We start from the raw sequence: 68,368 nt of genomic DNA on the forward strand, positions 1-68,368 counted from the left end.
CTATAGACATGTAAAAGACTAGTTGTCTGTGATATAAAAAACAAAAAAAAAATGGAGTCACCTCAGTTCGATGTCTATTTAAAAGTGTTGATATCCAATGCAATGCTTCAATCCTAGTAGCCTCATGTTCGCTAGATAGTTGTCTGATCAATCAACAGAAGCAACAATCATGAAAACGTCCTCATCAGTCATCACAGCAAAAACTTAAATCAAATAAAAATCAACATAACTACTTCACAAGACTCCAACGACATGGAGCCACTGCAAAATAATTTTTTAATAAAAAAATCAACTTTCTTGAAATACAAATTAAAGAATGTTGGGGCCAGCAAAGATGGGTGGTGAACAGAGGGGCAGGAAGTGGGAGGGTTGGGGTTATACCTCCTAGCGATAGAAAGGATAGCACCAACATCAAATCCTTCGGATGGAAATGCCTTGATATTACGAAGCTCTTCATTAGTTTCCCGAGCAACCTTCAAACATCATGTAAACAAATCAGTTGCAACATTAAACAATTAAAGTCCCCTTAACGTGAGGCATAAAAAGGGGAAAAGCTATACCGAACCATACAATATCTAAAGAGAGAAACTTTTGATTCCCTTGAGGCTCTCTCTAATCATATTAAGTCAAAAAAAACTAACCTCTTAACAATTAAATATGTGGCTAAAACTAGCCAGACACTAAAAGTTATAGCTATTTTAATTCATTCACGGAGAATTTATAATTGAAAAATCTACTTTTTGATGTGCAAGTTAATAATCATTTCAGGTAACAAAGGATATTATTGTGCTGTTTTCTATTAATAAAAAAGAAGAAAGGGAAATCAGAGACCATAGCTTTCAAGAGACTTTTACTAGACCAATTGGCACCATTGCCTACCAACCATTCAAAAGGGTGCAGGCCATACCTACTCACAAAAACTTTATGCCACAAAAACCTGGCTCCATGAAAAAATGCCAAAGCCATTTAGCCAACAAAGCTTCGTTACATAATCTTAAGTTTCCCAATCCCTAGACAGCCCAACTCAAACAGCTTAACCACCACTTCCCATCATAACCATATGGGACCCTCCCCCCTCTCATCAACCTCGGGCCCATCCATCACAAATTCTTCATCACTTTCACATTAGTCTTACTAACAAAAACTAGAACTTTAAATATAGAAAAATAATTGAGAATCTCACACAACCAATTGGATAAGGGCAATCCTTCCTCATTTAGATAAGAAAGTCATTCTCTAAGAAAACAATCGTTTTGGAACCTTATCCAACACCTGATTGAATTTTATTATATGAAGATGAAATCAACTGCTGCTATGTTTTTTCATACATTACTACTTCTACGTACATATTGATTTTCTTCTCATTTAAGCACAATTTTGTACACCATATGAGTTTTAATATTATACTCACCTTATTATCCCATTTAAGATTAACCAACCAACCATGTTTGCGCAAGAAAAAATTTATACAAATTCATATTTAATGTTGGTGTGTCCTATATAAGATATCTCTCATATTTCTCAACTACATTCCTATAAAAAAAATATTAATGAAAAACGATCAAAAAACATAATTGATGGTTGAAAAAGGCATAAAAGCTTGAAGTATAGGATCAAATTACGTGCATGGTATGTGTTCATGGCACAAGTAATAAAAGAAAGGGAGAAGATAAATCCTACCACTCGAATCTTCTCTTCTTTATCAGCTATGGAAGGTAGAATTGCTCCTAGAATATCAGCATAATAAGGTACTAATTGATCTCCACCAAGTTTTACAAACTCATTAATCTGCAAATACAAATACAAATACAAAAAAAAAAAAAAAAAAAAAAAAAAAAAAAAAAAAAAACTATAAATTTATAAATTTATAAAGATAATGCACAGTAGTAAAACATATCTATCGGTTCTCGATAGATAGGAAGGACCTCATAAAAAAGTGAAACAGAGTCAAAAGTTGTTTTGAATCTAAGACAAGTTATAATAACAAATGATGGATGCTCAAGTCCAAAGTACCCATGTAATAGCCGTTAAGCGAGTAAACTCGTCTGGGGAAGAAGCCCTCTGGACCAGAATCTCAGCCATTCTGCCATAATCTACAGACTTCAAGAGTAGCACTGCTCGAGTCAGAAAATTATTAAATGAACAAATAAATTTTGGACATGCAAGGAAAAGAAAAATAGATGGCAATTATTAAATCTATTTTTGCATTTGCATACTTGTATGTAATTCCTCGTGTTATTTTTCTGACTTTGTATGTTGACCAAAAAAGTTGTCATAATCAATAGTAGAAATGGGAAATTAATTTGTTTTCATCTAAGAAACCAAAACTGTACATTCAAGATCAGAAAAATACAAAAGAGGAGACGCAATACCTAGAGCCAAAGAGCTTACAAAAAGAACTCCAATTAGCTTTAATAATAAAAATTGGTTTGGTTGCAAATTAGTTATAAAAATAAATAAATAAAGTGCAAAGACTTGAGGCGATAAATCTAGTTAAGGTACTCAATGTTAGCTAAGCAATCTTACTGGAGAATTCTTGATCTCATGGAGAAACTCCGAAAGCGCAGAATCAGCTTGTTGCCGGATTTCATGACTTGAATCACTTAACATATTGAACAAACCTAAGAGTTGTAGCGGATTTGTAAGTATCATAAACCTTTATCAGAAAAATTTTATAGAAATATTGCTCCACACCATTGACACCACATTCAATAAACGAAGAGAAAAAATTATGTATTAAAAGAAACATCAGTAACATAAAGATTCACCATCAAGAAAATCAGGAAGAAAGCCCAGCATATCAATATCTGGCACACTATCAAGTACAGTGATCCATCCAACCAAAAACTGACGAACATAGGGATTTAGAACATTCATACGCTCCCTCAGCAATGGAATAAACTCTTCGATGCTGAAGAAAGAAGATAGCCAAAAGAAATATAAACAAATACATATTGCAATACAACTTCAAAACAATGCTTCTTAAATGTAACATTCGATAAAATAGTCAAACCAAGTAGCTTGAGAAATGATGGAATACCTGAACTGATCACTTTCAGTAACAATATCCTGTTCCATTTAATTCATAAAATTAGTTTTAAATAAGAGAAATTTTTCATTAAAACAAAGAGGAGTTCGTTAATATTATGGAAAATAAAGGAAGGAGGAGTTCAGAACGGAGATTAAGGGAACAAGACATCACCGCCAATTTCTAACTTTTAAGACAATGCAGCAATTTACACCAATAAGGTAGATAGACCAAATATAATAGATTAAATCTTTAAATGTAAAGCATTAAAATAAGACGCCATATGTTATCCAAAGATATACTCATCTGCTTGTATTTTTCAAACATTCTGGTGTTCCTCTCAATCCATGGTGAACGAGAGAATGTTTGAAACATGGAATTCTTGTTTCCTTTTTTCTATTTAAACTTGTCATGGAGAGAACGGGTGCGTAAGGGAGTACCTTCACAAGTCGATCCAAGAGATGAGCAGCACTTTGTACACTGGCATCTGAATCAGCTGAAAGCTTACATAAAGCATCAAATATCTGGTTAAAGAAAACTATAAAATCGCCTCTGACAACCTGCAGCAATAGAAGTACGTATTCAGCTTAGCCCCAAAAATATGCTAACAGCTCTGACAATTCTACTCACCTTTGCAATGTTGTATAGAGCTTCACATGCATAATAACGTACTCTGCTATCTTGATCAGAAAAAGAATTGAGTACAGGCGGTACAATTTGCTGGAAAGTTCATTATTAATGTTAGAAGAAAAAACTATTAACATAATAACATCACTAAAATGAAAGAAAGCAGAACAACTATAATCACAGAAAATGGCAACTTATTTCTGATTTATATAGCAACGAAACAATTTAAACATCAATAGCAAGAAAAGCCCCTAAGTTACACCATTGAAGAGAGAAGAATGTATCAAGCTTGATATACCCTTCTCCCAAAATGTTATTTGGTGCAGCCAGAACCTACAGTTCAACAGTTTTAAGCTACAAGCTGCAGAGTTAGGATAACATATCCATCTTCTAACCAGTAAACTCTTCCAGTACATTTTAAGTAGACTATGTACTTAGATTTAGGATGTATCGGCAATAGTCCATTGAAATCAGTGAAGAACTAAACTATAAAATTTAATAGGAAACTGCCTAAGAATATACTAACCTCAAGATGTTGAGACGCATCAGAAGTCAAGCCAACAGTTGCAGCAGCAAGTCCTATCAATCCTCCCTAAAAATGAAACTGATAGTTTAAAATCAAGCAAATTCCAAACATAAAAAATAATAATAATAATAATAAGAAACAGAAAATAAACAGAGAAGATTTCACCCAAAACCCAAACTCTAAAAGAGAAACCTGAACTATCTTAAGCATTCATTTTCGCATCCATCTCATACCTTTCTATGATTCGCTTGAGGCGACATAGTGAAATCGTTCGTGAGCAGATTTATAACCGCCGTAATCTTCTCATGATCTCCAGCCGAAGCAAGTTGCTTCACAATTCCCTCAACCTAAAGCGCAATGCAGCCCTTTGAGGATTACAAATAATCCAAACCCTAGAAATGAAAAATTATGAAATGGGTAGGGAAGTAGACCTCAAGAGCAGCGTTCTTCCGTTTCTCATAAAGCTTATCAGACAGGTTTCGGAGCACAAATGCAGGAATAACAGAGAGAGCATCAGCCATATTCGACCCTAAGAGCACTGAAACGAATTCAACTGATCAAATAGACTAATTGGGAAACATCAATTTCGTTTTCGGATCTTCTCCTGCTCAAATCGGAACATCGCTGCGTGGCAGCTTTCCCAGTAATGAAATCGAGAAATGAAAAAAAAAAAAAAACAACCGTTGAAACACAACCCCAACAACAATGGAAGGGGACAATCGGGATTAGAACAGTGGAGAAATTCCAACGAAATAACTGAATAAATCAGTGACCCAAATCTAGTCCAATCCGATTAAGAATCAAATTGAAAAGAGAAGAAAAAGATTATAAAAATCGATTCGTCGAGAGGAGTTTTCTTCACTTTTTGCCCCCTTTATTTCTGGGTTCAAGGGGACTGACTTAATTTATGCGCAGACTTCTTTTCTTTTCGTTTCGTTTCATTTCATTTCTTTTCCCTTTCTCTCTCCTCTTTATCTGTCTTCGCTTCTGTTTGTGGAACACTACGGCGTGTTAGTGTAAGGAGAAACCGCGCCACTGCAGCGACAGCAAGTTAGGGCACCACCGCCACTCACCCCGCACCAAACGGACTCAATCACCTCCACGCCTAATTTGATTGATTCAACTATGCATAGGAACGTTAGACCGATCAAATGTCAAATTCACACCCTCTAAATTTTAATCCAAAGTTTGGGTATGGATCATTGCAAATAGTATCAAAAGGACCTTTTCTGATTGATATGATTTGGGGATGAACCAATATGAAAGTTGATGAGCATGTAACACTTAAGTAAAGAAGAGGTACATGAATGAATTTAGAATGACTCTAAGGAATGATAGTTAATAAATGTTCAAAAGAATTGAAAGTTACTATTTATAACTATAAGGTGCATTTTACTTTTGAGTGGTTCAATCATAGAACTCTAACATTAAGCATGCTTAACTCAAAACAATTTTACATTGAGTGACCTCTTAGGAAATATGTGCCTACGGACAAACACGTGTTTCAACTTATGACTCAAAACCTAAATACTATTCAGTGTCGTGGAATAGTTTTATAGATTGATTGAATATAAAAAGATAAACAATCGTCACACGATGATACATAATTAAATTTTTTTTTTTTTTTGTGTAATAATTTTATTAAAGCCAACTGTATTTCTTATTTTTATTGCCATATTTTAAATTTTAAATTCTCTTTTTAATATTATTATGATAAATATGAATCGAAGTGGTATTGTCCGTACTAGTGTCCGTACTAGGAAATGTGCATTTAGACATGTCACGTGTCACCGTTTGACTTCTGCCTGGTTGCAACGTTGGCTAGCTTCGTTCCACACGTGCCACCAATTTTTATATATATTTAATTCATATTTTCTTTTTTAGAAAATCATTTTGGATGGTATTTGTAATTAATTAAAATTATAAATCACTAGATTTTTTTAAAAATTTATTTAAAAAACTATATTATGTATTTTTAATCCATTAAAAATTTAAACTATTAATTTCATCAACTCGAATACCCTAAATTTGTTGAGGTAACTCAATTTATATTATCAATTAAATTTTATGAAAAAATGTTATTTAAATAAAATTACGTAATTTTATATTTAAAAGAAAATAATAAAAAAAAAAACAATAGTCCGATAATATTCTAATAAAATGTAATAAAGGATATAAATTAGATCATAAATTATTAACTTTTGGGTGTTACTCAATTCAATTTGGAAATTTAATCGTTTGTAATTAGTAAAATTTTTGAGATTTTAACTATTACAGACAGCTAATGTTCAAAAGTATAAAATAATTTTTTTTCTCTTGATGGAGATTGATGGAGATGAAATCATGAAACTAGTTATTGTTCGTACAATGAGTTCGAACGAACGAGGTAGAAGAAGTCCAACCAGGAACGAAAGTAGTCATTAAATGAATTCGATTCTATTAAATATTTTTAGATTCACTAAATAAATGAATTCTGAAAATACTTGTTTGGCACGTTTGTTTTCAATATTGTGATCGAGAGAGATCTAAATGTCTAATAGCGACAAAAGGAAAATATAAGGAAAATATAATATTAAAGTTGAATGATAGAGACCAAAGAAAGCATTTTCTGTTAAAAATGTCAACTTTAACAACAAAAAAGAAAGAAATCAGAACACATAATGATCGTAGACACTCAATAATTCATTCTAAAAGGATAAGAATCGAAGGAAGTCGATGAAAGGATAATGCCCCTCCGTACGACCAGCTTCACAAAAGGATAAGAGTCTTTTAAATGTGGCAATCCCATCCTTGCCTCTTTGGATTGGATTATCCATTTTCATTTTTAGCCAACATTTCAATTTCCCTTAGACTGTTCGAAAAAAATATTACCCAAATCCAATTAATGAACGAGTTACAGAACAAAAATTCAGTACAAAATTCACGGGCTACTCTTGTTGTTTTGCTGGATACCAACCTAACTTCAGTTGAATGCATTCAATACGCATATGCCCGTATGCGTACTTGAAGGGATCAGATTAGATCCACCACTGAATCTGAATCAACATGAACATAGTACATCAATCAAATTAAACTACTAAATGTACTTAAAAAAAGCCTAAATTACTGGAAAACAAATGGTAATTCCAACTAATAGTCTTGATTATATGAAGATCATTAGAATGGGTATTCAGAAAATTTGGAAGTAGCCATGCTCTTGACGCGAATGATACATGTTTGATACTCTCCTCTGTTCGTAACTCAGTCAAAGGAAGAAAAATGTTAACTAGTCCTTATTTTCTATCAAGAGGGGCTGGCAGTCGAAATCGTTGAACTAAAAAACATACGAGATAGGCTATTACAAAATGAAGCCATATAATCCATTAATCTTGTTTGAGAGGATCAGTTCAGTTCCACCTCCAAATCCAAACTATTCTTCCATTAACTGGATGACAAGACAATTTCAAGTATAATCAAGAAAACATATCACAAGCTCTTTAAAAATCACTAGTAATGGAATAACCGTACATGGAAATTTACCATCAACCAATCAAAAGTAAAAAAAAATTACATCTCCTAAAGTTCTCAAGGGTGATCATTACAGCTACTATACTAAAATGCATGACCTTACCAGGCATTTAGAATGGTGCAAACTTGCAGACACAAATATGATAAATAGGAATGATAACAACTATGGATGTAGCACATATTTACCCCCTTACAAAGACATTACGAAGGCTATCACTTTCCAGCAGGATGTGCAGCAACCGTGACACCATCAACGGTCATAATTGACTTTCATCGTTGATGTCCGGGCCAGTTACCTGTGTACTAAAGTAACACCAGATATACCTCAAGTAAAGAAAGTGATGAGGTCTATAATTAGGAAAGAAATATAAGATATAGTGTTATCCTCCGTTTATTATATGTGACGAAGCCATTTACCTGTAAATACATTAGTGCATCTAATTATACCATGAGCAGTGAACCAAAGCGACAGTTATGATAGCTTTACATGCATCAACACGCCAACACAAGTAAGAAGTTTCTATTATTCAACATTACACTGCATCATTAACTACCTTTTGATAATATTACATTGCAGAATCAAGTATAGGGTTACAGAAGCTACTTCAGCCATGAAAAATCTACCCTTGCAACTTTAAAAAATCAATTGAAGCCTCAAACATTTGGTACAACAACAGAGATTATATAAATCAAAATTGACTAAAAGAAAAGGAACTAACTAGCGACTCTTCAAGCTCCTTAAAGCCTCGATAGACAGCCTCAGTTTGGTTTTGTGGAAGGGCTAACCTACGAACCTCAGTCATATATCTGTTGCAAAAGTTCAAGAGGTAAGGCTAACACACTCATAACCTGAATATGTTCTTTATGCTAAGACATCAATTAGATCAGTTAAAAGTCTACTAGTAAATCCTTGTAGCTACCCTAAGAGTTAGCAGGATGGGTCACCCACGTAACGGGCCCACACCCCATTATGAAAATAATAATAATTTTTTTTAAGTAATTTAAATATTCAAAGTAAACAAATTACTTGTAATTTGTCATAGTATGTATGACCACATCTTAAAGTGGAGTATTGCAAAGTAAAACTCAAATCAGAAATTTGACAATTAAGATTCAATTTCCAAGGAAACTTTCATAAAACAAAGTGAGTATCAACAAGCGAGGGAAAAACATGAAACTGACCTGTTCGCAGCACTGGCTATCTTGTCCCGAACCCCTTGGTTGGCAATAGCTATTTGATCCAAAGAGTAATTTCCAACAAGAACCAGAGATGCTGCAGTTGCACTTCTACCCGTAGTCTGTGAAGATATGGACATAGCCCACTCATGGAGTACCAATAACACAGATTGGAGGAGGCGTAACCTGAGTTTGGGTGAGGGCAGCATTGCACCATTCAACAGCAATTGATCATAAGCATTCAATACTGGCTCAGTTGCACCCTTGCAAACAGCAATGAGGGCTCTTGCAACATCATCGTTCCCAACAGATTCAACACCTGAATCTAATCTCTCCTGTATAAAGACAAATATTATAAGTACTGTGGCAATAACAATAACATCGTGAATAGAAAAAATTAACGAAAATTTTATGCAATTATTTATAATCAATCATCACAAAATATCATAAAAAAATGTCTTTACTTGAATGCACACAACCATACCAATGCAGCCTTCTCAAGGTGAAGACAAAGAGACTCCAAAGGTATTCCAGCTCCATCGCCGGGGTAAATGTGGAAGCCAACCCTTTTAAGTACTGAACAAGCTTCAGCGATGCCACCAGTAGAAAGAGCTTGGTCAATTAATCGAGCCCAAGTTTCTCTGACAATACTAGTATTGTCATCAGAAGAATAGTTTGCGAAGTACAACATTTCCAAACATATCTGAAATCCGCAAGCAGAAAAATCCATCATCAAACAGAATAAAGAACAACAATTGAACATAGGAATCCATAAAGCGAACTTGATTTTGGATCAATTAAAGAGTTTTACACAGAGAGAAACAGAAAATCAAATCCTATAATTCAATGAAGTAAGAAAGACGAAATAGTCACCTCCCATAGCTCAAATGGAACGGCATATTCATTATAAAGCTGAGTTATAGTCTTTAACTCTAATGAGAGCTCTTTGGCCTTTTGCCGAGCTGTATCTGCAATACTGGAATTAGCAACCAAATCATTTTCTGGGATCATTTCATTTTGGACTGAATCAGATGTACTTGGCACGGCTTCTATTCTTGAAGCTAAAGCCTCCAGTTCCTCCTTAATTTTCATCTGGAAACGAAGAACAGCAAGTTTCCCTTCAAGCTGTTCAAGCAATCCATTGTCTAAGGTATCAGGGGTAGAAGTTGCCAACCCCTTGCTACTGTTTGCATTCTTTGCTTGTAAAACTGCATTGCTCAAGTATTGGCACCTGAAGACAACAAGTCCCTTAAAAAAAGGTACATAACCGAGATTTCTCCAAGAAAAACTCATTCATGCCAAAACAATAGTTTCAAGGAATCTCAAAATTGGACAAGATCAAAAATCAAAGGTTAACTTGGAATTGTAGCAGTCTAACAAAACATGTAGATCTCGAAATGACACAAACCAACCACAACCAACAACATTTTTTACACGATATGCACTACTACAAAATAATATGCTCTCTAATTACTCATCTTTCTCGAGAAGGAAAATCTATCTTTCATTTATATCGTTAATAACTACAAACTGAGTATAAGTAATCGGAAAAAAAAAAAAAAAAGTACAGCAGCCATCCATTTCTCAACACTTCCATAACCTTTTCTTCTTCCAAAAAAATTAAAATTAAAATTCATTATTTGTTGTTGAAATGAAATAAATTCAGTCAACTTATTTCTTTTAGATTAACATGTGGATATGATAATCAAAAACTCCGACCTTCTGGTCGTACAATAATGTCTTCATCAATTGAGCAATGCCCAAATTGAAATTTTTCATCAAAATTCTCACATCATAGCCTTCATTGAATTGGTCCACAGAACTTTTGGTCTTCATTTAAAACCTTTGACAACATCATATTTTTGCCAAACCGTAAACAAACCCCGACATTCATAATTGTTTCAGCAATTCTATCACTATATCAATGAAAATACTCTGTATTTCTAGACCATATTTATTGTCAATGCAACATGTTTACATGGAACTATGCTCTTATCGAGAATCTAAATAGATTTATATAGTTAACAATGGTAGTTCAAAAGAAGAAGTAAACATTAGGAATTTATACCTCTCCTCCAAAGTAGGAACATCCCCAGGATCAGAAGAGCGTCTACCAGCTAATCTTAGCAGCACATGAGCAGCAAGCAAATGTTGCCGCTTCATAACATAGTATCGAGCTAAGAGATCAAAAAATTTGGCTTCATTTGATGCGCCAACTGCTCCAGACTGACCAATTGGAGAAGCCCCAGCTGTTAAAGCTGAGACAGCTCGAACCTAAACCATGTAATAGAAATGTGAAAACTATGTCAAACCAATGAATATCTAGAACAGAGAATTGCAAAATTGAGTGTTCAACTCTGCAAAATTTCATAGTCAAGAAACTGGTGTGGAATAGTCAGTTCTAAGTGGATAATTTTAAGCAATTTTGAACTTGTAACTTTTTCCCTGGTTATTAAATGTATATGTCCACTTCTACCATATCATGGATAATAATGAAAATTTCAGCATCTTGATTGGACAGTTTATTTGATGTCCATTATATAATCTCAACCATCAATAGCACGCATACAAATGAAAGCTAAATAACATGAGAATAAAAATTAAACCTCTTGTATAGGATGCCGTCCAGCATTTTGAAGAAACGGTACCAAATCTGGTCCCCCATATTCTAACAATTCATTGTCAAGCCCCAAATCAATCATAGACCGATACAAGTAACCATGGAAAATTTTGTCCGGGGATTGAACTCCAAGCTGAACAATCTGGCATATATATTTACTACGTGATGCCATATCAGGAATGGACCTTGAAGCAGCAGGCTTCATAGGAGACCCAAATTCCTTCAGTGAGACATCACCTTTTAGTGAACGTAGAGCACTTATAATAATCTCATAGCACTGCTCACGCTCAGAAAGTGCGCGTTCTCGAGCAGCCAAATCAATTTGATCATTGAAAGCATTGCCTGAAGGGTCAAGAGCCTGGGCCTTCTGCAGAGGCAAACGAACTACAGCTTCATAGAATCTGGAATGGCCACTCATGTTAAGTCTCGCATCAAATTAATAAAATGCCACCCAACACACTTGTATCAGCAATAGCAATAAGTCTGAAAATAAACTGACCTTAAATCCTCAAAGCATTTGCATACAGTTCGTAAATCCGCAGACTCTGGAATTTTACTCAGACAATTAAAGGCTTCCCTAGCAAGATTCTCTTTCTCCATTGGGTCAAGAGTTACAGCAGCTCTCTCCAGACACTCCACGGCTAGGAAAAATTTATAGTCAGACTCTTTAAAGTAGCTTGGACAGCCTTCCCTTAATCTCCCACTAATGTCATCTACAGTTCCCCTGCCATCAGGACCAGTATAGTACTGGCAAAGATAAACACGTCAATTCAAGGAATCTGGTCTGAAGTGAGATATAAAATATGCATTTCTATTTCTATCTTAAAATAAGGCCTACATTAATAGGAATGCTTATGTGGAGGCATTCAAAAAACAAAAGCCAGCACAAAACAAAGAAGCCTCAAAGGATAATCACAGTGAAATAATAACAAATATTAAAGGAGGAAATTCACAACACCAAAATAATAATAAATTAAAAAATGGAAGCAAAAGCCCAGAAGAGGAAATAATGAGCAGGAAAATGATATATATGTCATGTTTATTCTACAGCCTGTCAGCTTCTTGTACTCCTAATAGAAGATTCAAAGGAAGAAGCCTCCAGAGTTCTTGTTTCTTTATTAAAAAACATTAATAAACAAGAGGAACATGAAATTTATGCTGGCAACTTATGTGTGCTAAATTAATAGTTACTTCCATTTTGAACTAGAAACAAAGCCATTCACCTGCATTAGAGAAGATATAAGTCTTGTCGTAAGATTATCACCCTCTGCTGAACAAACAAGCTGATTAAAAGTCAATTGAGCTATTGCCTGCCTAAAACTATCATCTAAGCCCTGAACCAAGCGTGTTAAGTGATGTTGAGAAAGAAGCTGAAGCAAAAATAAAGCTTCAGCAGATCTCAGCAGCAGCTGCCTGATACATTCCATTGCCCTAACCTGCAGTACAACAAACATAAAATCATGAAAAAAGAACAAAGTGAATGCATATCCTAGGAAGAAAAGGCATCAATATTCGTTCCTGCAAATTTAAACTACCTCCATGGCTGCCAACTCAGCAGGGCTGTAAGGTAATCTCTGCCTTTTATTAGAAGCTCCAGTCCCAGCAGATTCCATGTTTCTTGAGTATGTACCAAAAATGCTTTTCACCATATTCCGATCACTAGAAACAAGATCTGAACCAGTACCATAAAGAATTGAACCTGTAACATCTCCCAAGCCAGCTACACAACCGTAAAGACCTCTTCGCTGGTTCCTTCTCGACCTTAGGAACTTCTCAAGAGCGCGGAGCTTGTTCTCAAGGATTTGCATGGCTCCAGCAGAAAGTCTACATGCAACTAGTCCATTGTGTGAAGTATTTGCGGAATCTGAGATACCTTTAACAGCCACAACAGGAAGTTCCCAGAGTGGAAAAAGCAATCTTGATGAGCATAAGCAAAGTCCTTCATGTGCACCTGAAAAAACTGGCACAGCCTCCTGAGCAACCTGACCCATGCTAAACCCACCAGCAGCAGTTCTTGAGTCTGACAAGGCAGTACTGCCTCCAAGTTGAGGCATTCCAACTATTCTCGGATCCTCGAAAGCTTCACCTGCCTTGTCTGCAATGACATTGGTTATGAGACTTTCACAATGGACAATTCTTGAAGCCAACATTAAACACATGGCAGCTGCTTCACCAGCTCCGAACCTTTTGAAGAAGTCTTCTAAAATTGATCTTGGCGAATTAGACTCAAACAACCTTCTCAAAATATCTACAGGCCTGTTGAAAGCTATCTCCATCATTCCCATGGTACTGAATACAACAAGTCTCCTCCTAGGTAATATGTGTTGGGTAGATAGATCTCCTCTTGCCCACAGTTTTCCAACTGCTTTTTCACTATGCTCATCTGGGAAATCCGACACCCCAAATTCAATCTGTGAATATAAAGACTGCATAGTGGCTGCAGCATCTGGTAAGGGTAAAACATCTGCTACAAAAAGCATTCGACCTTCAACAGGAAGAGAAGAAACAGTTTCCCTTAAAGCAAAAGAAGTCCTTGCATTTAAGGACGAAGTACCAGACATGGAGGATTGTGCTGCCGGATCCTTGCTAACAAGGAGAAGGGAAGATACAGTTGGTGGTGATGAATCAGAGAGGACAAGATTTCCAGCAGAGTAAAATGCTGTCTCGACCTTTGACAACAGCTCTTCATTTTGAGGTCTACCAGAAACAGAGTTGGCACCAAATGTAAGTCCCCCACCAACACCTAGAGGAGGAGAAGGCCTTGTAGCCACGACTTTTAAACAACTTGGTGTCTGATGGCTGGAATTATATGCACCCAAGTTTCCGTTTGATGGTGAAGTAGTCAAATACATTCTTCTACCATCTGATAGAACTGCTAGAAGGTGCAATGACTTCGATTCAACTGTAGATAAGAGTGACATGCAGACAATAGATGGCATTACTGACCGATTCATAGTTCTAGGTCCTTTTGACTGTCTACTTCCATACATTCCATTTCTCTGATTGATCAGATTTCTTTCTTCTGCTACTTTCTTAAGCGGTCCATCACCATTGGGTCCCAACACAAATACTTGAACTTTCATTTCCTCAGTTCTTGCATATAAAATGCATCTTTCATTATCATAGATCATTTCAACAATGGGATCAACAGCTCCAAACTTGAATACATTTGGCACAACCCATCTGAAAGTTACCAGGTGCATATAGGTTAGTGTAGAAACCTAGAAAATTCAGGTACCACAAAAGAAGTAAAATGCTGCGAGCATTTTCATTACACAGTAAACTCATTCAGATAAACGCGGCACTTATTGACCGCTGTAGTAATTTGATGTGTAAAAAAATCCTTTTCCGAACAAGAATGCAAAAGAAAGAGAGACCGAGTGTCCAGCTATACAAATTTATTAATAAAAGAAATTTAAAAATTAAAATCATTACTTGAAATCACAAACAAGCAAACATACACAAATGTAAAACCATAAAAAAGGAGACTGCGCTTATTAAACTTTTATGAATTTAATTCCACTGGATACCTTGATATCACACTTCCCAAACCAGAAGTTAGGCAAATTTTACGACAGCGCTTTTGCCAACCAGAACCAGAAGTGTAATGAAGTTCATAAATGTTGGCATCACGGCCAGCCAAAAAAATTCGTCCTTTGTCAGTACAAGTGATGCAGGTCATAGTGACTCCATCGGATGTTATAGTATACTCTGGCAAAGGCTGGAGCGAAATCTCTGCATATGGATCCGTACCATCAACACCACCAGAAGAGCATACTCCTACAAGAATCAACTGGTAACAAAAAGATGCTGTGAAAAAACATAGAAACTATTGACAAAAGACAAATCTAGGGAGAAATCAAAGCCGTTAAGGAAACTTTGGGACTTCAGCAGTAAACAGAATTGTATTTACCTTAAGCTCAGTGAAAGATACCATTAGATGATGAGCATTTTCTATGCATCTCAACAATATCTATCTACCAATAAAGTTCACAAAACAAGCTTGAAAATACAACCAAACAAGTGAAATACCTCATTTCGTTATGTGTTTTTATATATTTAGTTAATGGTTTTTTTAAGTTGGCTTTTTATTGCCTTCATTTATCAGTGGGAGTGGGTTTTCTAAGCCAACAAAGGGTGATCAGAAGCTTTCTTTCATGTGTCATATGCCATGTTGGAAAGACACGCTGCAAAAAGTAGAATGCATGTACTTCCTAATGCATGTGTATACCCAATAGGTCAATATTTTCTTTTACTTTCTGAAGCTCCACAAAATAACGCATCAATAAATGAGAAGAAAACAGGTGGATTCGATACATTGAAGGTCCTCAATTTAGCGGCAGCAGTACTACTAATTTCATGTGATTTAGTCATGTGAGACGTTGGGAAAATGAGTGAGCTTGAAAAACAAATACAGCATATATGCCCGTAGTAGCCATTTGGACCCCACTGTAAAATATGATATAGAAAAAGAAACTTTACAATGTGGACAAACCTAAACTACGCTAAAAGTTTCAACCCATGGAAAATAATTTTGAAAAAGATGCACCATATTTCTCAATACACCAAACTGTAAATGATCTGTTTAAACTGCACGATGTTGATCTTTCCCCAGCTAATGGATGTCTTGGCGCCAATTACAAAGAGAAACATGCCCATTTTATCTAAAAAGATATGGACCTTCTCTAAGCAAGAATAGACATTGTGCCAAAAAGTTCTAGCCAATAAAAATTTTAAGAATGAGTTTTGTTAGTTTACAAAAAAATGCTGGCTCTGTGAGTGGAAAAATGTGGAGCTTCCCTTATGCAAGCCTAGTAGGGGCAGCAGCATTTAACATTTGGAAGAACCACTGGAATTTGTTAAATGAATGACCTTTCAAGTATTTGTTTCCTAAACTGTAAAATATACTGCCTTCCAAAAAAAATCTAATCAGGGCTGGGATGGTCAGGAAGAGGTTGATATGATACAGAAACCCAACCAATTCGACAGAGTAACTTTAAGGACCGAAGCTTCCAGAGTTCTGGTATTTTTTTTTTCTTGAAAATCCTGGTTCTAACCACGCACTGCCTAAAGACACCACCTTGGACAAGAACCTTACCAAAGCTATTTGAAATCAGAAAGGTCCCCGAAAAGTAAAATTCTTTGTCTTGATGGAGGCTATGGATATGTCAACGCAACAGGGAAAGTCCAAAGAAAATCCTAGGTGCTAGTTTTTGACTAATTTTGCGTTCTGCATAATCAATCAATAAGAGTCTAAAAGATAAAAGTAACAGGCAAAGGAGAGAATTGCTGTAGGGAAATTATTACCTCTGCTGGCGTAGCTAGAATTAAAAGATATTGTATTGCTTCAACAAAAACACCAGGCTTGGATTTGGTGAGGCCAACGGCACAGATGGCTTGCTCCTCCACATTAAACTCAGGACATTGACCATCCCTGACCAACATGAAGTGGTAAAGTAATAAAAAAAACACCATAAGTTGACAAGGTAGCAAAGCTTCGATGAAAAGTATTCAATAAACATCTAACAATCTACTTTCAACTTGTAAATTATATACTTCTGTTGTTTTCCAAATGAAATACACATGTCATAGTTTGCAATTGGTGGAGTGAAATCAATAAAACTCTCAACAGCATTTGTTTAACATGTGAACAGCTTCAGATAGGCTTTTTTATAGGACTGCTACTACTGTGTTAGAGAAATTAACAGTAGAAGTACATGAAGCTTCCAATTCGTGTTATTTGGTCAAACTATGACCGACCTAATAGAGTATTCACAGGGAAGATTTTGGACTTCTTAATATCCATGAGCATTTAGACCAGTTTGTGTGCATCTTGACTATTCTCACAAAACAACCATATAATCTACTATATTTGGTTGTCAAGGAAACTCTTAGGACATTATTTTTCTCAGATAAGATTTTTTTTTTTGTATTGACGTACGAATTTACAAAAGAAGACCATATGCCCAAACCAAATGATGTCAAATCCTATGTAAGCGACTATCATAACTTGAACTCTTTCTCCCCAAGTCCTATACTAAGAAATATCAGGAATGCTTATTAAGGTATTAATAAAGGGTTTTTAATAAGAAAATAAAAATAGTAGCATGGTTGTAATTGTGATATTTCAAGGCAAAAACACAATTGTATAGCGTTCCTTGAGGACTTTCACTCTCACACACGTGACTAATTCACAATGCTTACCCATTAATGTGCCAACACAAACCTTAGGTTGCTAGGTGACTATCGGGTTCATAGGTTGGCTTGGATTGGATTGAAAAATACTTCAAATTGGTTGCTCTGGTTCCAATTTTCATTTTATCCAAGAAAAATAACTTTATCACAATTTTTCCACTCTAATATGGAGAAGAATATCAATTTTCCTACCTCAAAACACATAGCTCTTTAAAATATTTAAGTAACAAGGTTTCAACACTTCAAAATAATTGATTCTTTGGATATGAAAAGTCAATTGATGAAACATTAACTCCAAAATCATCACAGTTGCAAATGCATTAATGTTAACAATGACAAGAAGACATCCAAGTGCAACAAACGATATCATGGATCATAATTAGATATAAAATATACATTAATGATGGAATTATATTATCTAACACCGCTCAGTTATACTCACCACTTGTCAAATCGCCAAAGAAATAAAGAATTATCAACAGATGCCCAAGCTCTTCGTATTTCCGGAAATATTCCACATAAGGCAGTTCCTTCCCCGCCGGCGGCATTATATCTTTCTATAAGCACTTGAGGCAACTCCCAAGTATCTACCACTTCCACCAGAGGGGGCCACTATAAAAGAAGTAATGAACATGATGCCATGTTTAATACAATTTCTCAACTCAACCAAGTAAAAAACCCGACAAGGCTACTAATAGAATACGCAATGTTAACATTTCTTGGAAATATCAAAACTTCAACAATAATAATAAAATTTGGTGATTTTAAGACCAAACAAATGTTTTAAGAAATCACTACAATATTAAACATACACTAACTTTTAAAAGAATTTTTAGTCAACATCTAGTCAAATTCATGCAGAACTTGCTAGGGACTTCCAATGGGAAAAATATCAACTTTTAAAACTTGTTTTGACGTAGAACAAAAGAAGCCCACAAATATCACGTGCCGAAAAGAGAACAAACTACCAATTGAAAAAACAGTGTATTATCAAAACCATAAACCACCATTCGTTAATGCATTTATCCATAAAAAAAATAAATTAAAAAAATAATAATAAAAATCTCGAGCATCAACAGTTACCTCTCTAGGGTGGGTTGTATACGGATCGCTAGCGTATCTGGAAGCTTCCAGCGCTTCCTCCAGATCAAGTTGAGTGGCAACTTCTCTAGAAATGCGGTCGCTGATGACAACGCCAGCATTGGTGACGTCGCGCAGCACGACGTCCTCCTCCATTGTCATCTTGTGTGGAACCCTAAAACAAAATTTGGGGAGCGGAATTGGGTGTAGAAACGCTCTGGGATTCGAGGTAAAAGGAGTACAAAATTTGAATCAGTGTAGCATAGTAGTATATCCCTTGGTTTCTGTACAACTCAAACGTTCGGAAATCAAAATACAGGAGAGCTAGAGAGTTTTTGAGCACCTGAGGTAGGGTTTTTGAGCGGGTTGGAAGTGGCGGGGAAATAAGGGTAATTTAATTCGGAGCCTTGTGAACCCGGTTTATCCCATCGGTCCAACCAGGGTCATGATACAATACAATTATACGACGCACTTCTTTGTAACCCGGTTCCTAATCATTTTATTGGTGAGTGGGCGGTTTTTTTTTTTTTTTTTTTTTTTTTTTTTTTGTTATAGTTTTAAAAGTTCTTAATCCTTTTTTGTCTGCTCGGTCAATTCAGCTCTCTTGCTCGGTCACAAGAACCCACCGTCTATTGAAATCGAACCGTGTTTCGTTTTTTACATTTGATTCAAATTCGCTAATTCATAATTTAATTTTGTTAAAGCAAGGTAAATATTTTTAAACTTTTATGTACAAATATGCCCATTTGTACACATATTTTATAACTCATCTAACAAATTAGAAAAGATAATCGACGACATTTAGAGCAATAACTTGTTAAGAGTTAAAATTACAACATTTATCTAACTTTGAAGTACAATTTGATAAAATTAAAAGTTTAAACCGAGCGCTTGGCGAAAGAATAGTGTGGCAACAAAACGGGTTTACAGGCCGATAACCCGACCAGCTAAAAGCAACTCTAAGTTCGAGTCGAAATATTGGAGATTCTACTGTGAGGTAGATATATGAATGGGTGGAGCCAAATGAAAAATCACCCAGCTGATGGAAGTTGATGGATGGTGAACGATGGTCCAGGACTCAAAGGGAGAAGGCTCCAAAAGCACCCCTCACTGTCAACACAACAGCTATACCATTTGATTCTATAGCTACCCACAGGAAAACGAGACACATCAAGCAAGCAATTTGAGAATCCTTGCCCTTTCTCATTGGGTTCAAACTTCACAAATGCTTGAACTACCCTCTCAGTTCTGCAAAAACTCGATGTTTTCCCCTTGCTGATACACGCCTCGTTTTTGCTCGACTCGGTCACGTAATGCAACAGTTTGTTTTGCATTTCTACAATGTCGTCGTCTTCCCAAGCTTCATAGGCCTGCTGTTTTTGCTCGTTGTGCTTCCGTTCCTGGAAGGACAAACCACAATACAAAATGCAGTACATCCTGGTGATTCGAACCAACATATTCGGCGGAATGTTTTTCAGTTGAAGACAAAGGTTTAACGATAGGAGGAAGCCGAACGGGATGGATATTCCATCCAGTTTACGAGCATCGGTCATGGCGTAGAGTTCAGAGCCAATGCAAGGCCTGAAATTTGAAGTCAATTACTGAATAACTAACCTACGAGGTAAAAGAAAATGGCAGCATAGAAAGCTACTGGGTATACCTTACACAAAAGAAGCACTTGGGCACTCGGAATGGAATGCTTATCCACTGCATAAAAATGTTTGATAAAAACTGCATGCCATCCTCCATAACCTGAGGCACTGTCCCCTCATCCATTCCATTTGATTTGCTTTGCGAACGGATGACCTCAGAAACAGCATATCGACACAGAGTCGAGATACCTCTTACTTCGTACCCCACGTCTAATATTTTGTTTCTCGAAAGCAAATGCGAACAGTTATTTGGTCCTCCAGTGGCGTCGAAAAGCTCTGTAAGCTGTTTACTCGTTTCATGATCTACCGACCACAGCCTGCCAATCAGATTTCGAACAAGTACAGAACGTAATGTTCTGAAGTCGTCCACATTTTCAGTTAAAAGAGACGTAGCCAAATTCGGAACACGAAAGGCAAAACCAGTACAGAAGGCCAACAGAGAGCAATTCAGTGCAAGGGCTGAAATAACCTTCAAATTCTCGGTGTCCATTCCAATAAAAGTTGTACCGATGAGGTCGAATTCATGGGACAACCTCTCGAACGTTAATGATAATTTACGAAATTCTTCCACAGTTTCATGTATAGCAGCAGTATCATTTGTCGCAAGCTTGCCGTAGTCGATACTTTTACTATATGGAACGTTTAGCAACAGCTTCACTATGCTCCCTACAGTTCCTAACATCTTAGCTCTTAACGACAAAAACCATCTCTGGAAACAAAATGCTTGAACGGGTGTGTCGACCGAAGATTTTAAGGCCTCACCTGACGAGCAAAGACACTGGTAGGCTTCCAAAAGCTTGTCATAGTAAATGCCCACAGAGATACTCCCAGCATGATGATGTTTTATCTGTTCTTCAGTGGAGAACAAGTTCAGAATTGTTTCCTGCTCTAACCAGTTTATCAAGCCAGAACCATACTGTGGTAACAATAGTAACTGGATTTTTCTTTCCGCAACAGCAAACTGAAACAATGATTTCAACCAGTGTTTGAAGAAATCGGAGCGAACCTTTGAAGATAAATGGCCAAAAATCAAGGTAGCAGCAAACCAGGATCCATGACATGCTGCGTGTCTCCCTGCCTTGTAAGCGGGCCATTCATCCCCATTTTTTAGCAACTTCTTTGCACACTGAAGAGTAAAAATCTCGTTTTCGGTCAATTTTTCACAAAAAGTGAAACGTGGGAACCCGTCGTTATTGAAGATCCTAAAATCCTCAGTTATCCTACAACTCAAAATGAATTTACAGTTCAATAGCAAGGAATGGCTACTAAACAAAACGCCTTCGCAAACGCTCTTGACCAATAGTTTCACCTTGTCAAATATTTCAGAGGTGATACCGACAACTTGACCCAGATGACCGACGCAGATTGCCATAAATCCATATAGAATGAATGCAAATCTCAAGCTAATATCATTTTTCTTGTCGCCTTCAACGTCCACATCTATTTGCTGCCTATCAAAGACACCTTCATGCATATTCATAATTAATTCAACAGTAAAACAAATTTTCTCGAAAAGAAAAGTCCACAGATCTGAATGTTCTCTAACAATGAGCAGGAGAAGGTTTCGAAGCCCTTTAATTTCTTGAAACACTTCAGAATTTAACTGAGAAAGATCTACTAACAATGATGTAATTTGATCCATGATTAGTGAAATAACCTGTTCTGGCAACAAAGAGAATGAACTAACTCCTGATTCAACTTCCATTTTTCCAGAAAGCTGTAATGATAAATCGACCAATAAACGGACAGCAAGGAGGCTCGTTAACATCACTTGAGATTGGGCTGCACTCTCCACAGCTTTTACCAGTTTAGGGTATTCATTTGCATCCAAAAAAGACGGGTTTGGCCGCATGTAGAAAATAATCTGCAACTTATCCATTGTGATTCAACATATTTCAAGATCAAAACTTAAACATGAGTTCATCCATTTAAGCTCAGGAATGACCTTTCGCAACAGCCGTAGAACGTCACAATGTGATGTCGTTGTTAGCATGGGTTCATCCAGTGCATCAACTAAAATTCTGACCACAGATTCCATATTAGTAAACAGGCATTCTCCTTTCATGAAAATAAAACGCAAACATCTTAAAGATGTTTCTTGCACACGTACAGACTTTTTGTCGCTAAGAAACGAGCAAAGCAATTTCACCTGCGTCGGGACATCATAAACAAGTAATAATATTCTATTAAGATAATCAAAATCCTACAATGAGTCGAAAAGCAACCACCATCTAAGAAGAATAGTTACCTGTTCAGAACTAATAAATACCGACTTTGAAGCCAGTTTGGATAGAGAAAATAACATTGCAACCAAAAAATCCTCTTCACTAGAGTCTGAGGCGAGCTCAAGTCCAGCCTACAATAATTAGATAGTTAAAACCATGTCAAGTCAAAATCAGCACAGTAATATTTTTTTATGCATGCAGATTCTTGAAAAAATTGGTCGCTTCATGCATATTCCGACATTTCTTCATCAATTCCTCTCACCCCCTATCACAACAAGGCTGAGCTAACCCAACATTCTACTGCTCTCTAAAAGGCCAGCCCATTCGACGAAGCAATCTTGGACCCTCGAGAGAGGTACATAATAGTAAAACAAACCAACAAGACAAGAATGGACTCATAAGATGGGCGGTCAGGGAAGCGATTTGAAATTATCTGGCTGATGAAGTTCAAAGATAAACGAGCATCAACAATAGAAAAGTAACTCTGAAATTCAATAACAATACAGCATACTGTTCCAGTCCATGTAATATCGGATTTATCATTAATACTTTCTCCATCGCTGAAGTGGACATACAATCCGAAGTACGTTTCAGTGTCAAAGTTAGTATCCATATGTTTTAATACAAGAAGGCTGTAGAACGGGATGTCCCACTTTGGTTCTTCATATTAACTATTAAGGAGAAGTGGAGCAATTTGCTGAGCTTACATCATTGACCAAAGCCAACTTTACGCTCCCTCGACTTCAATATGACATAGTATTACAAAACAATAAGACATGCCACCTTTTTCAAGGCCAAGTTAAGACTTAATGATCAATATTATCATCTCATAGACTTTTCACTCTATTTGAATTCAAAATAAATCAAAAGATGAGCATAACCTTGTAAGCCGTTTTGGCCATTGAATGTGAGCATCCCAATTTTGCGAACACTCGAGCTCCAGCCATTTTGAGGGCCAAGGATGTAGTAGAAGTCATTATATTAACCAAAATCGCTAAGAAGACTTCCGCAAAGTCATCTGCTAACTGACTAATGCATGCTGCAGCAAATATAGATGCTTTTACCTGTAAAAGAGGATATCCTTAGTTTAAAATATGTTCAATTATAGTGTATAGGATGGAGAAGGAATCTCCTCTTAAACAGGAATGTCCAGAATACATAAAATTGGGTTTGGCTTTACATACACTTCGTTAAATTTCCTAATAATCCACTAATAAAACACAAAACACAATAAATCAATGCTAAACATTAAACGAAATTGTTAGCGACGGTACAAGATTTGGTAGGTTATGGTAACTGATTTTTCCTTGAGAGCATCCACAACAATTTTCTAAATACTATAATTAAAATTATTTTGGCCTCTATGAACTACATTTTAGCTTACTGCTAGTTTTGTCGAGGAATGAGTCCACTGAACAAACAATCCAGTCTCTACCCCAAAACCCTTCTTTAAATTCTTTATGAAACTTACTCTCAATCAAGAAGATGAATTTGCTTCCAAGTCCAGGGCATACGTGTTATAGTTGAGAAAAAAAATATTTGGTCGGCTTTCTTGTTTCGGTTGGCTAGTTTGAATCGTTTTGGATCATTCCGGGAGTGCTTTTGACCAAATTAAGCCCAAAAAATGTCCGTGCGACTACTGTTTTGGACCACTAATAATACTTAGCACTGATTTAAGGATAGTTAAAGGATTTGGCTCCACAAATAGGCTCAAAACTCAATTTTCTGAGTGGAAGGAATATTGTAGGTAAAATTGGATTACGTGAAGCTAAACCTAAGAATATTCGGCCAAGGGAAGCTTAGGAGCATCAAGTGAACCTAAAACTGTAAGTGGACTCCCTATTGGGATGCCTATGGGCTGGTTAGATGAAATTGTTGTATTATACTTGTTTATTACGTGTTATATGATAATGATATAACTATGTATGTTTTATTTGATGTACCGTACTTCCATGCATGTAAATCTTATGAACATGTGTATGATTCTCGAGGCACCATGAGTTGAAATATGTTATAAAGTATGTTAGAAATGTCATGATTATGTATGCTAGCCTCGTAGAGAATGTATATCATGATAACATGGAAGTACTGTATGCATCATCCAACGACACCATGGTTTTTATGCAGGACCTCGTGTGTGTTATAAGTACATTAAGTATGGATTACTTTTCCTCATATGGTGCATACCTATAAGAATGAAAGCTTTTCTTAAACATTCTTTCGTCATAAGGGAATTTATATACTGAACCCAGTTGGACAACATAAACTAAAATTGTCATAAAAGATTAAATTTTGAGAAGAAAATAAAATGTATACAGCACTAACCTCAGAAATATGAGAAGATAGCAAGCTACGAAGTATCATATAACGTATCTGGGCACTGCCTTCTGCAAAATGTGCCCAACATCCTAATAGAATCAAAGCTAGAGCTCTAGCCTCAGGATCCCCTCCACCAAGAACAACCTTTACTCGAGTCAGTAATTCATGATGGTTTTGCACTCTGGCCTTTGAAAGAACCCCTTGGTATTGTTGACTTTTTGTCCTGTCACGGCTATTGAGCTCGGATAAGAATACCCTAACAACAGCAACTCTAATATGTTTGTCATCAGACTTAAACGCATCAGCAAGCCGTAGGAGAATAGTGTTGGAAAATAGCCTATCCTCCCAAGTAACAAGGTCAAACATATTATATACTGCTATATTTGGCTCTGGCTCTCTACTCCATTGCTGAAGTCGAGATCCAATCTGAAGTATAGCTTCAACAGCCCGACCTGAATAAACCACAAATTACAAGTATTATATTTCATTAAGACAGTGCCATTGCTGTGCTACAATCCCAAACTAGGCACCAATGTTGTTTTTAGTTCAATGGAGATGCTCAGCCGATGAGGGATCAATTGACAAGTAGCTTTTCTTTTGTACTATTGAGGATGGTTGGGAGGGAGTCCCACGTTGGCTAATTTAGGGAATGATCATGGGTTTGGGTTTATAAGTAAGAAATACATCTTCATTGGTATGAGACCTTTTGGGAAGCCCAAAGCAAAGCCATGAGAGCTTATGCTCAAAGTAGACAATATCATACCATTGTGGAGAGTCGTGATTCCTGACATGGTATCAGAGTCATGCCCTTAACTTAGCCATGTCAATAGAATTCTCAAATGTCGAACAAAGAAGTTGTGAGCCTCGAACGTGTAGTCAAAAGCGACTCAAGTGTCGAACAAAGAGTGTGCTTTGTTCGAGGGCTCCATAGGCCTCAAGGGAGGCTCTATAGTGTACTTTGTTTGAGGGGAGGATTGTTGAAGATTGTTGGGGGAGTCCAACATCGGCTAATTTAGGAAATTATAATGGGTTTATAAGTAAGGAATACATAACTATTGGTACGAGGTCTTTTGGGAAGCTCAAAGTAAAGTCACGAGAGCTCATGCTCAAAGTGGACTATATCATACCACTGTGGAGTGGAGAGTTGTGATTCGTTTCTTTTCTCTCTCCCTTTTTTAGAAGCTAGCCTAGTAATTTTAGTTTGAAATTAAAGAACATAGATCAGTCAAACGATTGACGAACCTGGTTTCTTTGAACGAAGAGCCTTCTCCAGCTCAATACTCCATTCCATAGCAGAAGCTGCAGCATTTCTCTCCATGTGATGTAATTACTCAAACCAATAGCAGTCACACATGCACTCGGACGCCCCAGACTCCCTTTACGAAAGCATCACCAAATAGTCCCAGCGAATAAAAAAAACACGCCAAATTCGGTACCCAAATCTTCAAACTTCGAGCCTTACCAAACAATGATTGTTGAACTACAATGATAAGGCAGAAAATCACGAAGGTTAAGTAAGCTCTCAATGAGCCAATCAACCACCAAGTCCGACCAAAATTTGCATCGGCGAAAAGCAAAGAGGCGAAAAGAGATAGAAAGTAGCGACCTTGTTGTAACGCAGAGGCACTCCCGGCCGGCGGCGACACCACGGAGCTGTTGCTCGGTTTTGAAGCATGATAAAAATTAATTAACAATTTCATCCACCATCGAAATTTTTTATTTATATTTAGTCGTAAAAAAATTTAAATATTTTTATGAAATTTTAATTTTTAAAAATTCAACAAATTGTTAATTAAATTGGTTAAAAACTTATTAAATGCAAATTTTAAAGTTTAAATCTTTACTAAATACTTCACTTTAATAAATATTTTTTTCATGGACCGATATAAACATTTAAATAAAATAATTATTTCTAATTATAATAATACAGTTAAAATAAAAAATAAAATCAACCTTACTGACTCAATCAATTTTCACATTAATATATTATATTTAATAAATCATAACTTTAGATTGGTTCTAAAAATAAAATTATTTTGATTACCAAAAATATGTGTAGAAATTTAATTATTATGATTTAATTTTTCAATTTCTTAGAACACGAAAATATGAAGATCGATACATATCTCGGATTTAAATTAATTTCAGTTTTTTAAATATGTTGGTTAATTTTTATATGCCTATTAAGTAGATTACTAAAGATATATTTATTCTTATACTAGATATTTATACATTTATAATATCTATATTTATAGCATGTCGTACTCTATGGTTGCTACTCATAATCGTTCATTGGTCTAGTTTATACATATTATAAAAACGTTTAAATAATAATTTGAACGTCACAAACTTGTTGAAACGAGTATTAAACATCAAATAAATATGATCATCAAAATTTTGAGGTTAAACAGATACAATCATAGAGGGAAACATTCTGATACAAGCTCGTGTCACGTCCATTAAATTAACCAACGACTTACTTTATAGATCGAATATGTGTGCTTTTTGTTTAGAACATGTATTTTATCCATCAAAACACGTTCGAATTGACACTCACGATTTTGTCGAGTCAAACAATAGATACATCATCCTTAACTTTCAATTTTTATATATTAAGATTTATTTACCTTGTTTTAAGTTTGAAAAATGTAAAAGAAATTAAAATAATAATAATAAATAAATTTGACGAGTAATTTTTTTTTAAGCGGTAAATTGTATATATACATATATGGGTGGTGGTAATTAAGAAATGCACTCCGACGACAACGCCTTTCTCAGCCGTTCTTCCTATTTCGCTTCCCTGTGTGGCCGTTACCGTCGCCACCGGCCAATGCTCACTCCTACTGCCCTCAACGCCCTCAAATCCTCAAGGTCAATATCTTGGTCGCCGGTACTTTATCTCTCCCTCTCTCTGTCGATCGCCATAGAAATAGTGCTTTTCCGAGAACAAAAAAACTGCTGAAAACAATTGAATGGAAGGTGGTTTATATGTAGTTTTCGTACTTACTTGTTCGATCTTTCTTGGTCTTTTTTGTTGCGAAGACGGGTAAGTTCCAGCAAACCTTGGCGGGATGTCTGGAGCTGAGTGGGATATCTCTGCATTCAGGGAAGGTTTCGAAAGTGAAGTTATGTCCGGAATTTGCAGGCAGAGGGAGGTATTTTGATTTCAAGTCCAAATTCATTCCTGCCTCGATCGATTATGCGGAAGAGTCGTCTCTTTGTACGACGCTCTCTAAGGATGGGTTTAAAATTCGAACTGTTGAGCATTTGCTTTCTGCCCTGGAGGCCATGGGGGTTGACAATTGTAGGATTGAGATTGCGAATGAAGACGCTAAAGACAGTGAAGTCGAGGTACTTGTGACCGTCATTGTGAATTCATTTTTTCATTATTCGCGAAAATCTAGTTTGTGTTATATCAACTTCTCCGGATGAATGGAACCGTGATAATTTGTCAGCCTACTGTCATTTGGTTATATACACACACACACACACACGTACGTTATAAACGTTGAAAGAATGCAGCATTCACCAAGAAAAGTGAATATTAAAGAAGGGGCGAGCAAACCTTTTTTTAGGACGTCTCAGCATCATTGAAAATTCTCCTGTTTCTCTCTAGTTAAAACCCTGTAAGGTGGCCAATAATGTAAAAGTCAAAATGGAGGGTGGAAAAGCACCTCCTCCATTGCAAAGCAACATCTTTGGTTTTGAGGCAAGTGAACGCCAAAAGTAAAAAAAAAGAAAAAAAAAAAAAAAAGGACACAAGAGGTCCCAAATTACAGTAGCAAACTGTCAACTACGAAGTATGTGCTCTAGGTACTCTGACGCACCATTGGTTTTGGTTCTTTCTTGTTCATTCCCGTTTTCATTGATAGTTTAATACTCGGTCTCTTATCCAAAAGTTGCCACAAATATTTAAATATCAAATTTGTAATTTCTATGTGAAAAGTTAGTCTCTATGTGTAATAAATTTGAGTGATTATGATTTTTTTAGCTTTAGTATCAATATTGTGTCGTACCCTTAGCTGAAGAATGTTTCTGATAATATATATTCAGGTTCCAATTTTTGATGGATCTGCGTGTAAATGGGTGGATGCAATAGAGGAGGTTGGTCTTAAGTTGGCTATAGACCAGCGTGGCAACTGCTGTGAAAAAATGGCACCATATGTAAATCAACCTGTCTATGCGTGGAGGAATGACTGTTATCTTGTTGCTTTTCCAGCCTCAAAAGTTCGTATTACTTATGGAATTGACTTTCCTCAGGTACAAATATCTTTTTATAAATGGTTATTTACTGCATGCTGTGTGAATTGAAAATGTTGCGCCTCTTTATTTATTTATTTGTGGATTTCTGTGTTAGCTTCATATTACAAGAGTAGTTCTCTGAAAAACTTCTTTCTGTAATATGTTTGATTCTTTGACATTGCCACCAAGAGCCTAATTGATATTAAGAAAGATCCTTTAAAAATGATAAAATTTAGAAATTAGTACTATTTTGACATGGAAGTTGTACTGCCAATTTTTGAAATAGCCTTTGCCTGTCTTCATCTAAACTCCTCTTAATTAGTCCATATTCTTATATTACTTAGAATTGGAAATATGTTAAAGTAAGTCAAAGATTGGGCTTGTTATTAATTCTTTTTGCAAAATGTTATCGAATGGATGAAAGTTTACTGTTGATATATTAAAATAATAGGTGGAACTAGGCTATGGCAATTGATTTAATACTATCGGTTGAATCTTACTGTCAAGTGGTATTGAATGATCTGTGAACCTTTCTTACGTGCAAGGTGCCTAGCATTGGCTGCCAATGGTTTTCTACTGCTCCTTTGGACAATACATTCTATGCCGAGCAAATAGCTCCATCAAGAACCTTTTGCATTTACGAGGAGGTTTGTTTAAGTTTGCTAGCTAATACTTTTGTTTTGTGAATCTGTTGATATTTCATCATAAAAGAAGTGGTTCTTACCGAAATGATTGTTGGGTTCTGTAACAGACATGTTGACCCATCTACTTAAGTTATATATATTTTTCATTGGGGGGGGGGGGGGGGGGGGGGGGGGGGGGGGGGGGGGGGGGGGGGGGGGGGGGGGGGGGGGGGGGGGGGGGGGGGGGGGGGGGGGGGGGGGGGGGGGGGCAGGGTATCAGAATTTATGCATGTTTAATGAAGAAGAAGAATGTGAGCAAAAGAGAAGAGGAGGTCTGTAATCTTAATGGTGGAGAAAGCCCACATTTCCACCATCATTACCTCCATTGTCAATAGTTCTCAATCCATTTGAATTATGATCAGCCGACGTATCATCCAGTTTGAGTCTATGGGGATCTACAATCTCTTCCATTTATATATTCTTGCATTTTGAATCGCTATTAAATATTGAAACAATATTTACAACTTTTTGAGATGCACTGGAGAAAGCTACATAGCCTTGAAGACTTTCTGGGTCTTATTCAGTATTTCTCAACAATACATATTACATACTTACTGCATATAACATTTGCATAAATAACAGTGTAATTGACTTCCTTACAGGTAGAGCAAATGCGTAATATGGGGCTCATAAGAGGAGGCTCAATAGAAAATGCTTTAGTGTGCAGGTTTGTTGCTTTATTCATAAATCTTCGATCTTCAAGTTCCTGGTTGATTTTAGTGGCTTCTTTCTGATATGATATGTACAGTACAAAATATATTTTAGTCAACCTGGTTCCCCTTTTCCTATCTACTCCAGTGTCAGTAAAGGTTGGATCAATCCCCCATTGCGTTTCCATGATGAACCTTGTCGCCACAAGGTTTTAGATTTCATTGGTGATATCTCACTTTTTGCACGGTTAGGCAGTCAAGGGCTTCCGGTGGCACACATGGTGGTTTACAAGGTAAGTTCTTTGTGATTTACCTCTCTAGTATGTGGTTATTACATATAGGATTACACTACCAATCAGATGATAAGAATTCTTAGGAGCACAATCTGAACTTGCTTTGTCTTTTTATTACGTGGATACCTTTTATTTATTCCTCAAGCATGTTGTTTCCTGCATTATAAGAGCCAGGTATCTTTTGATGATTATTAACAGTTGAAAGACTCTTCTTGATTAGCTCTTCTGGAGGGGGTAATCTCAACCCTCCCTTGTCGTCAGATTCTTTTTGGTTTCTCTTGATCCATACACATCTCTGTTTCTTACAAATATGTGTGTGTTTGTATAAGGGAAAGGTATATTATCAGTCTCCTTGCTCTATTATGTCTTTCTTTGTCCCTTGCCCTTTTTGTATATATTTGTATATATTGATGACGAACCCTGGTATTTAGTTTCTCTTGGTGCATCACATGATAGGAATTTATGAATTTGGCGATCAAATATATTCTATTGTTTCTTTATTTCTCTAATAAGTTCTTGCCTTGTTGTGATATGTTAATGTCATGCCCTCAATTAACATACTTCCATTTTGCTACTATGCCATTTCACTTTGTTTCCAGAAGCTGCATCAAATCTAAAAAGTGCTTTATTTGAGGGTGTGCCATGACTTTCTCATTTGAACCTTTAGTTCCCATAGCAAATCCTTGTCTTAGTTATTTGAATGTTGTTTTTGTGACTGGTGGACATATAGACGGAGGTTATGTAAATGTGAGCATTGCTTTTTTTGAACTACTTGAATTTTTCTGCTGAAAGTTTGAGAGGGATTTGGTGGTGTTCTTTGTTAGGGAGAACTGTTAAAACGATTGTATTTGAGCAGATTGTATAGAGGGTTGAGAGTTTTAATTGATGTGTCATTTGGGGAAATATTATGGACACTATAAAAGGTTGGATCAAATCGGAAATATCAGTTCAAGAAAATGTGTCCAAATTTCTGACGTAATCGACTAGGGGGGGGCAAATTGGTCGGCTGACATTGTTTTGGGCTCAAACCAATGCTCATCCCTGACGTGTCAATTTTGGTCAATTGGAGTCCTGAAACTTTCTAACCTTTGTACAAATTGACCATTCTCGGTCAGTTGGTTTTGATCGGATTTTGGTGGATGCTAGAGAAAGAGTAGATTATCATAGTTGTGTGGCTAAAAATGTCGAGATGCAGCTATAGGAGAGAGTATAAACCAAAGAACATATTATTTTGTCTTCTTTCTTGTCATTAGGAAGTTTTTAATCTTCATTTTGCTCAAGAAGAAAGAGCAGTGGAGCATAGTGTTAATTCTAAAGGTTTTTTCCCTTGGTTAATCTTGCTACTCAAAGATTCATACAAAGAAAGGTAGTTATGTTAACCAATAAAGAGGGAATGAGCCTGATGAGTTGGCCAATTCCTATTTAGGTCGTCTTTTTACCAAGGTAAATCATAAATTTCTTAGTATTGGTAGTTACTAGTTTTGACAATTACTGTTATTTAAGTAAAAAAGGCTGGTTTGTAGCCTTTAAATAGGGTCCGTAAGTTGCAAGAATTTACTTTCAGAATAAAAATGAGACTCTCTCCAAGATTTAATTCGAGAAGATTAGTCTACACTAAAAAACAATATTTAGATACCCTGTTGTACTCTCACTCCTAACAGATTTTATGAATACTATGCTCGAAATTGAAGGAATTCTATGCAATGTTAAATGAGCCACAACTCTATTCGCAACTTGTGATTCTTTGAGGACTTCTAGGGGGAGAAAATAGGGAGCCCATGTAGTACATCTTGCTGGCTTTGGACGACTCCTCTTTTCCTTCAGTTGGAAATAAATTACTGTTATTCACATTTGTTCATGTCACTTGAATACATTTAAATTTTATCATGTTCTTTGTGTTCTTTTGGATACAATTTTTTTTAAGAAGTTATACTTGTTGGCATGTCTTGATTGGCGAGTGTATGCTTGGGAAGCTTAAAAGGAACAAGTAAATGCTTTGTTAATGAATTTTTTGAGGTCATGCGTTTTCTTTTAGTACAATAAACGTGGTGATGGAATTTTGAATCTCTGACTTTGAGGGAAGAAGTAAATGTCTTTAACAGCTGTGCATATTCTTCAAGGTCAGGGATGCAAATAAGATTGTTGAATTTTCATATCTCAATGCAGGGTGGTCATTCTATGCATGCCAATTTTGTTCGCCGCCTATTGGAAAACATTTGAGTAGACAAGTAGCTGTCTTTGCTTGCAGAAGTGTAAAAATATTCTGCAATTGAGGCAATTAAGTCTTTGAAATTTCTCCTCCGGTTGCTTGGCAGATGAAACATTCTGCTGTAATTTGGGAAAATAGTTGTGTAAAATCTATAAGAACGATCAACGGGTAGGATTCTTCACAATTGCAGTAATTTCATATACTAGATCGTATGTTGTAGGAAGTTTTTGTATTCTTTTAAGCCACAAATCCAAATGAGTGAAAATTGATTTAGGTTTTCATCTTAATATTGTTTTCTAGTAAATCCTTAACAGGATAGATGAATAACTACTTGGCTTTTATCTTCTAGTATAAAATTTGCCTAAATGGAACGAATAGATAGAAAAAATTGGATGAGATCATACGTCTGTATGGTATAAATTACTCACCCTGCTGATGGTTTAATCTGTGTACGAAGAGTTGGCTGATCCAGTGGCAGCCTATGTGGTTGACCCTACACTTAGTAATTTTTCACATTTCTTGAAACTGTTGGACATGCATTGGATTCGTAAGCTAAATACATACGCCTTGCATTAATTTGCAACATCATCCCTCTCCAACCTCATGATTTGGGAAGGATTTTCAACTCTCAGACAAGGAATGGTGCACTGGAGTTTATGAGTTGCTGTTTTATTGAAACCAGTTCTTTGCTCTTTGTTGGTCATAATAATCTAATGTGGTACTCATACAGTCATTAAGTGTAGAGGTTGCAGTATCTCAGATCTTGCTGATATGCTTGATTCAGGAACTCTCTGAAGGTGTCCACAACTTCCTTAATTTATTCTTAACTCGATTGTGTGCTCATCGAGGAGGATGATATCGCCATGTGAAGAAAGGTACACTTCAATAATTGTTTTTTTTTTTTTTTAATTTTATTTTTAATGATAATGTTATTGATGATTTATTAGACTGAGTCAATACAAATGGTCAGAAAATAACATGGTTAAATTTTTACGGCTTGGGCTCTTTTAGGTGATAGATTCTAAACTTCCCTCCAGGTTATTAGTGTAGATGCAAATTGTATCTCTGTATTGTAGGTTGTCTCTGATAAGGATTCATGGTCCTCTATATTGAATTTGAACATCCACTCTGGGAGTTTTCTTGAACTCTGTTAATCATGGCCATACGGATTAAAATCGACAAGTGATGTTAAATATTCTTCGACTTCGATCTTGTTTCTCAGCTTTTAGCTATTCTGTTTCTTGTCATTATAACTTTTGTTTCTTATTTTGGAAAAAATCAATTTAGACTCCTAAACTTGTCAAGTTGTATTAATTGTAACCTTAAACTTTTAATTTCATGAAAGTTTATCAACTTTTAAAGCAAAATTGTCTAATCTCAACAATTTTAACCCTCTAATAAGATCTTATTTTAAATATGGTTGAGAAAATTATAAAACATATGAAGAGAAAAACAAATTGGTTTCTGTTAATTCATGTGCATGACAGGAAGCTCCTAATAAAGTGTTTTTATTTATTCTTATCTTTACTTTTCATGAACTAATAATATGAATTTGAATGTGCTCCACCTGAATAAAATAATATCAGCAGTGTCATAGATAATTTAAACCAATATCAATTATCCACTCTCGTCTGCCAATCCTGCAACATTTTCTGGGAGAGCCAATCAAAATGGATGTAATATTTTAATTTTTTTTTAAATATCAAATAGAATAAAATGTTTGAAGTAGATCATAAGAACGATCCATGTGGGAGTTCTTATTTTATGGTTTTTTTAAACAGACAATCAATTGATCTGTCAGAAACTTGTTTATGGCATCGTGGTGGACACTTATTACCTTGGAAATGGTGTTCCTGTTTTCTTTTTTTTTTTTTATGACGAATCCAGAAATTGAGATTTGGATTACTTTATGAGTTTTGACTGACTTATCTTATCATCTCTCTCTCTCTTTCATGTTGCTCTTCTTTTGGGGGTAAAAAGCCTGTCTACCTCTCAAACAAAATGAAGCAAACCTTTTTTCTTCCCTTCTTTGAGCATGTAACTCTGTAAAATTTCTTGAGGAAAGACATTCTGTGAGAAGGGTTGCAAGATGGATTGGTAAAGATTAGTGTACTCTGTCTTTTTCTACAGTTTGCAATAGAATATGATTGGCCTTTGATTGAACGAGTGCAAGTATGCAAGTGACTAGGGGACTCTGTAAGATTACTTATTTTTAAAGACGAAAAGACAATTCTGTCAAAAAGTATGGAACGAGTGAAGAAAAAAGTATAAAAAGTACTGAACTCTGCAGAAGAAAAGGAGTATAAAAGAGAAGAGTTTGGTGTAATAACAAGAATATATTAACAATACCTGAATCAATAACACACTCATTGCAGATTACATCATATGTCAACTGAATATGACAATAGAAGAAACAAAAATAAAAATTCCAATCAGTAGGGAGACTACCTATACAAATCCACACAACCATTGGCTCACTCAAAAACAAACCTGACAGAAGGTGGTTAGCCAACAAGTCAACTATTCTTCCTTTTTAACTCTTTCTTTCTCCCCTTCTTTGCTGATCTCTAAACACAGGGATGACAATCCTAAGTCAGATGCATTACCAATTACCTCTCTTTGTGCAACGTGCAACGTCGTCTTTCCAAGTCTTTCCTCTTACTATATTGCCAACAATTTAACGAACACAGGGTCATCGGCATGCGGGCTACACTACTATGATCAATCATGTGGAAGAAAATTAAATATAGAGTAAAAAGGAACAAAGATCATAAACTATGTGGAAACGCTTGGTTGCACAAATGCAGGTTCAGTTTCTTGTTATTGAGTGCTACGATTCAACCCACCGCGTCCAACATTCCTGGAAAATATGAAAGATGTCAGTCAACTTTTCATGAGATGTTAATGTATTGTAAGAAAACAGTCTGAATCTAATAAGGAAGGCTTTAAGAAGTCGCAAGTGCAAATAAACATCAGGGCAGTAGGTGGGTTAACACAGATCAACAAATGATAAGAATTCTCACAAGTCTTCTAACAATTAAACTTTTGTTTCTTTCTTTTGCTCAAATAGTCATCACAGATTAAGAAGATTAAAACATCGACGTGTTCGAGGTAATCGTGTTTCGAAATGCCTTGCTCAAGTGGTGTGGTAGAGAGGAAACAGTCTACAGTCCATGATCTTGAAACTCGATAAGAGCACCATAATACATGTGTCCATATACACAACATCTTCAAGGACATAAAGGAAAAGGACATCTTAACAAAGAAACTGAACACATGGAATTTAATACAATTGCCTATTTTCTAATCAATTCAATCCAAATATCCCGTGCAGTTCCTATCAAATATTTGCTACGTATTCCCAACATTTAATCCCACTACATCCAACATATTAACTTGACACTAATTAAGTGGCAGAAATATGATGAAATTACATAAATTAGGGAGCATATCAATATAAGCTCTTTAAATCACAGAGATTGGCATCTTCTCCCGCCCCACCCCCCACCCCCCACCCCAAAATAATAAAATCATATCAGAGATATGCAATCATAATAGTCATTGCGTACACAACACTAGTTTTCTGATAATAACAGCATTGATTGATTACTAGTTTTGTACATGACAGAAATCCGAATTAATACCTTCCAGGATGCAGTTGTGCTGCACTAACGGGGCCCTTGGTGCTGCCACCAAATCGCTTTGCCTTGTTCTCCTGCACTTTCTCCACACGCATAGCTGCTACCTCCTTCTCCATGGCAGCCACTTCCCTTCTCATCTTCTTTGCCTCAACCTCCATTGCTTTTGTCAGCGTCTCTACCTTCTTTGCTAACATCTGAAAAGCATCGAGCACCAAAACCAGAAAAGAAGTTGACATCTATGAGACTCACATATACTGAAAAAGTTACATAAACGCGAACAAGCTTGTGCAGAATATCAACCTCAATGGCGTCATCCTTGTCTTTAAGGATTTGATCTTTCTCATGACCGCCTTTTCTCAAAGCTATAACCTCCTTCTGAAGTAAATCGTACAACGTACCCGGAACACTGTCTTCACTCTCAATTGTGGGAGACTCGTTTCCCTTTTCATCAGGATTACTTTTCCAATCATTATTTACTTCACTGTCCTTGCTTGCATCACAGGACTGATTGAATGAATAACTGGGTAGAAGTCTATTTAAAGACACCTTTCCTCGGTCCAATGACCTCGTGCCTCCATCAAATGATTTCGACGTGCCTTTAGCATGTTTCAACACTGTGCTACTGCTTGAGGACAAAGGTCTATACTGAGAACCTGGTGTCTTTTTTGATAAAAATCCATTGGAAGTTAATTTCGAAATGTTGTCAACTCCACCCAGAGATTGCCGACGAGAGGGGCCATTGCTTATACTTCTCCCTTCAGGAGTACTCCGATTGTTACTGCCAGAAGACCCTCTCAAGCTCTCTTCAAGCACTCTAAGTCGCAGCTGATACTTCTCCTGGAAAACAGTAGCAGAGAGGTCTTTAGTTTCTAGCAACTGCTAACCATGTACACAATGACAGCGAGAAAAGAATAGATTACTTTCAATAGAGCTTCAGACTTAGCAGTTCGTTCCATTATAGCAAGTTTATCACGAAGTTGCTGCATTTCTCCCTGAAAATAGAGGTAATGGCACAACAACATACAGGCAACAGATAAGCCTAGAGCACAATATTGGATGCAAAAGAGTTGTGGAACTCAATTTACCTGCAAAAATCTTCGTTCTTCAAGCCACTGTTTTACAGGCATAACCTTATCATTTGCATCTTTCCATTCATTTGCTACTACAACAGCCACTCTGTTGGCTGTTACCTTTGCACGAGCCAACTCTCTATCAAGAGTTTTCCTTTCCTCCTGAAGAACACAGAGAAACCTCAACAATTTTGGTAATGCACTCGAAGATTCAAATTAGTACATTTGAAGTAAAAGAACTTCTGATTCAAATACTTCGGCACATTACATTCATCTCTTGAACTTTGCGCTGGTAATCCCTCACAGCATTTGCTGCAGCACCACCAGCAAGAACAGCCTCCTCCAGCTCCCTCACAGTTTGCGTTAATTTTTCAACCTCTGCAACTTTTTGTCTGTGCATCTTGTCCAAGATTTTATTTTCTTCCTAAAACAGATCAGTAAACCTATAAATTTCTCCTCATTATGAAGCTTAAAAAATGATGATGGACGAAATGGCTTACATGCTCAGATGTTAAGCATCATGCATCAGAAACATTACCTGGCAAATCTCTATCTGTTTCATCAACTCCTGATTTTTATTCTGTAAATCATCCACCATAGAGGCCTTGGCCAGGGCACTTTGAACAGTCCTCTCAGCATCAACCAAGGCTGCTTCCTTTGATTTGGTAAGGCGATCCAATGCTTTATTGTCATCTTGAAGCTTAGCAATCTGGAAATCAACCAAGAAAACACATATAAAGTCACAGTAATTCTCTTTCCGTGCAGTTTGTGTTTTAGTATTTATTGTGGCATATGTAATAAATAGTACCTCCTGTCGTGCAAGCTTGAGCTCAGCCTCCAAAGGTGCAAGAATGGCTTCGATTGGAGGCATGTCATCATCCTTTTGAGCAGCATGCACCCTCCTAAGAGTAGCTTCAGCAGCAAATTGAGCTGCCATTGAAGCCTTCTTCTCATCATTGATTTTCTTTATTTCAAGATTCTGCAAAATATTACACGATAAATTACATGTTATCAACCAAAAGGTGTAAAGAAGGTTAAAAAAAAAAAAAGGTTCAGTGAATACCTTGCTTTCAAGAAGAGATTCCGTCAATTTTAACTTCTCCTCAGCCTTTGATAGTTCTTCAGTCAGCTATATATAAATTAAACACCAAATCAATCATTTCCATAAATTACATTTCCCCAACTTTTATGCATAGAAAGGTAATAAATAAGCCACTCGGACATTATAAATGTTGCTTGAAAAGAACACATGAAAAGGAAAGCCAGTGGAGCCTTACTGTATAAAGCAAAGTAGGAAAGATAAACCTGACTACCAAAAGTTCTAAGATCAAAGAGGCCTACATACACTCCAAAGCCAACTTTAAAATGCTGATAGGAGATGAGAATACATACAAGTAAAGCAGTACATTCGCATCAGTTTACAGGAAAACTCTTAGTTTCACAAGACCACAACACCTATAATTCAGAACATTAGAAATTCTATCATCTCTGAAGATGGATTAACACCTAAAACTGTGAACACTTGGAATTCAAAGCAACCATTTAAGAGTCCAAGACTCACTGAAAAGTTACAAAAATAATTCCAAACAGGAGTTAAAAAATAGATATGTGATTAAACCTATGACATACATTGAAAGAAAATAAACGGTGAAATCATTTTCACAATTGTTTTTCCAAAAGGAGAGGCTAACTCCAACCAGAATGAAAATGAACATGACATAAGAAATATGAAAATTTCACCATCCCCCAATATTAGTACAATGAAAAATAAGATTTGAGCATGAATGTAAACGGAAAATCTTCATGCTGCACTCAAATTTAGCCAAATACAAGGACTCAAGGATCACACGTTATTCAACTGGTCCTAAAGGGAAAGCTTAGGAAATCAAAAGTGTCTTTCCAGAATGCTTGGTTCAAGAAATTTGGGACAAGGGCGTAGTTCTTCCCACTTAGGCTTGATGGAGCTTAACGATCCACATTGGCAAGGAAACTGGCATATGAAAAATGGGAACTACCCACCATTAACTACCGAGGGAATGCCAACAAAATGGAAATAAGAACAATTAGGGGATTTTAATTGAGAAGTTCAGATCTCAACAATACAAAAAGCAAACCCAACAACTTGTAGAAAAATGCTCCAGCCTAGATTCTGCAAACTCAGCAGATAATTTTGGCAGTTTCCAATAATAAAGGGTGTTGTATTCACTGTCAAATCCCATCCTATCTCACAGAAGAAAAAACTTTCCAAGTAATTTCTTCAGTTCCTTTAAGCTAATCGACAAGAATCGCACAATTAACAGCATAAAGATGTCCCAAAAACAATAAAATGATCAAACATTAACCTCTTCAACTGCCTTCTCTCTAAGCCGCTCAGACAACTTTAATGCCTTGATCTTCGCCTGAGCTTCCCCAAGCTCTCGATCCTTATCTGCGAACAAGACAGAAATACGAATCGAACACAAAACATTGAATAAAACGAGCTAAAAAAACAGCAGATCGAACCACATTTCGTACCTCGCACTTCATTCTCGAGGCGATTGAGCTCCAACTTCACCGGATCCGAGCCGGGAAACAAGTTAAAGAAGTCGTCGGCGTCCATACTCGGCCTAACCGACGTCCGGCGCCTCGACGAGCTCTTCCCCTCTTTGAAAGATCCTGACACCGTCAACGACGTTGGATTCGGTGCCGGAATGGGTGTCGGCGTAGCCTGAGAATCTACTGCTCGTCCATTACTAACCTCCGGCAAAAACCCACCTCCATCGCCAGAAATCTCCGCCATAACCTGATCTACCCGAATCTCTCCCCTCTTTCTTCACATTCAAATGCAAGCCCAGCCCAGGATCCACAAACTCTAGGGCTCCAAATCTCACAAAAGGTACATTACATTCACCTCAAAAAATCGATAAACAAAAGAATAATAACAAAACTCAATAATACACACAGAAACAGAACCCAATACTCCCTCAACTCAAGTATACAGAGCAAAACCCAACAGAGAGAGAGAAAGAAAATGGAAATGAGAAATTGGGTTCGTTAAGGAGAACTGAACTCTCTGCGTGTGTGTGTCTCACTCCAAGAGGGGTATAAATGAAGTCTAGAGAGAGAAAGAGGGAAATGGGGGCTCTGGTTTCTCTGGGTCAGTGTTTCTCTCTCTAGAAATCTGGGAGGGTGTGTCAGTATGTGTGGGGGAAGACTGTTAGAGAGAGAAAAAGACAGATAGAAAGAGAGTGAGTGTGAGAGAGAGAGATTATTATTTGATTATCTAAACAATTAACTTTTGATTTAATTTAATTTAATTTAATTTAATTTAATTAGATTAATAAAGAGATTAAAAAATTTATAATTTTGAAAATACAGGTCTTCTTTGCAGGCGCTTTGCTGTTAGTCAGGGAGAGAATACAAAGGTTTATTTTTTTTTTAAATTAATTTTCTTAAAACAATAAATAATTTAATTAACTGAGTTTTGTCATATTTGTTCAATCCCGTTCTTAGGATTCGTGGTTAGTAACAAAAAATTTTCATATAATTTGTATCATGAACTACGTCATTAATACCTAGTCAAACCCTTTTGAAGTCTGACCAGTTTTGGGCATGCAAACTCGAGCCTTGACCGAATGTAGAAAGTTGTGTTTTACACAGGATTTCTCGTTACTCATGTCAATATTCTCGCTTTTAATATCTCTAAATGTTATCACAAAAAACCTTTCTCGATTCACAAAATGTCTAAGCTATTCATACTTAAAAAAGCTTTTCTTTGGTGAATCACTTGACTCCTCTTACGTGTTCGATGTCACGGAATCTAGACTAATGGATTACGCTTGAATTAATTTATTAAATAATAATAATAAATTACTATTTGTTAAGAAGCGACGGATGCCAACTGGACCAATTAAGCGCAGCTTAGCTGACTCTTTCACGTTCCGTCCACTTGGTCGTCTTTCCCAATTTTCTAATGGATTAATCCATTTTTATTTTGTTCAATATTTAATATTTTGTTCAAATTAGTATTTTTTTTTTTTTTTGTATAAATAACTTTCTATTTTCCAAATAATAATAATAATAATAATAAAGAAATAATATTTCTAAAAATAAATAAAATATTACACTGCCATTCAAATAGTTGAGGATGATTTTATAAAATTATATTTAATGGTGATTTAATATGTAACATAATATTGTCTGTGACAGCTTCACGAGTTTAAAACGCGTCTACTAAAAAGAGGTTTCCACACCATTCTAACGAATGATTTGTTCCTCTCTACAACCAATGTAGGATCTTATAATTCACCCCCTTCAGGGACCTAATATCCTGGAACACTGCCCAGTGTCTGATTTTGATACTATTTGTATCAGTTCAAGTCACCATTGTCCGCTTTAGCCAGTTACATATTATTGACAGTCTCACGATTTTAAAATGCGTCTTCGTTCTTCTCTCCAACTAATGCGAGATCTCACACAATGAACTTTAAACAATTTAGAAAAACAATTTTGAGAACAGAATTAGCGACTAATATTGTCTCATAGATTTTGAACGTTACATAACAAAGTGTTTGTAGTTGATAGGTGAAATTTGAGGCCCTATATACCCTTTCTTTTTCCTTTATATATTTATTTTGAAAAAGACATTTCTTTTATTTAATTATTTTTTCTTTTTTGAAAAAATGATTTTGTTTATGTATTTGTCTCATTTGTCTCTTTTTTTCCCCATATGTAACAAGCACTTTATAAAAAAAAGCAAAAAAGTTTTAAAAAATAAAAAAATAATAATTATAATAATTTTGTGTTTAAAATAAAGTAGCTCAAATATTATTTTTATTTTTAATATATATATTTTTAAAAAGTTTTGGATGAAAAAGAAAATGGAGGGTGTAGATAGAGTTGCCATTTTGGTGTAAGAGATAAAAACTATTTTTTAAAAGAAAAAATGTTGTTTTTGTTTGTTTATTCTTTTACGAACCCTAATTTGTCCCTTTCAAACCTAGTACTTAATTGTCGTTCACGTGCATAATTCGATTACGAGAAGTTGTGTCTAATTTTAGAGACTTAACGTCTTTGTACCTGAAAAGAAGAAATTCAATTAGGTTGACTGTGTTTGATTTACGGCTAATATAGATTGATTAGAACTTAGAACATTACCACACCATTGTTGATCTCTTCAAGCTCCATGCACCATCAAAAAAACGAAACAAACTCAATAAATTAAGACATTTTCTTGTCGTTTTTAACAAACCTTAAATTCCTCAAACAACCAATTAATTCATCTCACACACAAACGTGTATAAATGGACATACACCCACCTTTCTTCAAGCACCATCAACAATGGCGTCGCATAAGCTCGTGTTCTTGATTGGACTCTTGCTTATCACCTTGTTTGACACGTCGATAGCCAAAGGCAAGTTTAGTAAGAATAAAAACCAAGACATAATCCCTAAACGACCATATTCACCACCAAGGACACCCGTCATTCAATTTCGTAAATTTCAAATCGAGATTCATAATGACTTGAAAATGTTTATATTAGACAGTCGTTGTTACTCGAAAGATAATGATTTAGGGTTGCATATATTGTTCCCCGACGACCAACAAAACTGGACGTTTAGAGCTAATTTTATGGAGACGACCAAATTCATCTGCAGATTGGAATGGCAATACGGGTTGTTGATGTTTGATTCTTTTGTGAGTGATAATAATTTCTTGGACCGTCATTGTGAGAACTCAGTGTGTGGTTGGAGTGCAAGGCAAGATGGAGTTTATTTGACCAATCAAATTGGTCAATATGTTTTTTATGATTATTGGGATATGTTGTTGTAATATAAGTATTTATCGGCTCTTACGCGTAATTAAATTGTTAATAAATCGACGTGTAATAATAATGGTCAATAAAAAATTTCATATATTTTCTATTTTTCTAATGATTTTAGACATTATTAATAACTCCGAGTAGAAAGAACATGAATAATCAAATATTCTACTAATATACCTATTGGAACATGAATGAAGGTGTATGTGTCGTTTAATAATACGTGCTAGCTAAATAACTAGATATTAGATTCTCGTGCATAATTGATATCGTCCATTCCCAGCTTGGTTATTAACTCGTTAAACATTGAGTTGTGAAGTTTTTTTTTTTTTTTTTTTTTTTTTTTTTTTTTTTTTTTTTTTTTTTTTAGTACACATAACTTATTCATTGTGGATAAGATAATGTGCAATATTGATATCATAACTTTGATGACGCGACGCGACTTCAACGGTAGTTATAAAAACTTTGAATAAATCTAATGAAGGTGGAAAATTCATAGCTATGAAGACCGCTTCAAATAGAATTGGTCCAAGGCGAACAATTGATGGCTATGAAAGTTTCAAATAAATTTGTTCAAGGTGGAAGATTAGTAACTCTGAAGGCTTCAAATAAATTTGTTCAAGCGGGAAGATTAAGAGTAAATTATTTTACTTTTCTTATTAATTTCGAGTGTGATATACATGCTTTTTATAATTAAAAAAAAAAAACTAACTAACTAACTAAAATGAAATACCGTGACGAAAATGTAGAAACTTCTTCCTATTAAACGCATAATAGTCAAGAAAGGAGATCCTAAAAAGAACAAATAAGTATCTGGATGAATAACGTGAGATCGACGATGACACACAATGGGCCAAAAACAGACACTAGACCCTCGTGCACTATCTTATGGAAACCGACTAAATTCATGAATATTAAGTAACATGTAACAATAAATAAATAAATAAAATAAATCACATATATTAAATAACAATTATAATTATCATTAACGTGATTCCTTCAATAATAATAATAATAATAAATAAATAAATTATTTTCAATACAATTTTTACGACCAAATTCAAGAAAAAAAAACTTTTTTTTTTTTGGTAAGATAATAGCGATTTTATAGCAAATTAAACAGAAAATATTAGCAACTAAATTAAATTATGAAGAACATAATTTAAACGTGGTGTGTGGAGACAACCTGCGATGACGATGAATTCAAAACATGTCAAACAACCTGGGGGCTTCTCCGACAGCCGATTTAAACCCAGAAGAGGCTCAGAGAATTAACCAAAAACACAATGGCGGCGCAGGGGCTCATGCGACGGCTACCACTCCTCCTCCTGGTGCCCTTGACCATGTCGGTGGCCTCAAAAAAGAAGGCAGAAACAGGGCCCGAGCTGCCAGATCCGAACCAACCTGCCATAGCCCTACGCAAGTTTGATGTTCATACGGTTAAAGATATCTACTAATAAATTATAATTTAACATATATATTATATTTGATATTTTATTATAAGCTAAAATATTTGTCTTATTACCGTAAATATCTTTACATGTTATTTCCATTCATTACCATTTTCATATCCTTGTAATTTATTTGATTATAAATAAGATAACATTCACACCATTTAGGCGTAGTGGATTAATCAATCATTCTTAAACACCCATTACTGCTCCAAAGAAGACGACTTAGGGGTGCATGTTGTATACCCGAGCGGCGATGAACAAAGCTGGTCGTTAAGAGGGAACTGGATCCTGGGTTGTGGAATTTGATGCTTTTGCTGATGATCTAAACTTTGTGACCAGCTTTTGTGGGAATTCTTCGTGTGTTTGGACTGCAAAACGAGATGGGGTTTATTTGGCCGACCAAAATGGGAAATGCTTGAAGGATCAAAATGGAATTTGCCCCGCCCGACCATGTTTGATGTCATGGTTATGTTTGTCTCGGATAATTTTTTTTTTTTTTTATTATTATAATTTATGAGTGTATGATTCATATATGACTATTTATCGATTCTTCCATCTCGAGTTGTCTTATATCAATGTCATTGTTGTTGTTGGTTGTTTTTTTGCTTGCTTATAACATTGCTTTATAAAAGTTTTTCGTTTTCTAAAAATATTTTTCAAGAGTGAGGTCGGTGGCTTGAACATAGGTCGTCCCTTCACTAAAGTTAAGCTTTTTTTTTTTCGTGAATCGAATGAAATGAGAATTATTTGTTGGAGATGGTGAGATTTATTTTTTAATACTTAATAATAATTTAAATTATTTTATTTACCACCTAACATTATTCATTATATGAAAAATCTAATGTTAATTATTAACGTAATCTTAAACGGCATAAGATCCATTTGGAGTAAAATTATGTTTAAGAATTAGCTTAGAAGGTCCACTATATATGGATTAAGTTGGGTGCTTATGACGACAATATTGATATTAACTATTTTGTAGTTGTTACAAATGATTTGATTCAACTCGTTTATAGAGACATGTGAGTGGAGGTATCGTATATAATGAGGATATATAAGATTGAGACACGAAATATTTAGTCTGGTAATCAATCTGTTAATTGAGAAGACTATTATTTCACAAGATCATCATATGTAACTCGATCTTAATCTTGAGTGAGTTATGAATTTTTGTCTTTGACGGATTTTACTTTGATTTGCGTGGGTGAAAATGAGTTTTGTAATCGATTTAATAAACTTACCATTTTCGAGATTTGACCAAATAAGATCAAGAAAAATAAATTCATGGAGATGAAATTCACTCCTCGGTTTAGGGTTTTAGGGTTTTAGGGTTTTAGGGTTTAGGATTTAGAGTTTAGGGTTTAGGAGAGTAAATGAGCGGTTTCTTTACGTGCTGATTTCGAGATTTGAACAATGAGCCCCACCCTGTCACAGACTCAAAAGGGACTATGGTTGGATCATGAACTAATTATTTATTAAAGAATCAAGATACTTAAGGTAGGTACCAAATGTAATAATAGGGGTAAAATAGACTTTTGATCCAACTTGTGAATAATATAATCGTCCTTTGTTTCTTAGCGAGTCCCTCGTGTTCTCTCGACAATTTTGCACAAACCCCTATCGTAGAAGCTATATGCACCACCGTGAGGAATTGCACGAAAAAAACGTGTCTATATATTGATTATGTATGAGAGGCTATATCACGACACATGATCATATGATTATACATGATTACAATGTAAGATTCTAAAAACTTTGAATGGTTTATATTTTGTATTCCAAGTGTTTGGTCCTCATTTAGAATGTACAAACTTCCCATGCTGACTTTCTCAACAAAAACATTAGGTTTCCCCTTACATTTCTCCACAAAAACAACTATTATGAGCTTTTCCATGCCAAGAACTTCATGTATATATACACACAAATCACAAGAACATGAACTCGTTATCCATCAGACATCAAAAGATAACCAAACCTTCGAGTTCAATCAGACAAGATCTAAACCCTATGGATCGACTCGTATTATTATCACTCGGTCTCTTACTTACGATGTCCTGTCCAACAACGGGTGCAAGTGAAGAACAACAACAGGAAAGATCTCTTCTTGATATCCCCAAATTTCATGTTGAAATTCGCAACGGGTTGAAAATGTATATATTGGATAGCCATTGCTTTTCTAAAGATGATGATTTGGGATTACACATACTCTTTCCAGACGATCAACAAAGTTGGTCGTTTAGAGACAATATATGGGCAAGAACATTATTCCATTGCAGATTGGAATGGGAAAGAGGGTTTAAGGAATTTGATGCATTCTTTGTTGATGACATTTTCTTTAATGAGTACTGTTCCAACTTTAGGTGTATTTGGATCGCTAAACAAGATGGGATTTATATGTTGAATAAAGCTGGTCAAGAGGTCTTCTATCATCGTTGGAAATTGCTTAGGTTGCCGTGAAGTGAACAGGGTTTGGCTTGGTCTGTGGCTTGGTGTGTGGTGTCCCCATCATCCTAGCTTACATTTTCAAAGTGCTGTTTTTTAATCTTTTCACCCGAGAACGAGTGACACGAGAAGATACAAATCATAACGTATGTATCTTTACCGGTTGAGCTATCTCAATGTTATTTATTTATTTATGTATCTTAATCAATTTCAATGAGAAATCATTTGTTTATTTATTTCATCTATTCCGTGACTGGACTATTCACTCTATTAATAATCGAGCCCTTGTTCTTCTTCCTTCGCCTTCGAACGGACATTGCCATGCTTTCCATGTCCATGTTCATGTCAATAGTACGTGAACTAGGGGTTGTTATCATCCCCATAGGGATGAAAAAACCAGCACATTGTATATCCAAGTGATATGAGGTAACATTTGTGTGAATCTTATTGTAACAGCCTAAGCCTATCGATGAGATCTCACAATCCACTCCCTTTTTGCTCACAATCCACCCCCTTTTGGGGCCTAGCGTTCTTGCTGTACTCATTCCTTTGTCCAATTGAAGTGAGACCCTCCAATCCACCCCTTTTGGGGCCAGCCATGGCGTTGACACACCACCTCATGTCTACCCTTATTTAGAGCTCAATGCTAATAAGCCACCTCGTGTCTGCCTCTCTTCAGAGCTGAACCTCCTTTCTGGCACATTGCTTGGTGTCTGATTTTGATACCATTTGTAATAAACGACCCAAGCCCATCATAATAATATCTTTTTAGCAAGGTCATTTTTGACCGTTTGTAATGGCTCAAGCCCCCTACTAGCAGATGTCATTTTTGAGCCTTCCTTTTCAACAAGGTCCTTTTTGACCATTTATAATGGCGAGCCTATCACTAACTATCTTTTTGACCAAAAAGACCCTAAAAAAGGTTTTCACACTCATAAAGATATAAAAATGTTTCATTCTCCTCTCAAATCGAGGTGGGGTCTCACAATTAATCAATTAAATTTTGTCCTTCTCATTTTACTCATTAGTTGCAACGTAACATCTTGCAATAGTACATAGCATTCCTTGCAATGCCACGTGATGAGTGCTTGTAGCATTGTTTCTAACGAGTTGATGCATCAAAATTGCGTTGCTAATATACTCGGGCATGATTTATGACCAACTCAAGTTACACTAAGAGAAATCCAGTTGCATACGAATTGATGTTCATAGGTATTATTAATTTAGCCTAAAAGAATTACTATCAAAATTATCATTTGGTACAGGGTAGGGTAAATTGGGTTCAATCTATGCAAGAGTTCATAGACTAGGAAAACTCACAAAGATCCCTTCTTCCATTGAATTTCTTGGTAAGGTTTTTGATTTGAAGCCAAATTTATGGTGAAGAACAGCCAAACTATATAGGTAAGCCAATCAAGTATGCTTAGTGGAGTCTTCCCTTTCAAAACAAATCTCCATCCTTTTTCCACCACACAAAGCCAGTACACATTTTTGTTGCCAGTAAATCCGATAACACGAATACTTGAATAGTTCGAACCCATCTTCGAAGCTAATCAAGGTAAAAAAAAAGAGAAAAATGCAAGAAGACACATTTATAGCAAACAAACAAACTTGGCATCTTGACACCCAGCAAATTGGAGATCAAAATTGTCATTTCCAGTAATACATGTCTAAACAAAAATGGAGGTCCTGTTTGTCAAATAAGAAACCCCAAATCAAGAGAAAACATGTACATCTACACAGGAAGGGCTGCACAATACAAAGTAGACACATGGCCACTTAGAAGTAAATTACAGAACCAAAAAGAAAGGTAAGAAAAAGTGGAAAAACGCAACCTATATTACATTTTTATAAATATATACAGAAGACCAAAATTTAAACACAAATAAAATCATAATGCAGCAAGGAACTGGGAAATTTTTTTTCTTACAGTAGCTAACGAGGAGTCTCAACTGGTTCGTTTGATGCAACTTTTCCTTTGGGGTTAGCTGCAAGATTAAAATGGAATCAAAGATCTGAATCTTGCCCACTAGCTAAGCAGAGTTCGTGCAATTCATTGAGTATCCATTCTTCCCCAGTGTGGCCGCCCAATACCAAAACTCTTGTGCCTCCAACCACACAAGTACTGTGTCCCCAAGCAAATTTTGGTGGTTGTCCAGGAACATTGAGAATCCTCCATGATGGTTTCTCCTCGGAAGGATCCAAAAGGAACAGTTGAGATGGTGAATGTAACCCGGCAATTGAGCCTCCAAAAATGATAATCCTTCCACAGGGCATGCTGACTGCTACATGATCGAGTCTTGGTGGAGGAACTACAGCACTCTGGCCGCCTATGCCAGTGAATGCACTGCACTCAAGTTGCCTCCACCGGGGTTCTTCCTCTTCTAAATCTATGGTGTAGGCCTCGCCCGATCGTAAGCGTAGGTGTCCACTCTTGGCAAGTCCACCAAACATTAGAATCTTTGTCCGACCGTAAACTGACAGAGAATGTCCCAATCTAGATGGAAGAGTCCCGGATGTGGGAATCTCTCTCCAGGTTGGCTTGTCTGTTGTTAGATCCAACAAGTATGTGTCACTGAGAAGCACCCCAGCATCTGTGCATCCACCTGAAACAACCAGCTTAGAACCTTCGATCATACAGGAGCTATGCCAGGATCTAGGCAATGGAGGAGCTCCACCAGAGATTTCTTTCCACGTTGGTTGCTGAGCATCCAAATCGAGTACAAACACGTCGTTGAGCAATCCTTGACTGCCGCATCCACCAAAAACAACTAACCAAGAACCATTCAAACATGATAAAGTGTGGCCCCAACGTCCAGGCGGGGAGGATTTCACGCTTACTCTTCGCCACTCTGGATTTGCAGCATCAAGATTGAGAACAAAGGTATCATCCATGGGCTGCATATTGACTCCTTCCCCACCAAATAATACAAGTCGATTACCTGCTGCACAAGCACTAAAGTTGCAACGTAAAGGCTCCACAGCTCCCCTAACTGTCAGTTTTCTCCAACATACAGCTTCAAGAGTTGTAAGTTCCCTGGCCAAGCGCCCCCAACCAAGTTTATCTGTCATTTGTTCCAATGTTCCAGTCACTTCTCTTCCCCATGCATTCTGACATACCATCTTCCTTAAATGTTCGTTCTTCGTCAATTGACGAATCCTTCGGCACACTGATCCAACAGATGCAACATCTCGTGGTGTCAAGCGTGATAAAATGTTATGGGCTAAGACTTCATCTGAAAGCTGTAGTATCCCACAGATTTTTTTATGCTGACCAAATGGTGATTGATCAATCAGATGAACACTTTTGCCTGATAGATCATATTTTATTGCACAAGTTTCTTTGAAAACGGGATATGACAACCGATTAAGGTCTATCTTTGTCTCAGAAAACACTTGAATTCCTATAATGTGTGTTACAGTACCATCATCATCATGTATCGGTGCAAGCCGTAACCTATTCACCATAGGAGTGCCATCCTTTCTGAAATTGAGGAGTTCACCTTGGAATTCAACGCCTTCCTCAAGACATCTTCTGATTTCAGAAACAACCACTGGATCTACCAAAGGGTGGCGCCTTTGTGCATGAGTATCTCTATATTGTAAGAACCGACTGAAACAAAAGTACCCATATGAGTTGATGAAATTCTCACACACAAGAACAATTACAAAACAATGGAAATAAACTAAACTGTACAAAGACAAGATCATACGAAGAGAGAGAAGTTTCAAGTAAATCACCGCTGATAAACATAAACCGGAATCATTTGACAGTATATAACTATGGACTCAATTGGATAAAGTCATGCTGTTGTAATGAAACTAAAAGGCAACTACATCAGGACTTCATTGTGAATTACGGAAATCAAATGGTAAACCCCCCCACCGTCCCACCAAGAAAAAGAGCACAACAATGATAGAAAATTATCAGAGTCACCATAATTTTCCACAGAGCCACCGCCTTTTTGAGAAAAATAAACAAGGAAATCAAAATGTACTTTCACTTTCTTCTCCTCTATCTTTCTTAACAGGATGCCGACCAGAATTTAGACTCAAACCAATCAAATGTGCTTCTTTATCATATAGTAACTTATGTAAGGATAGGAATTCAAACAATCATTCATTTGCTAAAAGGATCGACCAGCACAAAAAGCCACCCTTAACAAGCATAGAACATTCGCAACAGGAAACATTAACAAAACTGGTTTCGGAAAGGATTCCCACTTGAAATTGATGCAAATCACAACTCAAAAGGGCACATAAATTGTCTTCATGACAAACGATCAAAACCACAAAACTAATTGCCCCTGGATTAATTGAATTTCAAATCACCTTATCGAGCATCCAAAAGTTTCTTCTACCGAAAATTACATTATAAATCCATCCGGAAACCGAAATTACCACTGCCTTCTATACCAAACAAAGGAAGCCAAAAACATCCAGCAAAACAACAAAAATATATCGCGCAATTGAATCTCATCATACCAATTTTGGCCGAGGACCTCATCGGCGCGATATCCGGTACAGATCTCGAAGACTTTGTTGACGTAGATGATTGGGAAATCGGGCTCCAGAGCATCGGAGACCACGAAGGAAGTTGGCGTCATTGGGTAGAAGAACAGGCCTGGCTTCAATGGAAGCTCACTCACCTGCTCTTCTTCTTCTTCTTCATTTTCGAGCTGTTCATCGTCGTGCTTAGAGCATTTTAGCCTCTTGACGGAGCTCTGAACCTCCGGTTCATCATTGTTTTTCGACATTGCCATTCGCCGCTTTCTTTCTTTCTTGCGTCGGAACCTGAAAATTGAAGTGATTGGACAGAGCATTTGAGATATTTATCTGCTCGATGGCGATGAAGTAAAATGCCCATCTCCCATCTTAAAATTACGAATTTGCCACTACACAAGAATTTATAGAAAAATCCTTTCGTACACTAAAAATTATATATCCGTTTTGAATAATGTGATTAATTTTTTAAAAATTTACATTTGTGTTCACAACTATCTCTAAATAAGTATTGTGTTTCAACAAATCCTGCATTGTAATGCTTTCTCGAGGATTCGTTCTCTAACAAAAGGCGATAACATTCTTGTGAGATTTTTATCCAAATTAATGGTCATTATGGATTAGATGAAAATAGTTGTGACATGAGAGACTCTAATTAGCCTTCAAAGAAATCACTTTATCAAATATGGTCAACCCCTCAAATGTTGGTTGTTTTGGGCATGACCGACCCCATGGAGGTCGCCTTTCAGGCCCTTGGGGTTGGCCTGTTAGAGTCATGGGTGACAAATCGGAGTGATCCTATGAGATTAATAGTCATACTTCAGGAACTTTTCCGTTCCTGAAATATAAATTAAAAAAAAATGTAAAAATTGGAGGTTATAGAAATTATTAAATAAAAACATTAAAAAAAATTATTAAAAAAACTATTAAAAACTTTTTATAAGTGGAGTAACTAAATTTATAACTTACTAAACATTTGGTGTTAATTTAAAAAGGAAATGGCATTTGAGTAATTAAGCGGAAAAAGAAGGGTGAAAGAAAAGAGCGAAAGTCCACGTTAGGGAGAGTGGGGAACACGCGTGGGATTGGATATTTGGAGTTCGAAAATATCTGGCGTTCAGGGGCGAATTAGAAATCGCCACGTCACCATGAAAATCGTTGTCATAGAAGATATTTTTTTCGGGAAGAGGATTCTTTCTAGTATGCCTTGTGGTCCCCATCGTCAGCCGATCGACATGCGATGCTTATGCTCATGCTCATGCTCATGCATCCACCCATTGAAAAACATTATGATTATTTATAATAATAGTAATTATAATTATTATTATTATTTGATCTTGACACACAAGTCCCACTCCCCCATTTATCCTATGAGTTTCATAATTACCACTTCAACCAATCCTTTTACCTTAACAATTCTCGGTTAAAAAAAGATTTATCGACGAACTTTCCCGAGTCCGAAATTGATATGAGATTGAAAATTTAAAGACTATGGGAGCTAGATGCCCAATAAATCAAGTCTGACCCAAAGACCGAATAGGCACAAAGGATAAGAAATTGGTCCCATAAGAGTTGCCCAAAAACTCGACATGGTCAACCCCTAAAGAGTAGGCATGAATTTTAAAATTTGGTGAACAAGTAGATCTAGTTCATAGAATTTTTAAATTTATATCTAAATGGTTTATGAATTTTAAAATTTGTTCCAAAATTCACATGAATGCTCGCCAAATTTGGTGTCAATTGGACACCGACGTCGTGTATGACCGTTCACCAAAATCTCTGTGCCTTGAAGATTGAAAATGACTCAAAATGTATTGTAGGTAACGATGGTATTAGCTCTTCACAACCTGTGTGCCCTGTGGCCTAAGTGAGCTACCTTGTGGCACATACGTGTGTCACGAGCGTGCCGAGACGAGTATCTAGGACGACTTCATTTTGAAATGGGTTTTTCAAGAACAGTACCAGGTGGCACGAGTGTGCCAGTATTGCATCCCAGCCGTGTGTTGGAGGTTGCTACATACACCCGCTATCCGGCACGGTATCCGTAAATAACATGGCATGGGCACGGGAGGGTCAATGCCTCGATAGAACCCGGATGAATGGATGGATGTTTGGGAAGTCCCGATGAGATGAGCGACACGCGGACCCGTTTTTTATGACATGATCGAACGAGTTGTCATGACCAACGACATCCCGAGACTGGGTATGACGCCAAGACATATGAACCATGTCGATGGGGATCGAGATGACAAGATGAGAAGCGGCGTTGCATTGAGAGACCTTAGCGGCAAGGTCGAGCCAAATGACTTGGCCTAGTGTAAAGGCAAGTCGGATGTGTTGCAGACGATTGAACATGAACGCGCAATCGTAATGAAACGATAAAATTTAAACCTGCCGAGAGGATTTGATAAAATTGAAGTAATGAAATGATATTCAATTAATTAACACAATGATGGTTGTAAGAACGAATGGTATGGTATTGAGCTATGTAGGGAAGTTGAATGATTCCCAAGTGACACCCTTCTGAATGTATTCGATATTTGATGGATCAAATGGGCCCTTGATTCTATCAATGGATTGAATCGTTGCTCTTGCTGGAAGAACACTTCTGGATGGATCAGATGAAGTCGCATAGCTCAAGCATGATGAGAATCCCTGTCCAATTTTACATCTCATTCTCAATTAAAAATTTTAATCTAACCTAAACCCTAAATTTAAAGAAACGAAGAAAAACCTTGAAAACGAGAACTTCAACAAGGTCGCCATCGAGCGCCGCGTGAACGATCAGCGCCTCGCCGGCGGCGGCCTGAGTGTAGGATTCCAGCAGCGAAATCTGTTCATTGTGGCCATACTCTTCATCTTCATCTTCTTCATCATCGTATCGGACTCTCCGCCGAGCAGCGCAATCGTTAGGGCGTTGGCGACGGCGAGGTCTGAAATTTAGCGAATCGTGGATTGTGAAAGAGAAAGAGAAAGAGATTTTGGTTGGAGTTGTGTTTAGGTCGCCGGAAAATGGCCGGAGAACGGTGGGGAGAGAATCGGAGTGAAGGATTGGGGATGTTTGGAGGTGGTTCGCCATTTTGTTTTTGAAAGAAATGCGATGAGGGCGGAATTTCGGCCTTTCGAGATAAGGTCAAGCTCTCCGCCCTTTATTTTCCTTTTTTTTTTTTAATTTTTAAATTAAATTATAAATTTAGCCAAAACTTTACTATATAATAATTAAATAATTTGATATGAAATATTATATTGTATTATAAGGTTAGGTTAATTAATTCCATCGTTACGTTTACCCATCTAACCATTAAAGTAATTGTAGGCATAAATATAAGATTACCAGAAGAATTATTACTGATATTATCTAATAAATTAAAAAAAAATCAATTTTAACACCAGAAAAGTCTAGGTTTGAAATTGATAGTTCCATAATTTTAAATAAATTTCTAACTAAATCTTACGAAATCTCGATATTAAGGTCATCCTTAAGTGGGGTTCGTTTATAATTATTATAGGTGATTCTTTTTGAGTTGTTCGTAATTATAGTTTAGTAAAAAATCTATTTTAGATCTCGTAGTTTTAGTATCGATAATATTCTTATTGTCCTAAGGCAATAAGAGAGAACCCAAATTTTACATCGACTATAAAATGTATTTTTTGTTAAATTAAGTTTTAAAAATGATATACTATAAAAAGTATTATCACTAATTAAGATATGTGAAATATTAATTTTTTTTAATTAATTGATTTATAGAGACAATTTAAATATTTAGTGATTCATTTTCCTACAAACTTATGGTATAAGATACCCACTTATTATTATTCATCTTTTAATTTATATAATATAATATTACAATTATTATTCTTTTAATTCATATCATATAATATTAAGATAATTATTCTTTTAATGCACATCATATATAATGTTACAATTATTGTTCACAAAATAGGTAACTTACCAATTTGAGTTAATGTGACGTTCATTTTTATATATTTAATACAGTTATCCATAAAATAGAAAATATAAATCATTTTTCTCAATTGTCCACCTGGAAATAACATATTTAAATTTTAAGAAAATATATAATGTTACAATTATGTCCATTTTCAGCTATATTTTTTTAAAAATAGATTTATTTAACTAACCAAAATATTTAAAATAATTTTTAATGTAAGATTTTAAAGAGCATAATATAATGTTTGAAATAATAAATTAAAATGAAATAAATATAAAACAAATAATAAATGCACATTTTGATTCATTTAATTAGTAAAGAAGAAAATATGTATTGATAATTGCTAAATGTCTTAGTTTACACGGCATTTGACATTTATGAGGGATTAATAAATATTTTCATTATATATATATATATATAAAAAATCACTGATATAAATACTAAATTAAATACTTTTTTTATTATTAATATACTTATATTCTACAAAATGTTTATAGACATCTTGAATAATTCAACATTATTTTTAGACATTTTTGTAAAAAATGAATTTCAATTTTCCAATTTCTTCCATTTTAAAAATATCAAAATAAAATAAAATAAAATAAAGTAATTTTCTGTTGTCTTCTCTCTATATACATTATTCACACAGTTGCAAAAAGAGAAGAGTAAACGAGAATCTTGGAGAAGAAAAAATGGCGATGGAGATGACTTTGGTAGACTTATAGTGACTACTGGTTTGCAAGTTTCTTCAACATTGAATTGCGTGAAAGGCACTCTCAAATCCATTTCCGAATATTACGCAGCAAAATTCCTAACGGTCCATATCCATTCACTTCTGGCTCCACCATTAAATTCCATTTCATTCCTTCAAATTTCTTCTCTGATCTCCCTTTTTCTCTTTTCCCTTTCTCGTTTCTTTGATTCTACTGTTTTAAATCCTTCTCTCCCTCTCTAATTTCTGATTTTGAAACCGATCGTACTAGTTTGGTGAAATTTTGGTTTCAGATTTTGATTTTAAGTTCGTTGTTTCTACTGTAGTTAAGGCCGATTACGGTGATTATCTTTGTGTTAGTTTTGGAAAATGGAGAACACTCAGCGGATTTTGCAGATGAGGAGAGTAGTCGAGAAAAATGGGGTTTCCACAGAAGTAAGGGTTTCTGTGGATTTGTTTCTTTTTGAGATTGGAATTTTTTGTTTGTTTATGTTATCTTTGTTTTGCAGAAGTATGGAGACCTGACGATGATGAGGTTTTTGATCGCGAGGTCGATGGATGTTGAGAAAGCAGCGAAGATGTTTGTACAATGGCAGAAATGGAGGGATACGATGGTTCCGAATGGGCGAATTGATGAATCTGAGATTGAAGATGAACTGGAAGCTAGGAAAATTTATTTGCAGGGTTTGTCACAGAATGGGCATTCTGTGATGATCGTTAAAGGGAGCAAGCATTTTCCTGCGAAGGATCAAGTTCAGTTCAAGAGTGAGATCTCTCAACTCAGATTTTTAGTTTAATTGGAGTTTGTTTGGGGATCTGTTTTGAAATTGTTAGCCCGCCCTTCGAAATTTGTTTTATATTGATTCCATGAGGGTTGACCAGTTCCACTTCATCACCATGATTGATTGCTCTCTTCATTAATTAATATCTTAAAGAATAGATTGAATTGTACCATTCTATTCTTCATTATAGATTGTTTTCATGAAAAATATTGGGAAAAGGCAAAATTAACGTTAGACGGAAATTGGATGATCAGAACGAAAATTTGGATCGTTACACCGTTCTAGGTCACCACCAGACCGTCCTATGTCTCATTCCTGTTTGACATTCTATAAGATTTCCAATTCATATGTTATTATGAAGGACCAATTTTTCCATAAAATAAAATTGTTATTCCTCCAACATCACAAGATTGAGATTATGACTATGTGCAGAAATGAAATTAATCTCAAGTTTCAGAACACTTTCGGATTTTTTTTTTCAATCTTCAAAATTGAATTCCAGACGGTTCATCAATTTTTAGACTAAAAGATCATGTGAATGTGGACCATACATGCCCCATTTGTGTGGGCACTTCCAGATCTCTATGTCAGTATGATTAAATATTGTAAGGTTAAATTGCCTTCTTGAGCTTTTTTCTGTCCAGCAGCGCAGGATTATGCATTTAAATGGAAAATGAGTTAAAGGCATCAAGTAATTGATATTATCTGATTCACTTGTTTTCATCTCTTATCTTTATGCAGAGTATGTAGTTTATGCCTTGGACAAGACAATTTCAAGGTGCCACTCAATCTGTACTAACTTCATGTGTGCAGAACTCTTGCAAATTATCTTTCTTTGTACTCACCATTTTCAACCATGCTTAACAAATTTCATATTCTTTCTTTGTCACTCTTGTGAACAATATGATTCCATATTGCTCAAACAATTGTATCTTGGCAAGTTCAAGTGATAGCTTGTTTAGTATTTCTGGTGTCTGTTACAGTGCTTTCCAAGGAAGAGAAATCGGAAATGAGAAGCTGATTGGCATTCTTGATTTGCAGCAAATTTCGTACAAGAACATCGACCCCCGTGGATTGATCACAGGCTTTCAGTTTTTGCAGGTAAACTATTGGTTTAAAAGTACTTTTGATTCCTAAACTTTCACGAAAGTAACAATTAAGTTCATGAATTTTAAACTGCCATGAAGTACCTCTTTTTTTTTTTTTTTTTTCCTTCTTGTAACATAACCATTGCAAGTTTTGATTCTTTTGGCTTCTCTAATGCAGGCCTATTATCCTGAACGTCTAGCAAAGTGCTACATCTTAAACATGCCACGGTTTTTTATCAGCGTGTGGAAGATGGTTTCTCGGTTCCTTGAGAAGGTGACACTCGAAAAGGTATGTGATCTCTATAACAACATTCCAGAAAAATTGACAAATGACTCGCTGCATCTGCCTTCAAATACTTGTTCCATAGATATCTTATCCTTGAATAAATAAACAAAACACATACGTGATGATAATTAACAGCTGAAACAATGTGTTTAAAGTCGGGGACTAAAACTAACCATTCTTTTAGTTAAATAACTATGAGGTTGAGGAATTGAATGAGATGATAATTAGTATCTTATTCACTAAACTATGTTTGGATTGTACGTTTGGAATGATAATTAGTTTTATCTACTCTGTCGTGCTTGGATTTGTTGATTGGATTGACAACTCTTAGAACATGTTAAATGGAGAATAAAGATAGAAAGTTGTTTTAATCTTTTCAATGTTAGTGACCATTGTGAGTATTGTATATGAACGTTAACTGCATGGTGCTAGAATCATTGTTATAAGAAGAGGCATGATTAATATTTTTGGCGACATTTTGAATGTAATTGAAAGAAACTAATGACTTCAGATTGTGATTGTGAGCAATGAAGAAGAAAGGAAAAGTATGATAGAGGAAATTGGAGAAGAAGTATTGCCGGCTGAGTATGGTGGAAAGGGAAAGCTTATTGCTCTTCAAGATGCCGTCCTTCCTCACTTGGATGGTTGATGATGGGCAATTGATTTCTGTTGTATTATTTCTCTCTCAAAAGCTCATTATATATAAGATATATAATGTTATTAGCTTCAATGGAATTGTTGTGTAAGCTAATTCAGTACCTAAAGCTAGCATAGCTTTTGGTAAAATTTACATGAAATTCAATAAAAATTTATACGCATGATATCAGATCTTAGTAAATGTCTATTTTATCTTCATCTCTTACCTAGTCTTTAGTCTAGTCTCTAGATTATGGCCTACTAAAATACCCTTAATTCTATGATTATCCATCTTTTAGGGTCGGTTGAGGTACGAAATTTAGAGTTACTAAGTCTATGAAGTTAACAAGTCCATCTTGGGAGTGCTAAGTTGTTTAGTATGCGTCTATGTTTAGTGTTGAGTTGCGGGGAGTTCTGTAGGTTTGGAAAGTTTGTGTTTGGAGTGCTTAGAGATATGAAGTTTGAGTTATTGGGTCCTAAGCTATTAATCTAAATGAAAAATAAGGGTTGAATTTGGTCTTGAACTCGAGCTCAGACTTGTTGACTAATAACTTTGTAATAATGAAGAAGAAAGAACGGTTGACTCAATAAGTTAGTTGAAGGAAGTTGACTAATAACTTTGTAATAATGAAGAAGAAAGGAAAAAACTTAAATTGTATTAATTAAATTAATTAAAACTCTTTATAATAGTTTTACATTTATTTTAATACATATTTTGTTTTTTTCTATAACAGATACCAAAATTTAATTTCAATTAAAAAGGATACTACAAAAAATTATCGAAGTTATTATCTATTAACTTTAATATATATATATAAATATTTTAAAATTTGGAAATATAAATGACTAAGAAGAAAAAAAAGTAGCAGTTTTGTCTTCTATTCAGTGGGTAACCGGCCGCCTCAGCTCCATTGAAGCTTTTCTTCTTTCTCTCTCTCTACAATGGCGGCTCTAGCTTTTTCAGGAACTTCCTTCTTCTTCTCCACTGCTTCTCCTCAACCTAAATCAAGGAGCATCTCTAGATTTGTTCGTATGGCGTATCAGGAGAACGGGCCTTCTCTGGCCGTCGTCGGCGTCACTGGCGCCGTCGGCCAGGAATTTCTCTCTGTCCTTTCCGACCGTGGATTCCCTTATCGCTCCATTAAGATGCTAGCCTCGAAGCGCTCCGCTGGCAAGTCCGTTCGCTTTCATGACGAAGAGCATATTGTTGAGGAGCTCACTGCGGATAGCTTCGATGGTGTGGACATTGCTCTCTTCAGCGCTGGAGGATCCATCAGCAAGAAGTTTGGACCGCTCGCCGCTGAGAAGGGGACTATTGTGGTCGATAATAGCTCCGCATTTCGGATGGATGAGAATGTGCCTCTTGTTATTCCGGAGGTTAATCCCGAAGCCATGAAGGGGATTAAGGTTGGGACTGGCAAGGGCGCTTTGATTGCCAATCCTAATTGCTCAACCATCATCTGCTTGATGGCTGTCACTCCTCTGCATCGTCACGCTAAGGTTTTGCGATTGATTCTTTCATCTTCTTCTTATTTTTTTCCCTTTGTTCTGTTTACAATTTTTGGGAATGACACGCGAGCTGTGTTTGAGTTTGAGATTTTACTCTCAGCATTTGCTTTTTCTTTCAAAAGTAGCCTGCCTTTTGATGTTTCCTTAATTGTGCTTTTAAGTGCTTCTCCTATAAGCATTTAAGTACTTCCAAAATGCTATAAAAATTTAATAAGTATTTTCAATGTGCTAAATCACTTTTTACTCTCCTAAATTTCATTTCAAGGTCACCCTTAATGGTAGATATATACCGGTATTGAAAATGACAGGTTTTACGCATGGTTGTTAGTACATATCAAGCAGCTAGTGGTGCTGGTGCTGCAGCAATGGAAGAGCTTGTGCAACAGACTCGCGAGGTTTTTTCCGTTTATTGTATCTCATAATCTGGATTGCTTTTTCTTTGACGTCTTATCTTTTGGATGGTTTATTAGTTCATTTCAATGGCTATTCTAAACTGTTTTGCTTCTCTTCCTTTTTTGAAGGTCCTGGAAGGAAAACCACCAACTTGTAATATATTTAGGGATCAGGTCAGTCTCTTTTACAATGACACTTATCTTTATGTGTCCTTTTTTTAGGGTCAAATTTCTATTTCCATTTTCTCAGTTTCTTCTCCTTGGTGCAGTATGCTTTCAATTTGTTCTCCCACAATGCATCTGTTCTTTCAAATGGATACAACGAAGAGGAAATGAAATTAGTAAAAGAAACTCGGAAAATATGGGTGAGTGTTGGTTGTGAATTATGGATACCACTTACGCCCTAAACTTTATTTGCACAACGTTTGTGAATTGTTTTTCTTTGGAAATTGGTAAATGGAATTGCGTTGTACTCTAACCGACTTGCTTTATGCCCCTCAAGAGTGATGCTAATGTTAAAGTTACTGCCACTTGCATACGAGTTCCTGTCATGCGTGCACATGCTGAGAGTGTGAATCTTCAATTTGAGAATCCCCTTGATGAGGTAAGATTTTATTTTTATATTGTTTTGATCAGTGCTATCGTGTATTCTTCTTGAGATATTTGTTGATTGCTGGCATATAGATTCTTAGTTTTCCTCTGCTTATTTTAGGTTGAGAATGAAATGATTTTGAAGTGCCTTTTCCCAGACTTTTGTATGGGAAATGGAAATCCACCCTAGTTGTTAAAATATCATGTCAGGACCCAAGGGGTAGGCCTTGAGGGTAATGGCTTGGGATGCTCGGAGATAACCTCCAAGGTCTTGGATTTAAGCCCCTAAGTTGAAAACTTTATAATTTGGCCTTGGGGTGGGTGAGGCCTCCTCAAAGATTAGTGGATGGGCTATAAGCATAATGTAAAGAGTGAACTTGTTTTTCTTAATTTTAACTTTTCTTTTGAATGAGGACATTTCCGCCTATCTTTTTCTTTTGTAATGCACAAAAGAATGGTGCTGAATCTAAGAGAATGTGCTTTCAACTTTTGAGGCCATGTGGTGAAGCCTTTTACAGCCTATTTGGACTTCTGCCAATCGGCCTCCAAATATATTGTCATGGTACATTTGCGTTCCATTTGAATGCTTCTTCATAGTGCTCTAAGAACTTCTTTGATTGAGCACATTGTAAAATTCGCTGTATAAGAACTTCTTTGATTGATTACTATATAATGGATGCCAATTGTTAGTTTCTTTAGAATGGTCCTGAACAATTACTCATCGATTATTTCCCATTTTTTCCTTCTTGTAGGAAATAAGTACTCATGGATTGTTCTCGTTTCTTTCTTCTTATAGGAAGCTAAAAATTCATAAATTCCCAAGAACTGAATTATAGAGCATTAGATTATTTAGCAAATAAAACCTACCACCGTGATGTTCATGGCGAAGTTCTTAAAGTCTGATATTTGCGGTTCTCTTTTCCTTTGAATTTGTTTTCTCGTTATGGGCTCTCCAAACCCACACTCGCAGTTGAATCTGAGATCATCATCAGTCCAGCATGAAATGTATCTGATTCATGTTTTGTGTCACATGACTAAAAACGTCCGACTTCATTTATCAATAGATCACCTCATACCTCTCTGTGTAGATTAATTCTTCTATGTCGAAGTTGTAATTGCATTAGTAAAATCTTTAACCATTCGATATGTTTGTGATTAATGATTCTAGTCGCAAAATTATAGTTCCACGTGTTGGATGATGAAAGTCCTACATCGGCTAATTTAGGGAATGATCATGGGTTTATAAGTGAAGAATACTAACTCCATTGGCATGAGGCTTTTTGGGAAGCCAAAGCCATGAGAGCTTATGCTAAAAGTGGACAATATCATACCATTGTGGAGAGTCGAGTTCGTCTAACATGGTATCAAAGTCATGCCCTAAACTTAGCCGTGCCAATAGATTGACAAATTCTCGAATGTCGAACAAAGGACTCCAAAAAGAAAAAAGGAGTCGAGCCTCCTCGAAGGTACGAAGGCAGTGAAAAAATGACAAACTCCAAAGGAGTCGAGCCTCGATTAAGGGGAAGCGTGCTTTGTTCGAGGGGAGGTGTTGGATGATGAAAGTCCCACATCGGCTAATTTAGGGAATGATCATGAGTTTATAAGTGAGGAATATAACTCCATTGGCATGAGGCCTTTTGGGAAGCCCAAAGCAAAGCCATGAGAGTTTATGCTCAAAGTGGATAATATCATACCAGAATCGAGTTCTAAGTTATTATTTCTGTTTTATGCAGGACACAGCCAGAGAGATTCTGAAAAATGCTCCTGGAGTCGTCATTATAGACGACCGGGCTGCCAACCAGTTTCCTACACCATTGAAAGTATCAAACAAAGATGATGTCGCTGTAGGAAGGATTCGACAGGATGTTTCACTTGATGGAAATAAAGGGTATAAACATCTACCTCGTAGAGTTATCTGTTTGTTTCCTGATTGAAAAATGAACACAAAACTAATGGGATTCTCTCATGGGTGCAGGTTGGATATCTTCGTCTGTGGTGATCAAATTCGCAAGGGTGCAGCGCTTAATGCTGTTCAGATCGCCGAGTTGTTACTGTAGTCCCGACGATGACCGAAAATTGGTACATTGCTAGACAAAGTTCTTGTTGTTGCTACATATGATATCACAGAATGTCTCTCAAGGTAAAAAAAATCATCTCTCGGTCTTTGTATCCATAACTTTTAGCAAATTTTGCAGGACGGTCAATTAAGATTATGAGTTTTCATTTAGATCTCTGGTTTGAAGGAAAAATTTGGAATTGATGTTAAGTTTTTTTTTACAATAAACCACTTTGATGCTTTGTTTATGAATTGCTTGCATTTAGATGTTTTAGATATTAACATTTCATTTTCTCACCCATTCGGGTTGACTATCATTTGTTCGAGTTCAAGTTGAAGAAATTTTCAACCAAAACAATTTGGATCGAGTTTAAAAGGTACCTCACTGAACCCGCGAATCCTACAACAATTTTCTTTTAGTCATTTGAATTGTATTGCAAGTTGTTGGACAATTGAACGGTAGATTATAGAAGTATGCAATTTGAGATACCAAAGGGTATTAAAAAAACTATTGCCAACTTGGAGTCAATTTCCAATATTACGCGCAATAGAATTTTGAGTGGACTTGTATTTTACTCTTTCAAATAAAAATGGAGAAGTATGAAGATTAATAGAAATGATTATTACACCATTATTAATTTTAAAATATAAGGGTAAAAAGGTCAAGGGTATAAATGGAATTTAAACAAAATAAAAGGAAATATAAGTTGGTTAAAAAATAATGAGGATATGAAAAAACATATTTGCGTGTGATAAGGGAGAAAAGCATGGGGGATAAAATGCGTTTTACAATAAAAGAAAAAAAAAAGAAAAGAAAAGAAAAAGGTGAAATACCGAATTTGGGCACGCGTTTAAGGCCGCCGATTCAAATTGCGCGTTTATTCCGCGTATGTATTCCCAATAATTTTAAATTCTTAATAATTTATTTTGCTTCAATCAATAAAAGAAATTAATAGCCTTTCCTTCTTTGTTATTTATTTACTCTTATTTAAAAATTTAGAAATGAATGTATTAAGTTAATTAAAAACAAATTTAATTAAGGTATATTAATCATGATTATAGGTCTTTTTTTATTCAATAATTGGGTGAGGATTTAATTATAAGACAGCTTCTCTCTCTCTCTCTCTTGATTTTATTTAGTATCATACAATTTTTTTTTTAAAAAAAAACCTTTTACAATTATTTTATAAACATGTAAATTTCCAATTATTTTAATAAATACATATTTATAATTTGGAACGACTTCCAGTTTAATCCCCACACCTTCCTAAGGTTAAATTTAATCCTTAAATTTAGGCTTAATTTCAATGTGATTGGTACGAATTGGTCAAATGGGAGTGAAGAATTTTTAATAGTTAATTTCTATTTTTAAATATAAAATATTTTATAATTTTTAATAATATTTTATAAACAAAAATAAATAATAAAAATAAAGAATATTATCGGTCTCCATCTTCAAGTTGAGGATCTTTGAGAGGGAGTCTAAATATATAGCATGAGATTTTGAAGTTCAAAGCATACTCATGAGAGCTTATATTCAGAGTGACAATATCATACCGTTGCAGAGGGTCGCGGGTCATGATTTCTAACAACTCATCTCCAGTTTAAAATTACCCATAAAAAATTTTGCATTAATATATATATAAAAATAAAATAAAATAAAATCCATTTACCATTTCAAACTTCCCTTCTTCTTTCTCTCTTTGGTCAACATTCAAACTCTCCCATTTCTGTCCGACTAATTCCCTCTTTGTTCAACTTTATATATATATTTATATATAATATACTTCCCCCGCGTGACCGTTCAATGTTCCCATTCACATATAAACACCATCTTTATCCAATATAAATACGACCCCTTCTCTTTAATCTCCTCTAATTTCTTTCTATGATGATGTTTTCTTGGCGACGGCGGAGGGCTACCCGGAGGATGGCTAGAGGCGGCGGCGGCGGAAGCATGACGGAGCTGACGATCCCGAGCCATTTCCTGTGCCCAATATCGCTGGACTTGATGAAAGACCCAGTCACCATGTCCACCGGCATCACCTACGATCGAGCCAACATTGAGACATGGATTGAAGGAGGCAATTTCAGCTGCCCCTTCACTAACCAACCTTTACACACCATTGATTCCATTCCTAATCACAACATAAGGAAGATGATCCAAGCTTGGTGCGTCGAGAATAGGGCTCATGGGATCGAGAGGATTCCGACACCGAGGGTCCCCGCCAGCCCCGTGCAGGTTCGAGAGATTCTTGACAAGATCGCCGCCGCGGCTGGGCGGGAGGATTGTGAGGAATGCAAGTCCATGGTGGAGAAGATCAAGATACTGGTACAAGAAAGTGAAAGGAACAAGAAATGCATTATTGCCAATGGAACAGGTTCGTAAACTATCTCACCTCGGTTGAGGAGAAGAACAAAACACCTTTAGTACAAGGGTGTGTAAACCTTTTCCTAACCGACCAATTTTAAAATTATTGAGAAAAAACTCAAATAGAACAATATCTGCAAGTGGTCGCCTTCCTTCGACTCTTACAAATGAGCGCCCACTTTGGTTGGGGAGTAGAATGAAACACTTTGTTACAAGGGTGTATAGACCTCTCCTTAACCGACCCATTTTAAAATTCTGGAGGAAAAGCTCAAATGAGACAATATCTGTTAGTCAAAGTTCAAACCTTTTCATCATTATTTTTGTTTATATTTTGACAGGTAATGTATTATCGTCAGCATTCGAAGCGTTTTCGAAACCCGAACGATTCGAGAAAAGGGTCGAGATTTTAGAAGAAATCTTATCGACGATGGCAATGATCTTCCCTCTACAAGAAGAAGCCATTAAACATCTAAAATCAGAAGCTTCAATGCAAGCATTGGTGTGGTTTGTAAGAGGAGAAGACAAATCAAGAAGAAGAAGCTCAATTTTGGTATTGAAAGAGATAATTTCATCATACCCTGAAAAAGTAAGCGAGTTGGGTGAAATCCAAGGAGTATTAGAGGGTGTTATGAAGCTCATAAAAGAACCCATTTGTTCATCTTCAAAAAAGGCCTCACTTTTCATAACATATCATGCCATAGCCTCTTCTTCCAATCAAGAGGGTTTCACAAAGGCATTTCTTCAAATGGGGTTGGTCTCTTTGCTACTCGAAACCCTCATAGATGCCGAGAGAAGCGTATGCGAGAGGGCGTTGGGAGTGTTCGATGGCATTTGTGAGACCAAACAAGGAAGAGAAGAGGCGTATGCGCATGCTTTGACGATGCCCGTGATCGTGAAAAAGATACTTAGAGTGTCGGATTTGGCGACCGAGCTATCGGTGTCGATCGTTTGGAAGCTCGTAAAGCACGAGAGTAGAGAAGATGAAGATGAAGAAGATGGAGGAGTTAAAGTAGAAGCTCTTCAAGTTGGAGCATTTCAAAAGCTTTTGTTATTGTTGCAAGTTGGTTGTAGTGAATGGACAAAGGAGAAAGCAACTGAGCTGTTGAAACTCTTGAATAATCTTCATAGGGAAAGGTTAGAATGTATTGATTCTTTGGATTTTAAGGACCTCAAAAGAACATTTTGATTCTAAATTTACTTACATTATTCATGTTCAACCAGATAATTTTTTTCATTTCTTAGTTCAATATATATCTAAGATTCGAACATCTTACCTCTTATTTTATTTCACTATTTTCGTTGAAAATCTTTCCAATACTCACTTTTTTAAGATTGAAAGCTTCAAATCCTCATATTTCACCAACTTGGTCGAGAATCTTTCAAGTACTAATTTCTTTAAGATCAGAGGTTCAAATCTTCATATTTCACTCATTTGTTCGAGAATCTTTCTCGTACTTGCTTGTTTAAGATCAAAGGTTCAAACTCTCATATTTCATCGACCTGATCGCATTAAAAATGATAGACTCGACCTAGCTTAGCTGATCTCTATACTGTTTATTTTCGAACTCGAGAGGAAATAAAATCTCACCCATTACTCTTATACCAAATATGTAACTAATTCAAAAATTAAAAGTTGACTAAGATATCTCCAAAGTCTTTCTCTATGTTTTATTGTCGAAGAAACTGAGTCAAAGTCTTTTTGTTTGAATGCAATGTTTTGGTAGCTCTCTCCCTTTCTATAATTTCCCCATTTTTCACAACTTATTTTCTTTTTTTTATTCTAAATTTTCAATATTGTCGTTTTTGTTATTTAATTAAATAATATAATTTTGTGTATGTCTTATACATTGTATTCACGTAAATCGACTGAGACAAGTATTTCAACGAGTGAATAATAAGTGAAAAAGTATTAATATGGATGAAAATTATGTTTTTCGTTTAAATTTAATGATTAAAATAGAATATTTAAAAGTTTAAAGAATAAAATTTAGAAGAGAAATAATGTTTAAGGTATAAATTATATTTAGAGAAAGAATCAAATTGTTACGTGAC

At 35.9% G+C, this 68,368-nt stretch overlaps 10 protein-coding genes across 19 annotated transcripts in view; 4 read left to right on the forward strand and 6 right to left on the reverse strand.

Moving 5' to 3' along the window:
• Window positions 1-5,163, reverse strand: part of LOC111489436 (protein VAC14 homolog) — a 16,431-nt gene extending 11,268 nt beyond the window's left edge. The window contains exons 1-12 of the mRNA XM_023137649.1: window positions 4,613-5,163; window positions 4,415-4,528; window positions 4,182-4,247; window positions 3,659-3,748; window positions 3,469-3,588; window positions 3,041-3,069; window positions 2,769-2,911; window positions 2,527-2,621; window positions 2,014-2,100; window positions 1,681-1,788; window positions 382-473; window positions 62-143 (exon numbers count right to left, since the gene is read on the reverse strand). Coding sequence (XP_022993417.1) covers window positions 62-143; window positions 382-473; window positions 1,681-1,788; window positions 2,014-2,100; window positions 2,527-2,621; window positions 2,769-2,911; window positions 3,041-3,069; window positions 3,469-3,588; window positions 3,659-3,748; window positions 4,182-4,247; window positions 4,415-4,528; window positions 4,613-4,702 — 1,116 coding nt within the window. The 5' untranslated portion in view covers window positions 4,703-5,163. The remainder of the gene's footprint in view (window positions 1-61; window positions 144-381; window positions 474-1,680; window positions 1,789-2,013; window positions 2,101-2,526; window positions 2,622-2,768; window positions 2,912-3,040; window positions 3,070-3,468; window positions 3,589-3,658; window positions 3,749-4,181; window positions 4,248-4,414; window positions 4,529-4,612) is intronic.
• Window positions 5,164-8,178: 3,015 nt separating this feature from the next.
• On the reverse strand, window positions 8,179-19,141 carry LOC111489431 (nuclear pore complex protein NUP155). The gene is made up of 13 exons (XM_023137635.1): window positions 18,763-19,141; window positions 18,122-18,291; window positions 16,792-16,918; window positions 15,015-15,277; window positions 13,020-14,667; window positions 12,708-12,920; window positions 11,984-12,231; window positions 11,471-11,885; window positions 10,933-11,138; window positions 9,738-10,095; window positions 9,349-9,567; window positions 8,871-9,199; window positions 8,179-8,495 (listed from the first exon to the last, which is right to left on the reverse strand). Exons 1-13 carry the CDS (start codon window positions 18,919-18,921, stop codon window positions 8,378-8,380), a joined length of 4,473 nt encoding a protein of 1,490 aa, XP_022993403.1. The 5' UTR covers window positions 18,922-19,141; the 3' UTR covers window positions 8,179-8,377.
• Window positions 19,142-19,535: 394 nt separating this feature from the next.
• Window positions 19,536-26,640, reverse strand: LOC111485260. Its single transcript, XM_023132069.1, has 8 exons — window positions 26,562-26,640; window positions 26,198-26,435; window positions 24,962-25,407; window positions 23,518-23,700; window positions 22,660-22,767; window positions 22,357-22,560; window positions 20,420-22,275; window positions 19,536-20,340 (listed from the first exon to the last, which is right to left on the reverse strand). Exons 2-8 carry the CDS (start codon window positions 26,271-26,273, stop codon window positions 19,791-19,793), a joined length of 3,423 nt encoding a protein of 1,140 aa, XP_022987837.1. The 5' UTR covers window positions 26,274-26,435; window positions 26,562-26,640; the 3' UTR covers window positions 19,536-19,790.
• Window positions 26,641-27,714: 1,074 nt separating this feature from the next.
• LOC111487321 (probable UDP-3-O-acyl-N-acetylglucosamine deacetylase 2, mitochondrial) lies at window positions 27,715-34,239 on the forward strand. 5 transcript variants are annotated; one of them, XR_002719011.1, is made up of 8 exons: window positions 27,715-27,845; window positions 27,998-28,306; window positions 29,009-29,215; window positions 29,743-29,844; window positions 30,483-30,547; window positions 30,679-30,823; window positions 32,990-33,907; window positions 34,109-34,239. XR_002719011.1 is itself a non-coding variant. In XM_023134704.1 (7 exons), exons 1-7 carry the CDS (start codon window positions 27,786-27,788, stop codon window positions 33,041-33,043), a joined length of 942 nt encoding a protein of 313 aa, XP_022990472.1. In that variant the 5' UTR covers window positions 27,715-27,785; the 3' UTR covers window positions 33,044-34,239. The 5 variants fall into 5 exon arrangements, 1 of the variants encoding a protein (XP_022990472.1); XR_002719012.1 differs by having other exon boundaries at window positions 32,990-33,200; window positions 33,817-34,239; XR_002719010.1 differs by having other exon boundaries at window positions 32,990-33,097; window positions 33,817-34,239.
• Window positions 34,240-35,348: 1,109 nt separating this feature from the next.
• LOC111483438 (microtubule-associated protein 70-1-like) lies at window positions 35,349-40,957 on the reverse strand. Of its 2 annotated transcripts, XM_023129672.1 has the most exons (11): window positions 40,258-40,956; window positions 40,086-40,171; window positions 38,807-38,872; window positions 38,552-38,722; window positions 38,282-38,452; window positions 38,012-38,167; window positions 37,759-37,905; window positions 37,594-37,665; window positions 36,974-37,510; window positions 36,677-36,867; window positions 35,349-35,892 (listed from the first exon to the last, which is right to left on the reverse strand). In XM_023129672.1, exons 1-11 carry the CDS (start codon window positions 40,520-40,522, stop codon window positions 35,853-35,855), a joined length of 1,902 nt encoding a protein of 633 aa, XP_022985440.1. In that variant the 5' UTR covers window positions 40,523-40,956; the 3' UTR covers window positions 35,349-35,852. The 2 variants fall into 2 exon arrangements, with proteins under 2 accessions (XP_022985440.1, XP_022985433.1); XM_023129665.1 differs by having other exon boundaries at window positions 38,552-38,872; window positions 40,258-40,957.
• An 8,102-nt stretch (window positions 40,958-49,059) lies between these two features.
• LOC111486522 (adagio protein 3-like) lies at window positions 49,060-52,228 on the reverse strand. The gene is made up of 2 exons (XM_023133709.1): window positions 51,926-52,228; window positions 49,060-51,053 (listed from the first exon to the last, which is right to left on the reverse strand). Exons 1-2 carry the CDS (start codon window positions 52,201-52,203, stop codon window positions 49,448-49,450), a joined length of 1,884 nt encoding a protein of 627 aa, XP_022989477.1. The 5' UTR covers window positions 52,204-52,228; the 3' UTR covers window positions 49,060-49,447.
• A 2,094-nt stretch (window positions 52,229-54,322) lies between these two features.
• On the reverse strand, window positions 54,323-55,085 carry LOC111483247. Its single transcript, XM_023129395.1, has 2 exons — window positions 54,678-55,085; window positions 54,323-54,598 (listed from the first exon to the last, which is right to left on the reverse strand). Exons 1-2 carry the CDS (start codon window positions 55,020-55,022, stop codon window positions 54,428-54,430), a joined length of 516 nt encoding a protein of 171 aa, XP_022985163.1. The 5' UTR covers window positions 55,023-55,085; the 3' UTR covers window positions 54,323-54,427.
• Window positions 55,086-56,535: 1,450 nt separating this feature from the next.
• On the forward strand, window positions 56,536-59,563 carry LOC111486211 (CRAL-TRIO domain-containing protein YKL091C). 5 transcript variants are annotated; one of them, XM_023133261.1, is made up of 7 exons: window positions 56,536-56,710; window positions 56,932-57,040; window positions 57,115-57,370; window positions 58,129-58,165; window positions 58,371-58,488; window positions 58,654-58,764; window positions 59,273-59,563. In XM_023133261.1, exons 2-7 carry the CDS (start codon window positions 56,975-56,977, stop codon window positions 59,408-59,410), a joined length of 726 nt encoding a protein of 241 aa, XP_022989029.1. In that variant the 5' UTR covers window positions 56,536-56,710; window positions 56,932-56,974; the 3' UTR covers window positions 59,411-59,563. The 5 variants fall into 5 exon arrangements, with proteins under 5 accessions (XP_022989029.1, XP_022989036.1, XP_022989044.1 ...); XM_023133268.1 differs by having other exon boundaries at window positions 56,536-56,663; XM_023133276.1 differs by lacking the exon at window positions 59,273-59,563 and adding an exon at window positions 58,876-58,975 and having other exon boundaries at window positions 58,654-58,839.
• A 694-nt stretch (window positions 59,564-60,257) lies between these two features.
• Window positions 60,258-64,193, forward strand: LOC111487985 (aspartate-semialdehyde dehydrogenase-like). The gene is made up of 7 exons (XM_023135519.1): window positions 60,258-60,897; window positions 61,215-61,301; window positions 61,428-61,472; window positions 61,568-61,663; window positions 61,801-61,902; window positions 63,623-63,777; window positions 63,865-64,193. Exons 1-7 carry the CDS (start codon window positions 60,340-60,342, stop codon window positions 63,944-63,946), a joined length of 1,125 nt encoding a protein of 374 aa, XP_022991287.1. The 5' UTR covers window positions 60,258-60,339; the 3' UTR covers window positions 63,947-64,193.
• Window positions 64,194-65,805: 1,612 nt separating this feature from the next.
• LOC111491979 (U-box domain-containing protein 21-like) lies at window positions 65,806-67,584 on the forward strand. Its single transcript, XM_023141097.1, has 2 exons — window positions 65,806-66,326; window positions 66,655-67,584. Exons 1-2 carry the CDS (start codon window positions 65,834-65,836, stop codon window positions 67,500-67,502), a joined length of 1,341 nt encoding a protein of 446 aa, XP_022996865.1. The 5' UTR covers window positions 65,806-65,833; the 3' UTR covers window positions 67,503-67,584.
• Window positions 67,585-68,368: the final 784 nt, after the last annotated feature.

The sequence above is a fragment of the Cucurbita maxima genome, unplaced genomic scaffold (genome assembly GCF_002738345.1).
Source record: "Cucurbita maxima cultivar Rimu unplaced genomic scaffold, Cmax_1.0 Cma_Scf00001, whole genome shotgun sequence".
Taxonomy (NCBI): domain Eukaryota; kingdom Viridiplantae; phylum Streptophyta; class Magnoliopsida; order Cucurbitales; family Cucurbitaceae; genus Cucurbita; species Cucurbita maxima.

Bases quoted from the DNA above. Each gene is read 5' to 3' on its own strand.
- LOC111487985 (XM_023135519.1), top strand. From the start codon at position 60,340: ATGGCGGCTCTAGCTTTTTCAGGAACTTCCTTCTTCTTCTCCACTGCT. The intron at 61,302-61,427 runs GTTTTTTCCGTT...CCTTTTTTGAAG, and splicing joins TTGTGCAACAGACTCGCGAG to GTCCTGGAAGGAAAACCACC. The intron at 61,473-61,567 runs GTCAGTCTCTTT...TCCTTGGTGCAG, and splicing joins GTAATATATTTAGGGATCAG to TATGCTTTCAATTTGTTCTC.
- LOC111483247 (XM_023129395.1), bottom strand. From the start codon at position 55,022: ATGGCGAACCACCTCCAAACATCCCCAATCCTTCACTCCGATTCTCTC. The intron at 54,599-54,677 runs GTTTTTCTTCGT...AAAATTGGACAG, and splicing joins TTGAAGTTCTCGTTTTCAAG to GGATTCTCATCATGCTTGAG.
- LOC111486211 (XM_023133261.1), top strand. From the start codon at position 56,975: ATGGAGAACACTCAGCGGATTTTGCAGATGAGGAGAGTAGTCGAGAAA. The intron at 57,371-58,128 runs GTGAGATCTCTC...ATCTTTATGCAG, and splicing joins GGATCAAGTTCAGTTCAAGA to AGTATGTAGTTTATGCCTTG. The intron at 58,489-58,653 runs GTAAACTATTGG...TCTCTAATGCAG, and splicing joins CAGGCTTTCAGTTTTTGCAG to GCCTATTATCCTGAACGTCT.
- LOC111486522 (XM_023133709.1), bottom strand. From the start codon at position 52,203: ATGGCAATGTCGAAAAACAATGATGAACCGGAGGTTCAGAGCTCCGTC. The intron at 51,054-51,925 runs GTATGATGAGAT...CTTTTGTTTCAG, and splicing joins GAGGTCCTCGGCCAAAATTG to TCGGTTCTTACAATATAGAG.
- LOC111491979 (XM_023141097.1), top strand. From the start codon at position 65,834: ATGATGATGTTTTCTTGGCGACGGCGGAGGGCTACCCGGAGGATGGCT. The intron at 66,327-66,654 runs GTTCGTAAACTA...ATATTTTGACAG, and splicing joins CATTATTGCCAATGGAACAG to GTAATGTATTATCGTCAGCA.
- LOC111487321 (XM_023134704.1), top strand. From the start codon at position 27,786: ATGCTCACTCCTACTGCCCTCAACGCCCTCAAATCCTCAAGGTCAATA. The intron at 28,307-29,008 runs GTACTTGTGACC...ATATATATTCAG, and splicing joins CTAAAGACAGTGAAGTCGAG to GTTCCAATTTTTGATGGATC. The intron at 29,845-30,482 runs GTTTGTTTAAGT...ACTTCCTTACAG, and splicing joins CCTTTTGCATTTACGAGGAG to GTAGAGCAAATGCGTAATAT.
- LOC111485260 (XM_023132069.1), bottom strand. From the start codon at position 26,273: ATGGAGAGAAATGCTGCAGCTTCTGCTATGGAATGGAGTATTGAGCTG. The intron at 25,408-26,197 runs GTTCGTCAATCG...TGGTTTATTCAG, and splicing joins TCTTCGTTCAAAGAAACCAG to GTCGGGCTGTTGAAGCTATA. The intron at 20,341-20,419 runs GTATACCCAGTA...TTCAAATTTCAG, and splicing joins AAGTGCTTCTTTTGTGTAAG to GCCTTGCATTGGCTCTGAAC.
- LOC111489431 (XM_023137635.1), bottom strand. From the start codon at position 18,921: ATGACAATGGAGGAGGACGTCGTGCTGCGCGACGTCACCAATGCTGGC. The intron at 9,200-9,348 runs GTATGGTTGTGT...GTCTTTATACAG, and splicing joins ACCTTGAGAAGGCTGCATTG to GAGAGATTAGATTCAGGTGT. The intron at 8,496-8,870 runs GTCAGTTTCATG...CTTTTGCAACAG, and splicing joins ATAGCCAGTGCTGCGAACAG to ATATATGACTGAGGTTCGTA.
- LOC111483438 (XM_023129665.1), bottom strand. From the start codon at position 40,522: ATGGCGGAGATTTCTGGCGATGGAGGTGGGTTTTTGCCGGAGGTTAGT. The intron at 38,873-40,085 runs GTTAATGTTTGA...ATTTATATATAG, and splicing joins GAGAGAAGGCAGTTGAAGAG to CTGACTGAAGAACTATCAAA. The intron at 37,666-37,758 runs GTAAATTGAGTT...CTCTATTTTCAG, and splicing joins AAGAACGAAGATTTTTGCAG to GGAGAAATGCAGCAACTTCG.